The sequence below is a fragment of the Cebus imitator genome, unplaced genomic scaffold, assembly GCF_001604975.1.
Source record: "Cebus imitator isolate Cc_AM_T3 unplaced genomic scaffold, Cebus_imitator-1.0 Scaffold49, whole genome shotgun sequence".
Taxonomy (NCBI): domain Eukaryota; kingdom Metazoa; phylum Chordata; class Mammalia; order Primates; family Cebidae; genus Cebus; species Cebus imitator.
This window is the reverse complement of record NW_016107364.1, coordinates 5,131,944-5,186,607: the sequence shown is the minus strand read 5'-3', so window position 1 is coordinate 5,186,607 and position 54,664 is coordinate 5,131,944. Positions and strand designations below refer to the sequence as shown.

The 54,664-nt window shown below is 37.1% G+C and overlaps 1 pseudogene; it reads right to left on the bottom strand.

Annotated features, from left to right (window-relative positions):
• Nucleotides 1-13,611: 13,611 nt before the first annotated feature.
• On the bottom strand, nt 13,612-37,048 carry LOC108303578 (annotated as a pseudogene).
• Nucleotides 37,049-54,664: the final 17,616 nt, after the last annotated feature.

The following is a 54,664-nucleotide window of genomic DNA, read 5'->3' as shown; positions in this document are numbered from 1 at the left end:
ATCTACATATGAATCTGTACAATTTAGTCACAGAAAACTCACTGTACAAAAGTTTATGTGCTTTATTCTATGTAAGTTAGAGCCAGGTGCAGTGGCTCAAGCCTGTAATCTCAGTGTTTTGGGAGCCTGAAACGGGGGATTGTTTGAACGCAGGAGTTTGAGACCAGCCTGGCCAACATGGCAAAACCCTGCCTCTACAACAACAACAACAACAAAAATAAGTTGAGCATGGCGGCACGTTCCTATAGCACCAGCTACTGGGGAGCCTGAGGTGGGAGGATTGTTTGAGCCCAGGAGGTTGAGGCTACAGTGAGCCATAATCCCACAACTGTGTTCCAGTCTGGGTGACAGGGCAAGACCCTGTTGAATTAAAAAAAAAAAAAGTTAGACAGTGACTGTTATTACATTATATTTTGCATTATTATATACAGTATGCACGAATTCCCATACATTCATCTTAATTCAGTCACTTTATTTTTGGTTTACTTCTTTTCTTCACCCCTAAGTACATTTTAGTTTGGCATATTTTAGCTTGGGCATTTAGGTTTACGCTACTTGTGTCTCTTGTGTTGCATGTATTTATGAACTCAGAAAAAATTTATTAAAATATAATTCCTTTATGACAGAGAGTGGAATTGAATTTCAAGTGTGAAGAGTTTTTAATAATGAGGCATTTATGATATAAAACTCTGAAGACATATTTTCAAAAAATACCTAAAAATATATTTTTGAAATGGTTGTACTCAGGGATCATTAATTATAACATAAATAAACTGGAGGAAAACTTAGAAATTATTTTACTTCCCATCCTCACGTTTTACGGCCAAAATAATTGCCTTTGGAATTTAACAGCCAATAACCTTAATGTCTTTTTTTTTTTTGAGACTGAGTCTCATGCTGTCTCCCAGCCTGGAGTGCAGTGGGGTGATCTCGGCTTGCTGCAACCTCCATCTCCAGGGTTCAAGCAGCTCTCCTGCCTCAACTTCCCAAGTAACTAGGACTAGAGTTGCAAACCACCATGCCTGGCTAATTTTTGTATTTTTAGTAGAGATGGGGTTTCGTCATATTTGCTTGGGTGATCTTAAACTCCTGACCTCAAGTGTTCTGCCCCCTCGGCCTTCCTAAATGCTGGCATTACAGATGTGAGCCACTGCACCCAGCTTAATAATCTTAATGTCTGTCCCTTTTACTCTTAGAAACTGAACTTAGCACAACCACGTCCCTCACGACAACCATGCCCCACACCGCAGCCACACACCCCCACTAACAGCCACACCCTTCACTATAGCCAGGCCCCACATATTGCCACATCCTCTTACTAACGGCCATGCCCTTCACCACACCACATGCCATACTACAGCCACATCCTCTGACAGCCACACCACTTACCGTCAGCCATGCCCTCTTACAGGTTGCATCCCACACTGTCAGCCATGCCCCTCACTATCAGCCACGCCCCTCACCAGCTACGCCTTCTCATTGAAAGCCACACCCGGCAGTAAACCACACCGCTCTCCAGCCACGCCCCTAACCACACCCACAAGTCACAATATAGCCACACCCCCTCACTCATAGCCATACCCCTTACCAAGCTTTCACTACTCACTATGGCCACACCTTTCATGGTAGCCACGCTCCATAGCATAGCACGCCCCTTACCAAGCCACACTCCTTGCCAACAACCATGAACCCATTTGAGCTGTCTTTCAGCACCAGCATTGTCATACTTCCCTGCCTTTGTTCATGCTACTTTCTTCATCAGACATACCGCCCTTCCCATCCATTCTTTAACCTCTACCAGCCTATGCACCTTGCCTCCAGTGTTCCTTCTCGGAAGCCTATTTAGGCTCCTGAAGCTGAGTTAGTCTTATACTTCTACAGCACCCCGGAGATGTCAGCATGACAGCAACACATTTAAGTAATGCTCCAGGTATTTTTTTCATTCCTAGACTAGAGGCCCTTCAGAGTGAGAACCGTGATCTCCAGTTTTGCTCTTTCCACTTGCCACAGCACTTATCATCTGGTAGGTGCTAACTCAGGAGGTGACTTGGTCCCAGGTGACTAGTAAGAGGCATCCCCTAGCTCGGTATTGTTTCACAAACGGCACAGCTTCCCTAGTGGGCTTAAGGGGATTTTGCCCCACTTTCTGACCTAATTGTCCTCGGCTTGTCATCACAAGGGAGAAGGAGAAGAAGGAGAAGCTGCTTCCTATAAATGTTTCGGTTGCTTCCTCATTCTCTAGAATATGATGGCCTAAGGCATCGAGGCTAAATCAGTCTTACGACTTTGAGCAAATTTGCTGCCCTCCTTCTTTTCAATATGTGACCAATTTTCTAATTCATTTCCCCCAAATTTCTCTTTGTGTGTTATTTTCTACCTAAATTATACGTATGATACATTCTATTAATATTCTCTGCAGCTAAACCTACAGAGTACATATCGCTTCACTGATCCTCTGGAAGAAGACGTTGCTAGAAAATAGAGCTCAATTATTCTAAGGTGAAAGGAATTTCACGATAAGGGATTTTACCTTTAGCAGGGCTCATGCTCGTCTTATTTTATTTTCTTGAAAAACTAAGAGTCTGAGTCTCTAAGAATTGTACATTAATGATGTCTTTCTGTGCTTTGGGAAAACAATTCTTATGAGAAAATACAGGGCATTCTTCAAGGAGATTAGATAGGCCAGGAGCATGTTGACCTGGTATTTTCTTAATACCTCTAGGATTTTAAGGCACAAATCTGAGAAATCTTTATTCATCCAGCCATGCATTTGAATGCTATTTACCAAGCATGCAAACTGGGATTAACAAATATTCCTCACATGCATAACATATCTATTTACTTGGCAGTCACATTTTATATACCATGTGCCCAATATCCTATTAAGTAGACAAGGTTTTAGATGACATATAGTTTAACTTGGAGTAATTATAATAGGAATAAATAGTGTTTCTACATGACCCAAAGATGGGTCATGTATGTAAGAAGATTTATGATGCCAAGCTTTGTGGTAGACGCTGGGTTTGCTAAAATGACTAAATATATTCTCTCTTGAGGAGCTCAGTACCAGGCTTACCCTTCCAAATGATTGCATATTCTGCCAGTCAAGTCACTGAATCTCTGCTGAGTGTTGTCCATTTGAATTAGGACCCAGATCCCTCCTCTACCCCTTTCTTCCCTGCTCTGTGTCTCACAGGTCAACTGCCGTAGAATCTTTAATATGATCTCCCCTGACTTTAGTTGAACATGGCCAAGGAGAAGGACCAGCAGTGGACACGGGGTGGGAGAGAGTTCTTGATGTTAATGACCGCATTTCTCCCTGTTGCGTTTGTGGTTCTGGTGGTGACATATTCCTCTAAGGCCATGGTTCCACTCAGTGGCTGTTTTTCTTAGGCTTCTCATCTCATCAGGCTCCAGAATTATGACACACTGTCCCCACGTCTGTCTTTAGTCCCAGGGCTAAAATGGTTTTTCCTGTGACTGTTGCCTCACTGGCCCTTGGTGACTCTTTTAATCTTTACTTCATTCAGTTGAACTATTTTAGCGTGCTGTCGATTTCACTCTTGGTGGGACCCGCTGGTAAACAAGACATTGAGTGCTGAAAGAGGCTTTTCAACTACAGTCATCTAGTTTTACCTCCTGTATTAGTTTCTTGAAATTATTATAAAAAAATTTTCCAAATTTGGCTGCTTAAAACAAGAACAATTTATTCTCTCACAGTACTGAAGGCAAAAAATTAAAAGTCACCATATAAGCAGGGCCATACTTCCTGTGAAGACTCTTGGACAGAATCTTCCCCTGCTCTTTTTAGCTTCTGGTGGCTTCTAGTATTCCTTAGCATTTTCTACCTCATTGCTCCCTCAGCCTGTGTTTTGTTCTCATACACATGACTCATGAGGGCTCACCAAATGCCTCCATTCTAACTGTCATGTAGGAGAAAGATTGCCAAGAAGGGCACACTTCCAAGAATTCCTGTATGTCACTTCTGATTACATGTAGTTAGAGCTTTATTATATGGTCCCATATTCCTGCACAGGAAGCTGGGAATAGAGGGCTTATTTTGAACAGTCATGTGTTCAGCTAAAGGTCAGAATTTACTTCCTATTTAATGGAAAATAAACAACAGGTTTTAGGAATAATTAGCATACTATTTCACCCTCTGCAAAACCTTAAGTACCAATTGCTTAAGCTTATCTCCTTTACACCTTTTGAAGATCTGCAGAATTTTCTGCAAAATTTGTAAGTAACTCATTAAAGATGCTTTTTAAGCATTTTCTGTGCTTTCATAACCTCATCTGAAAAGTCGTTAACTCTTATTGTATGACTACCATGTGCCAAACATTCATCCAACCACCATATTTTAACTGGGTACCTATTATGTACCACTACTGGAAATGTATCAGTGATGAAGACAGCTGAAGTCCTTATCCTTTGGAGGGAAACATAGCTCCAATGGGGCAGAAAAATAATCATAAGTCATTTATTAATTAATGACATTAATCAATAAATTAATTCATTTATTAATTAATCATATTAATTCATTTATTAAAGACATAAATGAACTAAATCAATTTATATACTTATACATGTTAATAAAAAAATGGAGTATGATACAGAGAATGACTTCGGAGTGGAGAGTTTACTTTGATAAAAGAAATATACTACCTTGAAGCTTATAAGCAGTTGTGCAAGAAATATTTTTTTCCTATTTTTATGCTCAAAATAACAATAGCGTTTATTATTTTCTCATTTTACAGGTAAAAAAAAAATTGCCCAAGGTCATACATCTTGTAAATTCAGCCTTGCTGAGTTTAAGGACTAAGTCTCGGCCCAGGGTTCTCTTTCCTTTCCTCTATTCTACATTTCTTCAAATAAGTCTTCTCTAGGGTTATTTCCATTTCACTTTGTGAAATATATAGTTAGGCAATTTTTAAGATGAAGGAAGAAGCTAATGATTTCATCCAACTCTGTAATTTTCATGCTGCATCAGGCTGAACTGTAAAGCCAGTTGAGAATATGTAGAAGCAGCTTAGAAGAGAGCCCGTGAGAGAGTGATGGGGGCTTACAGGCCATCAAGGCTCAGTTAGAAGGTCACCGGGCATTGTTCGTAGAGAAAAAAAAAAGACCCAAGGGGGCATGAGAGCAGTCTCCAAATATAAGGATTCAGTTTTTGCCAAAGATCAATACATTTTTACCTTCCCCTATCATATTTCTGTCCTTAACTGATGAGGAGAGCTTTGAGAACTAAGTCAACCATTTCTTTGTAATACTTTGATTGTTGCATTTCTAGAGTTATTTGTCTCTAAAGGTAGTACGTTGGGAATCACATAATATTCTTGTTAAAAATATAGATTCCTGCTGGGCGTGGTGGCTCACGCCTGTAATCCCAGCACTTTTGGAGGCTGAGGTGGGAGGATCACAAGTCAAGGTCAAGAGATGGAGACCATCCTGGCCAACATGGTGAAACCCCATCTCTACTAAAAACACAAAAATTAGCCAGGTGTGGTGGCGTGCGTCTGTAATCCCAGACACTTGGGAGGCTGAGGCAGGAGAATCTCTTGAACCCAGGAGGCAGAGGTTGCAGTGAGCTGAGATAGCACCACTGTACTCCAGCCTCGTGACAGAGCAAGACTCTGTCTCAAAAAAAAATACATATATATATATATACATATTTTTTTAAGTGCTATATTACATGTAAGTGCTATTGAACAGTACTAACATATCTACCAATAAAACCTGTTTAATATATATACATATATATTCCTGTGCATCTCTCTAGAGACAGGATATATTTTGAAAAAAAAAACAACCCTGGCAATTTTTTATACACATTAAATTTTGAGGAGCACTATTTTGCCAAAGACTATTGAATAGAAATGAGCCAGGTTAGCTGCTACACATGGTGATAAAATGGCCAGAAGATTTAAGATAATCTTGGGCAAGTCCCTCAACTGTGGGTTTCCCCATATAGAAATGAGCTCATGAGGACCCACAAGAGCCTTGCTGTGCATCTGTAATTCTAGATACTGAGACAGAATGCAGACATAAAGTCACATGTGAAAGAAACTAGGAAGAATGAGTTATGACTGGTTATATATCTGCAGAGAAATCAGGAAAAGCTACATTGAGTTGTTAAAAGGTTTTTATTGGTACATGTCTTAGTACTGTTTAATAGCAATTTAATGAAAGTAAATCACTCTAATGAATGCTCCAGTTTTTATGTTTATATTTTACTAATTTATCAGTGTGTTATCAATTCAGGTTAATTACCTATCACAATCCTACATCATTTCAGAAACTTTAGAATACATTTTCTTTTCAAAAAAATATTTAAGTCTATGCCAACAAACCGTTCAGATTTTTCTCATATATTAGGAAAACAAATGAGCAAAGAGGAAGACGACAGATTGCAACATGTAATTTAATCTCATGATACTGATGATATCATAAACATTACAATCTACAGATTGAATTACAACTTTGTGATCAGTCTCTCTCCCTATCTATTATCCACTGCTGAATATATGATGGCAGAGGAATCTAAATCAGAAATGCCCCCAGAAACAAGATTAACAAATGAATGCAAACTACTCCTGAAATTTCCCTAAACAAAACCACCATTTACTGGTAAAATATATGAATTTAGGACTTTTTGTGTTAACATTGGAGCTAAAGCCATCCAGTTTTCTTCTTGAAGACAAAGAATTTTAGAACTGGCTCTTGTAGACTTACTGGCTTAATGACATGATGTCTACACTTGAAATGCTGTGAAGCTCTAAAACGAACACTCAGCACTTTGATTAAAGATAATTTTGCCATCTGGCATATTTTGTTGCCACATAGACCTAAGACATTAGAAATCAGTGATTTTTTTGTTTGGCAGCTTGATTCAAAATAAGATATTATCTTTGAATCATGGTTTATAAGTTGTTAAATGTTGTTAAATGCTTTGGTTTACTCCAATACTGTAAGGAAGAAATTAGGAAATGTTAATATGGACACTAACAGATTGGAATATCAGACTGAAGAGACTGAACTCTATAAGGACACATAGCTAGACAGAGGAGTGTAAGATCCCGATCTAGGACTCAGGTTCCTTCCGAAGGTATCTGAGTGCCTTATTTAGTGCATCATCCCATATCTCATAAACACTGGAGAATTATTCTTTGAAAATTTGCTTGCATCGTATATTTGTAATTATAGATGCATGTGCTTTTAAAATACAGCAATTTCTCAAAATGAAACGTATTCCTTAGTATTTTATAAAGCACTGTTAAAATTGAAATTATACATACTTTTGTAGTGACCCTTAAACTTTTTAGTGAGAAGAAATCAAATCAGTGTTATTGTTGAAAGTAATTACTTATTAAGTAAAAGAAATCCAGAGTTGAAAGAGAACATAAGAACCACGTTTATTATTTATGCTCCAATTCCATTACTGGCTTGGAAACTATCTGGAGAGAGAAAGACAAATACATTTGCAGAGGGTTTACCTCCCAGATTCCATTTTTTTTTTTCCTAATTAAAAACTACTACCAAATGAAAGCTAAGGCTTTTAAAAAATGTACCAGGCATTGTTGACAAAACATTACATAATAATACTCTGGAATATGATATAGAAGGTAAAGGTATTTAATTAAAGGGATTGATAGTTCAATGGGCCCTGCTGAATAAATATTATAATAATCAAAATTAATATCTAGTTAAAATTTATCTGTATTTTTCATGTGCCAGGCACTATTTAAAATACCTTATATTTTAACTTATTTAATACATCAACCATATGAGATGAGTTCTCATATTATCTCAGGTTACAGAGGAAGAAAATAAGTGCAGATAAATCAAGTAACTTGCTCATGGTCACACAGCTAGCCATTTTGGAGCTGTGATTTAAAAGCAGTAAATCTGTCTCTAGAACCCATGAACCTATTCACAAGCTGAGATTAATCTCTCTTCTTCCATATGAATTTGCAAATTGAATGTATAAATACTCAGGGCCATGGTAGATATTTTCTGAATATTCCAAAAGATATGCTTTCAGTCTTGAATTCTGTCTAAGTAGGCACATTTTATTAATCGATGTTGTCCGGAGAAACAGAACCAACAGGATGGATATCTATCTATCTATTGACATATTTATTTTACTTTAAGGAACTGGCTCATGAGATTTTGAAGGATGGCAAGTTTGAAGTTTGTAGTAAGCCAGAAGGCTGAAAATTCTGGCTTACTGGAATTTTTATGGAAATAACAACTAACCTATAGATCACTTTGGTCAAAACTGACATCTTTACTATTGCAACACATGCAATCTATTAATTTGGTACATCTCTATTTATTTAGATCTTTGATTTATTTTCATCAGTGTTTCATAATTTGCAGCATATAGGTACTCTACATATTTTGTTAAGTGTTATCTGAATTAATTTGTCATTGAACAATTTTAAATGTTTTTTAATTGATTTCTGCATGATCATTGTTAATATATAATAATTCAGTAGATTTTTATGTATTCCTGTATCCTGCAACTTGCTGAACTGACTAATTAGATCCAAAAGTTGTTTGTTGAACACCTTGAGATTTGCTACATAATCATATAATCTGAAAACAGAATGTTTTATTTCTTCATTTTCATCCTTTATGTCTTTTATTTCTTTTGCTTGCTTTATTGCACTAGTTAGAACTTCCAGATAACTGGAATTAGATTACTGAGAGCAGACATTCTTGCCATGTTCTCAATCTTAGTGGGGGTGACTGATTATTTAGTACAACGCCAACTGCAGGATTTCTGCATATGAGTTCTATCAAGTTGCAGTAATTTCCCTCTGTTCCTATTTTTTTTTCTGAGATTTTGCACATACATAGGTATGTGCCGATACCTTGCCAGATAGTTCCAACATTCAATTCATCTCAGTGTTGTCAATTGATTGTCTTTTCTCATGAGGTTTTGATTTCTTCTTGGTTTTTGATTTTTGATTGTATTCTGGCCATTTTGTCTATTATGGTAGGAGAATGAGTCCTGCTTAAATACTTAGTAAGAAGCCCCACTGTTTATGTTTAGCATGCATTTCCTAGTCTACTTTTGTGGGCTGTATTCAAATGATGGTTTAATTTTCAGATGCCTTGCAGTATTGTTTTTGTTTGCTCAATTTTTTTGTTGCTGGTTTGGTTTCCACTGGTCCCCGTTACTGTTGCCTGAATGGGCAGGGTTTCTCCAGGCCACCTGCTTCCTCTCAGTGGAGGAAAGGAGTCTCAAACCATGAGCGTGAAGAGACTACCTTGGTTCATGCCTGTTGTGGTGAGATATTTCTGCCTTTGATAGAAAGCACTTTGCAGGCAGGTCACTTGCAGGATTGGGATCTCCTGTATCAGAGCTCACCAGCCACCCATGTCTCTGGGGAAAAGTCTCAGGTCTGTGGGAACAAAGAGGCTTCTTTGGCTGGGCCACATTTTATGGTGAACTCTCTTTGGGCACTGCTCACAAGTCACCCTGTTTTTCTGCGCCAGAATGGGAGTCAAAAACACACAGAGATAAAGAGAATTTCCTAGTGTTTTGATTTTCTCTTGTTGCCTTTACAAATAACCATAAACTGAGTGGGTTAAGCAACTCGAATTTATTATTTGATAGTTCTGAGGGTAAGAATCTCTCACATATCTCAGTGGATTAAGATCAAGCTTGACAGGGCTGCATTCTTGTAGGCTTTGCGTCCCATTCATTTTGTTGCCTGTTGCAACTTCTAGAGGCCATGTGTATTCCTGGTCTCATGGCCTCTTCCCCGTCTTTAAAACTACCAATGTCAGGTCAGGCTCGTTTCAGATTGCATCACTCCAACCTACCCTTCTGCTTTCATTTCTGCTGTTAAGAAACCATGTGATAATATTGGCCTTACCTAGACAATCCAGGGTAATCTCTTATTCCAAATTTCATCACATCTGCAAAGTCCCTTTTTCCTCACAAAATGACAGATTCACAAGCTATAGCGATTAGGATATGGACACTGGACCAAGTCACTTGTGGCATAGTGGCATAGTCCCTTTCCCCAGCAAGCCCAGTTTCTCTGGTGTCTGTAGGTGAAAACCAGGGATGGAATCCTTAGGGACAAGGAGGCTTCCTGAGTTGCATACCTGTTGTGGTGGAATGCCTCTAGACTGTGCCACCTTGTCACCTGATGTGTCAGAGAGGAGCCTCCAGAGAAGGGGGGCCTGTGTGGAGAGAAAGTTCTCCTCCTAGTCACTTTTTAATTTTGATACTAGACACGGTGCTAATTTTCTTTAATTTTCGTAAGTGTCTTTATGTTCATAATTGACAAATAAAAATGTATACATTTGAGGCGTACAATGGGATGATTTGATGTACACCGTGAAGTGATTGCCACAGTCAAGGTCATAAAACAATCCATCACCTGGCCCCTAATTAGCAGGGTTTCCTATGGTTCCCCCTGCCAGTGGTGCTGGGCTCAACTGGTGTGTTAAAGGAAGACCCATCTCATCCAAGGAAAGAATAAGGTTCCCTGAGATGCCTCTGTTGCTGTGTTGGAGGTGGGAAGGTATGAAGTCTGGCTGCCTTGTCTGTTAGCTGGGGTCACCTACGATGCCTTGCTACTGTGGTGATCCTCCACTCTGGAGCCCCTAACTAGCTCCTCTTTCCTTTAATATATTTCAGAGACCTCTTTTGGTTTCCTCTTTTGCTATTTCCAAGGTTTGCATTTATCCTTAGGAGGATAGCAGGGAGAGACAAGTCTAGTTCATCTTGTCTACACGAGAAGTCATCTGTTCCATTTCTTATATTTCAAAGTTCTCTGAGTGACATGGATAAAACCCATCTTCTTGAAACTAAGTGCACTTTTATTTTTGTAAAAATTAGATTCATCCACCTTATCACAATTATTAACTGAATTTATTGGCTAATCAGTAGTTTTCTATTTCATTTTCCTTTCATAGACTCACCTAGGGTACAATTGAACAACACAGGAATAAGTCACCTGTGTCAAAGCTTAAAATATTTACTCATAAAGTGTGTGTCTCACAGTGCAAATAAACCTAAACCTAGTTAGTTGAGTTAAACTATTATATTAAAGTTTGTCTTTTTATTTTTGACCTTTACATATCTTTATCTGTTTTATATGCCCATTTCTTCTTCCATATAACTGTCCAAAAGATTAAAATTGCATGCTATGCTTCATTAAACTATACATTAGCATTCCTGAAGTTCAGAATTAAAGTGACATGATTATGAATAAAATGATTGAAGCATAATTATGGTATAATTACCAAACGATTAAAATAGTTAACCTAGATGGTTGTATCAATAAACATAACCTTTTTTTCCTAATTTTTATTAAAGAGTCAAATTATAAATATACTTCATGTTTTAAAAAACTACTCTGGTTTTAAGTCATTTTTATTAGAAAATTATAATGCCTTCATTTTAATCTTGAGGTAAAGGCACATCTTAAGTGTAAATTATGATGCTAGATGTCATTACTGATGCACTTGTCCAAGGAGTATAAAGCACACCCTGAAAGGCTCCAACTGTTTTCCACTCGATGGCTCATTCATTATTCACTTTCTGCCTCTATAAAATTAGCCAGTGGACCCTTTACAGGGAAGGATGGCTATTCCTACGAAAACTTCTAATTTCATTCTAGTCTAGTCAAACACATTCTGTAGTGTTATATTAGTAATGCCCAATTAGCAAGGCCTAGCGTAGAAAATAGAAAAAAAAATTGGCAAATGCAATTCACTTCTAGAAGTCATTTAATCTCACTCATCGACAGCTTTGCTCATCTTTACTAAAATAGCAAAGTGGAAGTTTTGAGAAAAAGAAAAATGAGTCAGTAGGTCGCGGTTCCTAGACAACACACAGTTTCTGAGCCAATGTATTTTACTTAAGGCATTCTAAGGACAATGACTTGTCCCAAAGCAGAACCTTGTTCAAAGCAGGAATTCAGTAAAAGTTCATTCCGTGAATGGGTTAAATAATATGATACTCTGAATTTTCTATGCAAAACTTATAGGTGTTAATATGTTGTCATAATTATTAAATGATTCACCACATACACCCTCCGTTGTGTGACAGACACTGCCAGGGTGCCGCAAATCCCTAATTCATTCTTGATACTCTCTCTCAAGCACTCCAGGGATAAAATGAGATTTGCTGAGATGTAATCACCTTTGGGTGGGTGTGACTGGGACACAGCTTAAATGTACCTAGGGTCTCAGCATATTCTGCATTTTGACCTGTGTGCCAATTACCTGGGCATTTTACAGGGCTAAAATTTATTGAGTTATACAATTATGTAATTTTTCTGTATGCATCTTATCTTAAAAGCTTTTTTACATTGGATTTGTGAATTGACTTTCATAAACACACCATGTTTGGTTTGAGGGCCAAAGTACAAGCTGTAGAGGACTAATAAACATCCAAGGCTGCCTGTCAATTAAAATACAGGAAGCCCAGTTAAACTGGGCTAAATACCAACATTTTCTTTTCTGTAAGTATGCTGCAAATGTTTCATGAACATACATATAAACATATAATAAAAAGTATTTAACTAAGTGTCTTACAGATCCTGTAAATTTTGTTTGCTAAGTCAGTCAATCCTAATTGGAAGTAATCCACAATGACTGTAAATCAGCAATAAATATTGCACTTTTTACAGTTATATACTATTTACCACCTATCTTTAAACAGCTTACATTTTTCTTATAATACTGGGAGGCTGTTATAAATCTATTCTAGCTAGAGAAATTTGCAAGACATATTTTTAATTCCAAAGGAAAGATCACCAGGCTTGGTTTTCAAGAATTAACCGGGAAAATTAAGCAGGTTTGAAAGAATAAATTTATCCCAACAACCGCCTTAATTAATATTGTGCACCTTTTTAAAATCAAATAATAGCAGTTTAAACCTATTATAAATAATGTGTTAATTTTACAGGTAGCTTTTACTGTTTCCCTGCAGTTCACTGTGGTCATTTTACTTATTGTTGACTTTCTACATTTATGAAATACACATTGTTTTTGCTTTTGGGCTCATTCTAAAAATCTTTGTTGTACATTGGGCAGAAAACTTAGGACAACCTGAAGAACTCACTCATTCTATCATTGGCTCCTGCTGTAGAATTCTTATGCCTAGAATTGCCATGTGGAATAATTTACTTTGTATAGGCAACTGGTGAAAAGCTTAGTGAATTAACTAAAATAATTTTACTTTTGTTTCAAATATACAGAGGCTGCATATGTCTTCTAGCAATTCTGCAAGTTTTTTTTTTTTCTGACAGAGTCTATAAGCTACCTTAAAGCACTAACAGATAAAGTTATTTTACTATGATTGCAATGAAATGACTCAAGTTACTCCTCATTTTTTAGAAAGAAGTCTATTTTCTTTAATGTTGTACAAAAAGTATGAGTAGAACCAAAAGTAAATAAACATCACATTTGTTTACACTGCCTTCTAGTTCTTTATACTAACTTTATCATTTAGACAATAGAAAGTAGGCAGCAATTTAGGGATTGGGAAAGAGATAAACAAAAGAAACTATTCATTCTTCTACACTGTGTGTATCTGCGCTCACAGAATTGGCCCCTTTCACTTCTCCACTGTGCAGGGATTCATTTGTAAATGAAACTGGACCTGCTCAACAGCTGAGGGAAGCTGGAAATGATGGGCCCATATCTTGGTGCATCGTCATACAATTCAAACAATGGTTTATCTGCCGGCTTGTACTTTTCGGGGACTCCAAACAAGGCTTTTTCTTGAAGTTGAACAAAAAACAACTCCCTGTGTCCCGTATACTTTGTAATACGTGCAGGAACATAGGGATACTGAGGAGGTTCAAAATGCCCTCTCCATCAGTTACCAATGCAGCCATCAATCACACAGTCTTCAGAGTTCCATCTTGATGACACAGCGTCTCTGTCATTAAGCGTTTTAGTCCTTTGACTTTATCTTCTCCTGGGTAAAGTTCGTGACCAGGTGATCTGAAGAAAGTTGATCCCAGCTGTAGCAGTATCACATGGGGTAGCCAGTGGTTTATGTCCAAGCAGAACCCTTTCTACCGTCCTCTTCCTTGTAATTTTATCAACTCCTTCCCTCGTGCACTAAAATCTGCCTGCAACAGAGCTGTCCATTACACAGAGGGGTTCTTTTGTACCAAAAGTAATCATTGGTAAGCGGGTGCAACTTGATAGTGTGTTCCAGGGTGAGGGGCTGGGTCTGCTGGATGTACTTCTTGCCCAGTGATTGACCCCCCTGGGGCCAGCCAGTCTGTGAGCAAGTGGGTGGTGCCATAGACAAGCTGGTGAACTCAGCTCTGGAGGACAGCAGGAAGGGGAGGCAGGGCGCAAGATTAAGTTATCTGCAACCTACTCAGCAGCCACTGCCTGCAGTTAACAGGAGACCATGATAGAAGGCCAAAGCTGTTCCTAATAATAAATTTCATGTTAACTAAAGGAGAACCCGCAAAACTGGAAAAAATTACTCTGTTAACTATGTGTTTAAACTTAGCTAATACATATTAGAATTGGTATTATTATTTGCTACTATACATTCAATAAATATTCTGGACCTTCTTTTACAGTCTTTTATTTTTTCTTCTTAATTTTTTTCTTCTCATCAATTTATTTTCAATTGACAAAAATTATATATATATATATATATACATATATATATATATACACACGCTTATCATGTACAATATGATGTTTTGAAACAGGGATACATGATGGAACGACAAAATCAAGCTAATTGACATATATATTACCTGACTAATATTTTGTGGTGAAAACACTTAAAATCTGCTCTCTTAGCAATTTTCAAGAATACATTGTTATTCATTATTGTCAGTATGTTGTACCACAGATCTCTTGACCTTATTTCTCATAACAGAAATTGTGTGTTCCTTAACCAATATCACCCTTATTCCAGCCTCTGGTGCTCACTGTTCTATTCTCTACTTTAATGAGTTCAACTTTTTTAGATTCCACATATGAGTGAGATCATGTGACATTTCCCTCTCTGTAACAGGTTTGTTGAACTTAACATAGTCATGTAGGTTCATCCATGTTGTCGTAAATGACATGTTTTTATTATTTTCCAATGCTAAAGAGAATTATATTGTGTATCATATCACATTTTCTTTATTTATTCATCATTTGATGAAGACGTGGGTTGATTTTTTACCTTGCTTATTGTGGATAATGCTGCAGTGAATATGGAAACGCAAATATCCCTTTGACATAGTGATTTCATTTCCTATGGATGTATACCCAGTGGTGGTATTGCTGGATCATATGGTAGCTCTATTTTTAATTTTTTCAAAAACCTCCATACCATTATCCATAATGGCTATACCAACTTGTATTCCCACCAACAGCATGCAAGGGTTTCCCTTTCTCCATTTCCTCTCCAATATGTACCTTTTGACTTTTCGATAATAGGCATTCTAATAGGTTTGAGGTGGTATGTCATCGTGGTTCTAATTTGTGTTTCTCTGATGATTAGTGATGCTGATTTTTTTTCAAAAATACCTGTTGGCCATTTGTATGTCTTCTTTTGAGAAATGTCTACTCAATTCCTTCGTCCATTTTTAAAGAGTGTCATTTCCTTTCTTGCTATGGAGTTGCTTGAGTTTCCTAAGTACCTTAGATATCAACACCTTATTAGACGTATGGTTTGCAAATATTTCCTCACAACATAGGTTATCTTTTCACTCTGCTGACTGTTTCCTTTGTTGTGCAGAAGCTTTTTAGTTTGGTATAATCCCATTTGTCTATGTTCACTTTTATTAGCAGTGCTTTTGGGGTATTTCCCCAAAAAATCACTGCCCAGACCAATGTCACAAAGCCTTTCCCCTATGTTTTAAATAGAGTTTAAATTGGTTCTTCATAGTTTGTCATTCTTGCGACTGTTTTTACATTTTGCTGATAGTATTCTGATAGCCTGAACCCAACTGAGGGCCAGAAGGCAAGGGGGTCCTTTCGAAGAGTCAAGTCATGGAGCTTAGAGCAGGTGGAGAGTAGATCTGATGGAGAAGTAGGAGGTACCCAGCATTTCCTATGAATTCCTTTATTGTGTGTGATACCCTCTTTTAGAGAGATTTATTAATGATAGTCGTTTATGAGCTGAAGAACTACTCTTGGTTTGCTTTTTCATTGAAATTGGCTGTTCGAACATCTTTAACTCATTAAATATTTAGCCTTAAGTGTTTGGATTCCCCTTTCAAATTGAATAAATGATTTCTAACTGAATCCTTGCCTTTAAATTTTGATGCATGTTTGGTTGAAACTGTGTTTTTGGATTATAGTCTCAGCCTAGGCATCTGAGCCAGCATTACCATTCTGAGTAAAAGTTAACATTATTTTCTGATAGCAAATTCTCAGTTGCTCTCTTATGAAGAGTGATATCACGTTATATTTTTAAGGAAGTGAGATTTGCCAAAGTGAAATCCTAGATAGATAAAAAACCAATAGCTGAGATTAATGAAATGTTGCATATAATATTTGAGAAATCTTAAAGAATAAAAAAGTAATGAAGAATTAGAAATGTAATAACATTGCTCAATTTTTAATTTGAGATGCTACCTTTGAGCAAATACTCTGAAGAATTATTTTAAAATTTGATAAATGTATTTTCCAATAAACATAAAGTGTATGCAGGCTTTTCATGCAATCCCCAAAACCATGTCTATCATTTGGTGATTTTTAAAAAAATAGTTACTATAACTTCCCCGTTTTAAAAGCAAAAAAAAAAAAAAGTATTTGGGGAAAAAAGTGAAAAAAATAAGCAGCCACAAGTTACTGTAATATACTTGGGAATGTATTTTATTTTTATAAAGTTTATGGAAAATGCTACCATGACACAGTTAAATCCTTCCCAATGAGATGGGTTGTCAGTTGCCATTTAATCTGCTAAAGCATAGTCCTTTGTTGGGCAACAGAAAATAAGAAATTAGGAAAAAAGCAATCTTTATTTAATCCTACTAACCAGGGCTGTGATAAGCTGATAGATAAAACAAAAGGAAATTGAATTTCTCAGAAATAATCTAGCAAAAATGGGTCAGAATGGACTGGAAAGAGGAAAAAAGACAATACCAGTCTACTTTAAAATAGGAAGCAGTCATAAATTCAGCATGAATTGTTGCTTATCAAAAGGCACCGACTTTTCAGCCTTGCTGTAAATTTCCATTTGCAGAAAGCTCAAATATCTCTGAACTTGATATTCTGAATAAAAGGTATGATTTCTAAAGGAAATCTACTAGCTGTCTTATTTCCCATGCAAAGGGACAAACTCCTGCAACTTCTAGGCAGGCTTCCTCACTACCTAGGAAGTAACATCTCCTGTTCATATAAGATAAAGAAAAATCTTGTAGTTTGTAGTAGAGACATATTCATTTCTCATTAGCTATTTTTTAATTGAAGTTTTAAAATAAAGAAATAGTAATTGGATATATGCCACAGGTAATTTCCCCTAAACAGGTTGCTAAATGTGTTCTGCCTTATACAACATGCATTCAAAATATCTTGTAGATACAATTTACTTTAAAGAGGGATTTATTTTTTAAATTCATCATTGTTTGCCTGTAAAATGAAAAGTTGTCTGTTACTAAAACTTTACCTAATTAATTACTTCCAAAATCAAATCAGTAAAACTCCAAATTGAAAAGGAATATGTTAAATTGTCCCTGTTTGTAGATGACATAATTCTATATACAGGAACCCTGAAGACTCCACCAAAAAAAACTGTTAGAATTAACAAACAAATTCATAAGAGTTGCAGGACACAAAACTCTCATACAAATATCAGTAGCATTTCCACATATGAAAACTAACTGTCTGAAGAACAATCAAGGGAATTCCATTCACAGTAGCTACAAAAAATAATAAGTAAAACAGGAAGAAATTTAACCAAAAAGTTGAAAGATCCATATACTGAAAAGTATAACATATTGATGAAAAAAAATTGAGAAAGACAAAAACACATGGAAAGGTGTTTCATGTTTATGGATTGGAAGAATTAATATTGTTAACGTCCACACTACCCAAATTGATCTACAGATTGAACATAATGTCTTAAAATATCAATGACATTTTTCATAAAAATGGAAAAAATAACCTTAACCTTTTTGTGGGATCACAAAAGACCCTGAATAGCCAAAACAATCCATAGCAAAAAGAACAAGGCAGGAAGCATCACACTATCTGACTTCAAAATTTACTGCAAAGTTCTAATAACCAAAACAGCATGGTACTGGTATAAAATCAGATGCAAAGTCTAATATAAAAGAACAAAGGGCCTAGAAATGAATCTATGCATTTACAGTCAACTTATTTTGACAAAGGAGCTAAGAACACACAATGGGGAAACAGGGTTTCTTTAGTAAATGGTGTTGCAGAGATGGAATATACATGTGAAGAATGAAACGAGATGCTCATCTCTCATTATAAACAAAAATAAATTCAAAATAGATTAAAGATTTAAATGTAAGATACAAAACTATGAAATTAGTAAAATTTAAAAAAAAATAGGGAAAAGCTCCATGACACTGGTCTGGAAAATGGCTTTAGGAATATCCTTTTAAAAGCACAAACAGAAAACACAAAAATAGACAAATGGAATTTCATCCAACTAAGAAGCTTCTGCACAGCAAACAAAACAATCAACAGATTGAATAGACAACCAAAAAAACAAGGGAGAAAATATTTGCAAGCTATACATATGATAAAGGGTTAATATCTAAAATATATACGAAACACAAACAATTCAATAGCAAGAAAATAAGTAACCTGATTTTTAAATGGGCAAATGATCTGAATGTAGATATACAAATGACCAACAGATATATATTAAAAAAGGTTCAGCATCACTAATCATCAGGAAAACGCAAATTAAAATCACAATTAGATACCGCCTCAGTAACTATTATCAAAAAGACCAATGATAAGTGTCAGATAGATGTGGAACCCTTGTCAGATAAAAGAGAACCCTTGTACACTGTAAATGGCAAATGTAAATTAGTAGAGCCATTATAGCCAACAGTATTAAGGTTCTTCAAAAAATTAAAAACAGAGCTACCATATGATGCAGCAATCCCACCACTGGGTGTATATCCAAAAGAAAGTAAATCAGTATGTCAAAGAGTTATTTGCATTCTCATATTCATTGTTGCGCTATTCATGGACAGTCAAGATATGGAATCAATCTAAGGGTCCACCAATTGTGAATAAAGAAAATGTGGTGTATACTCACAATGGAATACTATTCAGCCCGGAAAAATAACAAACTCTTGTCATTTGTGACAGCATGGATAAACTTCCAGGAAACTATCTTAAGTGAAATAAGCAGGCACAAAAAGAAAGATACCGTATGATCTTATTTGTATCTATGATCTGAAAATGTTAATCTTAGAGAAGCAGAAAGTAGAATGGTGGTTATCAGGGACTGGGTGGGTTGGAGTCGGTTGGGCAGATGTTGGTTAAAGAATATGAAAGTTCAGTTAGACAGGAGGAATAAGTTTGAGAGATCTATGGTGACTGTAGCTAATGATCCTATATTGTCAAAAAATGCTAAGACAGTGAAAGTAAATTGTTCTCACCACAAAAGTGATAGCTATGTGGGGTGATTCATATGTTAATTAGCTAGATTTTGTCATTCCAACTTGTATATACACTTCAAAACATCATGTTGTAAACAGTTAATACATTCACTTTTACCTGTTCATTTTAAAAAGTAATCTTTGTTTGTTTGTTTGTTTTTTGAGAGAGTCTCTATTGCCCAGGCTGGAGTGCAGTGGTGCCACCCCACCTCACTGCAACCTCCACCTCCCCAGTTCAAGCGATTCTCCTGCCTCAGCCTCCCAAGTAGCTGGGATTGCAGGTGTTCACCACCATGCCCCCCAGCTAATTTTTGTGTTTTTAGTAGAGATGGGGTTTTGCTATGTTGTCCAGGCTTGTCTGGAACTCCTGACCTAGTGATCTGCCCGCCTTGGCCTCCCAAAGTGCTGGGATTATAGGCGTGAGCCACTGTGCCCAGCCAAAAAGTAAAATAAAATATTTTTTAAAAAAGAAATAATTATCTGAAGATTTAATAACATATAAATAATCCACTGTGAACATAGCAGTCTGCTTGTTCTCTATTGAACTACATTCTAGTTAAAATAGACAAGATGAAAACAGAATATATATATATATATATATATATATATGACCATGTACATACAAGATATCAATATGTTATACTGATAGACAATGTAACAAATAAATTAAAATGTTTCACTTTTAGTAATGTATTTCTGATAAACGGTTACCTCAACATTTTATGGTATAGAATATATTTAAATTCAAATGGCCCTTCAAAACTCAGTACATTTATTATTAATCAGTGTCCTAGAGGATTTCTTTGCACTTCAAATATTGCTGTAATAGCTTAGACGCAGTACCTTCCAGATGATGTTAGCGTTGACAGTCAGATGGTGAGAAATGAAGAGACGTCTGTGAGACAATAACTACCTTCATTTAAGTGTTTTTCTACCACTGCTTAGATTTACAGCAATTAATTTCCACATGCTTTAACAATAAGCCTGTCCTCATTAAAACACTAAAACCAATATGTAGAAAACATGACTTCAGTATCTTGTCTCCAAATTGTTATATTGGCACTGGTTAGAAAACACGCTTTAAAAATTCACACATCTTAAAGGCTAAGAGATAAAAAAAAATACTCATCTGTGGAATATAACATTTTAGGGTCTTATTGTAGGTTCCTCCGGCTTCAAGAAAACAAAATTTAAATGTGCTGGCTTAATTTTCTTCTGTGGTTGTAGCTACATTATCCTGTGAGAGGAGAATCCTTTGATGTTGCAGGTATGTGCCTTTTCAGATGTAATTCTAATATACACTTGGGGACTATTGAACTCATGTCTTCAAGAATCCCATTAACGAAAACACACATGCACACACACACATACACACACACTTCAGAAACCAAGAGTATTAAGAAAAGGAATAGCCATATAGTATTTATATCTCAGGAAGAACATTAGAGGTGATCCATTTCATGATCCATCTCTTTAGTTCTTAAATCTTTTATATCTTTTTCACAATTTTCTTTCTTATGAGATCTGCTTGATTGGCTCACATACAACAAACCCTGACAACTTTGCTAGACAACTTGTCCCCAGGACCTTATGAAGTTCTGATAAAATAGAATCAAATTTTACAATGACTTAGAGTTGACATAAAGGCGTAGGATCACTCCTCTAAACGCGGGTTTTAAACTCCAGACCCAAGCTGGGCCCAGGACTAAAATGAACCTCTTTAGATACATCTCTGATCTCAAATGGGTTATTTTAGATCTTTCTCAGAACAAAACTGTGCTAAGAGGTTGCTTTGCTGTCTGCACACACGCCTCAATAGTCCAAAAAGAATGAGCAAGGGAAAAATGGAAAGATAATCCAAGCTTGTCTTTCCACATCTTAACTACCCTTGAGCTCTTCCTTTTGCATAAGGATTCAGTAAAAGTGTGACCTCTCCCAGGACAGAGCAAAACACCTGGATTTCCCATGCTTCACTAAGTTGCGAACAGCTTCTAGAGTCAGAAGCTTGCATTTACTGCTTGCATTTTTAAGGGACTAAACAAGCTTTTATAGCTGAGAAATATTCTAATGATATGAATTTAAATTAAAAAATAGCAATAAAAGAATACATTTTGAAATCACTGGGACCTTCTAGTGCTCTCCAAAATGAAAAGAAGTGGGACAAACATTTACATCATGCCTATTTTTATTGGGTAATTTAATGGTAATAACAAAGATAAAAATACTAATCCCACTTTAAATCTGATAAACTTGAGGCTAAAAAAGGGTATGTAATGGGCCTAAAATACCCTTAAGTGAGGGGGTGAAACACAGAATAGACTTTAAATCTTTGACTCCAATGTGCCTTCCTAAAACCAGGTTACCTTTTGTGTTTGTACATGGCAATATACAGGTAATTTTCTGTGCAATTTCAATTCAGTTGCTTTGCGGTCATTTGATCAAATGTTCCAAACTTTTCTCATTCAGTGGACTACATGTTTCTTTTCAGAGCTGGTGAATGAATACTTGAAGTTCACTGGGTTTAGAGCAGTCAGATAAAATACAGACGATCCAGTTAAATTTGAACTTCAGATACACGAATGAATAATTTTTAGTTAATGTGTGTCGTAAATATTCAATGGGATGGACTTGCAATATTTGGGTCATGATTCTACTAAAAATATTCACCTATAATTCAAATTAACTAGGTTTCATGTGCTTGCATTTGCTCTATCCATACCCTAACTGGGACACACCAAGTTAAGGTATTATCATTTCTAAATCCATCATTTTTTATCCTGACATTTACCGTTGTTTTGGGTATGTAAAATTAGATGCAAAATTTTACATTTCACTGGGGTGAATGCTATAGGTGCATTACTGAATTCTGTCTTTCTATTACTGAATTTCTTAACCAGAAGCAGAAAATCTCTTTCACTTTTTCAGCAAGAAAAAAAGTGACTCATGAAAAGTTCAGCAAAATAAATAAAACTTCTGTATAAGTATTACTAACAGTAAGGTGCATGTTTTCTTTCAATATTTTATATTTTTATCTTGCTGTGGCACCAATTTTAATGACTCTTTCTATAGCCTGTGGTGAATCGGTATGTTTGCCATCCATTACTTTTGACTTCTTTAACATGCTTTACTGAATATTTAACAATAAGGGCATTTGATTGTACATATTTTTCATAAAGCTTAAAACATTTTTCTGTATTGAAGTTGAGGGCAAATAGATATGCCAAGGGTAATTTTCAGCAAGTGGCTAACATCCCTAATGGTCTAATTGTGCTGAAAATCTGTATACATAAAAAAATTAAAGTATGTCCTTTGCCTTTCTGTTGGTGTGCAGAGTGTTATTTCCCAGCTTGGAAGTAATTGTTATTCCCAAGAAATCAGCATAATTCTGTCTATTTTTTTGTCATCTTGTAGCTTACAATGCATTTTTACTTATGTTTTAATTCATAATAACAGCCTAGTGAATTAGAAAGGTATTACCCCATATATACATGGATTGATTTTATTCCTTAAAAGAAGAAATTTATGCACTTTTGAATTTGCAGAAATTGCAGGGTGCTATTTATCTGAAAAAACAAATGCTGGACAAATAAAGATATGTATGTGTATATATACACATACAGACACACACATCTATGCACACACACATACAGAAATACTATTTATCTACTATACTATACTATATAAATGCTATAGATACACGTGTGTGTGTGTGTGTGGTGTGTGTGTGTGTGTGTATATATATATATATATATATATATATATACTTATCTCTCTCTCTATATATACTTATCTCTCTCTATATATATACTTATCTATGAAAAAGTCTCTTGCAATGGTAAATTTGCTATCTTGAGGATGCTTCCTGACATAGAAAGCAAATCCTGACTTTTGGGTCTCTGTGGGTACATCAGAATGAATACGACTCTTGTTTTGAGTTATATAAGATTTGTTGCAAGTTATTATATAAGAATGGGACAAAAATATGTAAAGATTGTATTTTAAAATGTTATAAACACATAGGATTTTAAGTCTTTTGATTATAGGTTTTTAATTTATATGCATGTGGTTTCTATGATATATTAATTTTTAAAATTTATGAGTATTTTCCTTGTGAGTCATTGTGTGATAAATATTGAAAATATCTCATATTTACATGACAGGAATAAGAGACACATATAGTGTGCATGTTAGATAACACTTGTTAGTATTGATACTGAAATCTTCTATTTTCTTAATAGTATTTTATCTTCTTTCTGTAATGGGGGGTATATAACTTTTGTACTAAGATTTTGGAGTTGTCAGATCTTTCTTTATGTCCATAAGCTTTTTGTTTTCATACCTGTTATGGGCATATTTATAGATGTTCACAGGATAATAACTGTAATATCTCTTGGTGAGCTACTTAATGAATAAGAGTGATCTGCTTTTAGCACTTTTTGTCCATTTTTATCTTAAATGTAATTTTGTCTGCTGTTAATATTACTACATAGAATTTCTTCTGGTGAAGTGTCACGTTTGTATTGCTTATTAGCCTCCATTCCTCATTTTCAAACTTTGACTGCTATGTAGCATCCATTTACTGGATTTTTCTCTGTAGCAAATGTGACTATTTCATCAAAAAATTATTTGTGAACAGTTTTAGATTTGTAGAAAAGTTGTGGAGATGGTACAGATTTCTCACACACTTCATACTCAGCATTTCCTATAATTAACACCTACTATTCTTACAGCATATTAGTTACAAATTAATGAACAGCACTGATACATTATTTTAAGGTAGTGTCCATAGTCTGTTCAGATTTTTTTGGATTTTACCTAATGTTGGTTTTCTGGTCCAGGATCCGGCATTATTTTTAGCCTTCCATCTCTCATTAGGCTCCTCTTGGCTGTGAACATTTCTCAGCCTTTTGCTTTTTGATGACCTTGGTAGTTTTGAGGAGTACCGGTCAAGTACTGACACTTTTCTAAGTGTCCTTCATTTGTGTTCTCATAATGATTAAATGGTGGTGATGAGTTTTGAGACGGAAATGCCAGATGTAAAGTGCCATGCTCATTATATCATGTCAAAGATACAAATCAAGGATACTGTTAACTGAAGAATCATGAGGTTTATAAATTTGAGGGGGAGACTTAATTTCTTATAAATGGTTACAGCCTGCAGGTTGGCCATTTCGGCAGAATGGGAGGTGTGCATAAACTCTGGCAGAGGCTGGAAGATGGCACTTTGAGGGAGGGGAGGGTGCAACAGGAATTTATGTTGAAAGGGTTGGCCAAGTATACAGATTTAACATGTATATGAGGGTTATGTATATTTATGAAGGGGGACATGCATATGTATGGTAAGCAACATTTTACATGTATCTTACATTTACTTTGGGATGGAGATGCAACATTTAAATGTATTACAATTAGGCCCTATACATCAGAAGGTGAAACAGGTGCATGAAGATATTTAGTGTGCAACCTCTGTAAACTGGCCAGAACAAGTCCATGGTCAGCAGTCTCCTAATTTTTTCAGAAAAAAACTATTAAAATCAGTTTCTTGTCCAATCAAAACTATAGTTATGACTTGCAAAACAGGAGATCCAGTTAGTGAATGCCTGACAGTTAGTGAGTTGTAATTATTTTAATACTGTTTATATTAAAGGCCAGTTTTNAAAAAAAAAAAAAAAAAAGAAACAAAAATCCCATGACAGTTAAAACAAATACGTTCTTTAAGTGTAGGGGTGTGTGCCTTAACCCTTACCTGACATGGTTTTAAGTCTGGATTATAACTCAGTATTTTATTGCCACAAAAAGTCCATTCTGTGGTCTTATAATCCCTATTTAGCAATAGCATCAAATTACTTATCACTGTTGGTGTCAATCTTGATCACCTGGCTGAAGTGGGGTTTCTCAGCTTTCATCACTGTATTGTTACTCGTTTTTCACCCTTTGCCCACTGTACTCTTAGGAAGGAAGTCGCAAAATGTAATCTACACGTAAGGAGTTGAAAGTTGTATATTACCTCTTAAAGATAGAAAATCTACACAAATTATTTGTGCTCTGTGAGTAATAATTTTACAGAATTTCTAGCCTATGCAATAAGTTAAGGAGATGTTAGATAATGATCAAATAATTTACTTTATTCTTAATTACAAATAAATTAAAAATCATGTAGAGAATGCTAGGACTACAATCTTTTCTATGTACAAGTAATGTAGTCAAAATATACGATAAACCATATATATTAGCAATAGCATAAAAACTATAAAACATGCTTAAACATGAGAAATGTTTATAAAATGTAATAGGAAAACTGGTATGAAGACACTATAAAACGTTATTGAATGTCATATAACTGTGTTTCTGAATTAGATTAAGCAATATTGTAGTAGCCAACTCTGTATTAGTTTAAAATTTAACAAAAGTTTACACAATTCTACTTAAAAATCTCAGTGATATTTTCAGAATAAATTCCAATATTAGAAGTAAGCCTAAATTTAACACCAAGAAAAAGATTATAAACTGTCCTATTGGCAAGTAATTTTATTTTAAAGGCATCACTGTTTTTCAGCATAAAAGGAAGTAAACAATTATAAAAATTGTTGGATAAGGATCCTCAGTTTATTGAGAATTTTTAGTATGAAAGGCTGCTGAAGTTTGTTGAAAGCCTTTTCTGCATCTATTGAGATAATCATGTGGTTTTTGTCATTGGTTCTGTTTATGTGATGGATTATGTTTATTGATTTGCGTATGTTGAAGTAGCCTTAAATCCCAGGGATGAAGCTGACTTGATCATGTTGGATAAGCTTTTTGATGTGCTGCTGGGTTCAGTTTGCCAGTATTTTATGGAGGATTTTCTCATCAGTGTTCATCAGGGATGTTGGCCTGACATTTTCTTTTTTTGTTGTGTCCCTGCCAGGTTTTGGTAACAGAATGATGCTGACCACATAAAATGAGTTAGGGAGGACTCCCTCTTTTTCCGTTGTTTGGAATAGTTTCAAAAGAAATGGTACCAGCTTCTCTTTGTACCTCTGGTAGAATTTAGCTGTGAATCCGTCTGGACCTGAAGTTTTTTTGGTTGGTAGGCTGTTAATTACTGCCTCAATTTCAGAACTTGTTTTTTTAAATTAAGTACTGAGAAAGGAGCATTCATACTTCTCCCCCAGTGCTATCAGTTTTTCTACATGTATTTCGAAGCTATGCTTTCTGCTGCCCACACATTTAGGGTCTACCTGTACCTGCACATATGCTTTTAAGAGATGTTGCCAAATCTCCCTGTGGAAGTGTTATCTCATTTTTCATTTCATCAGCAGTGACTATGGGGAATGAGAGTAATGATAGTTTCCCTAAGGCATTATCCCATCGCGTTTAAAAAGTGTTGTCTAGCTTTTTTTAAAAAAAATGTTTTTGTTTTCATTTTTTAAAAACTCTAAGTTCAGGGGTACAAGTGCAAGTTTGTTACATAGGTAAACTTCTCTCATGGGTGTTTGCTATACAGATCATTTCATCACCCAGGTATTAAGCCTAGTGCCCATTAGTTATTTTTCCTGATCCTTTCCCTCCTCCACCCTTCGCCCTCTGATAGGATCCAGTGTGTTCCCCTCCACGTGTCCATGTGTTCATATAATTTAGTGCACACTTACAGGTGAGAACATGCAGTATTTGGTTTTTGGTTCCTGCATTAGTTTGCTAAGGATAATGGCTTCCAGCTCCATCCATGTCCCTGCAAATAATCTGATATTATTTTTTATGGCTACATAGTATTCTACATTTTCTTTATCCAGTCTGTCATTGATAGGCATTTAGTTTGATTTCGTGTTTTCGCTATTGCCAATAGTGTTGCAATGAACATACGTGTGCATGTGTCTAGTTTTAAAAATTGTGTTTATCGATGGATGAATAACAACAGCATCTCTGTATAATTTTAACTTGAATTTCTCTTATTATGAATAAAATTGAACATGTTTTTACATGACAGAGGTCTAATATTTTTCATTGTTAATTGTCTGTTCATGTTTTATCTGTTTCTTTATAGAATTTTTGGCCTTTTTCCTCAATTTCTAAAATTTCCATATGAATTTGGCATACCAGCCTTTAATATGTGGTCTGTGCCACATGTTGCAAGTGGTTTCTCACAGTGTGTCATTTGTCTTTTGGCTTTAATTGATGCAGTAAAATCTATCAATTTTTAACTGGGTTGATATTTCTAGTCAGATTTAAAAATCTCCTCTTGAAACCCAGGCTGTGAGTAATCTATGTTTTCTTCTAGTATTTGCAGATCTTATATTTACATACAGACCTCTGATACATTTGATATTGATTGTCATTCATGGTGTGAGAAATAGACCTAACTTTATCTTATACAAATTGCTACTTCTATTATATAGTATATTTGTAAATGCAGCTGAATCAATTGCTAAACTTTTCATTTTATTCTATTGTGTCTGTTTATGCATGGACCACAACTACATTTACACAGGCTTCTTATTAAATTTTAACAACTAATGGAATTTGGAGCACTTCTGTTTTACTGTTTTCCTAGCAACTGTTGTATTTTTTTTAATTATAAACTTTGGATCAACTTGTCTATGTCCATTAAAAAATTCCCATTGAAATTTTAATTAAAATTGCATTACATTTATAAACTGACAGAGGAGAACTGACATATTAATGATGTGGAGGTGTCATAACCAAGAACAAGAAATAGCTTTCTATTTGTTCAAGGCCATTTTTTTTTCATTTTGAAGGAGTATTTGATAATTTTTTCTTATAGGTTTAAAAACTTTTATTAGGTTTATAACTACATGTTTTATGATTTTTATGGCTATTGTAAATGGGATCATCTCATTCATTATATTTTCTAACTGGTTTTTATATGTGAATACAAATGTTATTGATGTTATATTAATTTTGTATATTGATCCTTTAACTTCTTTTATATTTTGGTTTGTTTTACTATTGTTTCAATAGAATTTTTGATGAATAATAATATCATATCATCGGGTGTTTGATTTTTTCTTTGCATATTCTTATTACTCCAGTTGTTTTTCTGAAGTCTAAAGTCATTAGCTAGTACATAGCAAAGTATCTTAAACAGCAGTAGAAATGGTAGTCATCCTGTCACTATCCTAAGTCCATTGACTTGAGCTATTTCTTTAGTTTTCCCATTAAATGATTATGTTGGCTTTCAAATCTTTCTCTCTTTTTCTCTCCGTCTCCTTAGCCCATCTCACTCTGTAGATTAATCGATAGATAGAAGATTGATAGATAGATAGATGACAGACACTCTACCCTCTCTTCTTTTCTAAATGATTTTTCAATAGTACTAAATTGTAGATATTGTCCTATAATTTTTCGGAATCTATGGAAACAGCAATGTAGATTTTCTCCTGGTATTGATTAATATAGTCAATTATTGTGATACATATTCAAATTTTGAAATAGTTTTGTATTCCTGATATAAAACCGGCTTGATGTAGTATTTCTAAATGTAACGTTGGGGTCTTTTGCTAATATTTTAGTCAATATTTTTGCACGCATATTTATAAATGATATTTATCTTTAAATTTTTTTCTTTGTGTGCTGTATTTATCAGTTTTAGTGATCTGTCTTGTATTTTGTTCACAAAAAATAACTTGAAAGTTTTTCTTGTTTTCTATGTTCTGATGCATTTTGTGCAAGATTGGTACTATTTGGTCTCTAAAAGTTTGGCGGAATTCCCTTTGAGACAACCAAAACCTACTGCTTCTCTTTTCGTTTTTATAAAGCAATTTTGTATAACTTTTATTTTTTCTATGAAAACTTGTCTGCTTCAGGCTTCTATCTGTTTTGGGTCAGTTTTGGAAGATAGGGTCGGTTTTGGAAGACTGTATTTTGTAAAAATCCATTTCTTTTCTCTAGTATTACCATCAATTATAATTTAACCTGGGCTGCATGTTGGGATAGCGATTAGTTGTGACACTGACTAATATAGTTTATGTCTCCATTATTTGCATAACAGAATAAACCGTACATTTCCATCTTCTTTGGGTGGTTTGTTTGTTTTGCATTGTTTTAAATTTAATTTTCTATGTATCAATGATTATTCCTCATTTTTTCTTAGTTTGTATACCTCTGCTTTATCTTACCTTTTTATAGAATAAATTAATGATTCATCTATTTTATTTTTTTCCTAATGAAGCAGAATTTGATTTATTTGATGTAAGCTTTTTATTGGTCCTCTACCACACTAATTTATGTTTTTGTTTTTATTTCATTCGTTGTATTTTATTTCAACTATACTTTAACACATATATGCAGTCCTGTTTTATTCAATATTATTATTCAATGTTATTAATCTCATATTTTTGAAATTAAATATTCAAAATTATTAATTCAATATTTTTGAAATTAAATAAATTGCCTTTGTTTTGAAGAAAACCTTACTTATTGAAGTCAAAATTTAATTTTGTGCTATATGACATCTAATGCAATGCCAAGTACAGAGTCTGTATTCTAAAATACATCTTGAATCACAACATCGACAGTCAGTTACATAACATCTTGAAGCCTGACATAAAACAAATTGGTGAAATGGCTATATACTATTTCCTAGGTTGAAAGCTTCATGTTCAGAGTTTATGAACTATAAGGGTTGATACAATTTGACTTTGTGTCCCCACTCAAGCCTTATCTCCAATTGCAATCCCCACATGTCGAGCGAGGAACCAGTAATCCCCACATGTAGAGGGAGGGAAGTGATTGGATTATGGGGGTAGTTTCTCCCATGCTGTTCTCAAGACAATGAATGAATGCTCACAAGATTTGATGGTTTTATAAAAGGTAGTTTTTCCTTCTGTCACACATGCTCTCTCACCAGCCACCATGTAAGACATACCTGCTTTCCCTTCTGCCATGATTGTAAGTTTCCTGAGGCCTCCCTAGCCATGCAGAACTGTGAGTCAATTAAATCTCTTTCCTTTGTAATTATCCAGTCTTGGGTAGTATTCTTTATAGCAGTGTGAGAATGGAGTAATAAAAGGGTATATAGCTTTTTCTCTCGAAATTTGTAGTTAGATAAGGGCCTTATCCATGAAAGCATTAAAGAAAAGGCATAAAAACAGTGACCAAAGTCTTATATATAATGTAAACTAATATAATAATAACTTCTAATTATTCTAATGGTATCAGAATAAATAGTTTAATAGCAAAACATTAGTGGGTAAGTTGGAGGTGGTTGTAACCTCATTCCACATAGCTGGTCATGTATGTTCTTTAGTAGAGATGAACCACACCTCAAACAATCATCAACAATGTGACCAGAGATCTTAATGATTCTTCTTCTAAAATATTACATGTTATAGTATTATCTTCTTAGACAGTGGCCAAAGCAGAGCTTTTCACTATTTTTATTTTGGAAAACTTTTGATAACTATAAAATTTTATTGCTCTCCTTGGTCACATACCATCTGTGACCTCTCCATCCTTCTCCTAGGTGAGAATCAGCCCTAAGGAATGATTTCACAAATTAAAAGAACCCTTTTTAAGTGCATTCATAAAACATTATATGTTTAAATAATGACTACTGATAACTATCCCCTTATGAAGTTTCTGATGCTGTTTTTCACTTGAAACTCTGATAGCATCTGGCCCATGCACAAATTCTAGGTAGAAGTAGGTAAGGGCCTGCCAGAGAGGTTAAAATGTGAGTCATGTTGACAGATGGCTTGGAACGCATTTTCCATTACAGAAAGCAAGGAGCTAATGAATAGAGAAGGCGTAAATAGAAGATTATGGTAACTGAGTATCTTGTGCAGAAACTATCATCTGTAATAAATGGTGTGAACACACCTATGAAATATGAATGAAATAGATTATACGTTAAGCAAAGGCCTTTTTTTTGAAGCACGTAAGTTTTTAGTCTCATTTGAAATTTGTAAGTTGTCATTTCTTCTGGAAAAATTTCAATAATTTGAAGTATTTTATTTTTATGGGGGTTTCCATTTTAAATTAAATCAGTGCAGCAGTACTGTCTTTCTCCTCAAGAAAAGAGCAGAAGATTCAGCATCAGAACACCGGCATTTGAATCCTGGATTTAGGGTGCACTGTGTTTTGGGCTATTAATGCATCTCAGTTTTTAAATCTACATAATAGACATAGTAACCTGTATGAGAATAAATTTAAGATAATATATATAGAGGCACTGGATAGATGATAAACATAAATTTTTACAAGCATGTTCTTAGGTGATAAATTCCTCTTCCTGTTAGTCTTCCTTATTATTCTTTGTTTTTTGTTGCTTTTGTTTGTTTTTATTTCATTTTATTTTCATGTACTTAAGGTGTACATAATTTTGTTTTGTTTTGAGACAAAGTCTCACTCAGTTGGCCAGGCTGGAGTGCAGTGGTACAATATTTGCTCACTGCAACCTCTGCCTCCTGGGTTCAAGTGATTCTCCTGCATTAACCTCCTGAGTAGCTGGGATTATAGGCACATGTTACTGCACCAGGATAACTGTTGCATTTCTAGTAGAGATAGGGTTTTGTCATGTTGGCCAGGCTGGCTTTGAACTCCTGACCTCAAGTGATTCACCCACAATGGCCTCCCAAAATGCTGGAATTACAGACCAGAGCCAACACACACAGCCTTACATGATGTTTTGATATACAATATGCAGAGTGAAATGATCACTGTAGTCAAGCCAAGTAACATATCTATTGTCTCACCTTGATATCTTTTTCTGTGTATACAGTAAAAACACCTAATATCTATTCTTTTAGCAAATTTCCAATACACAATACAATCATATTAAGTGTAGCCCTCAGATTGTATATTAGAGCTCTCAGTTTTATCTTGAATAAGAGCAGTTTGTACTCTTTGACCAACATCTCTCATTCCTTCTATCCCATCTTTGATAGTCTTTCTGTTTCTCTGCATTTAACTTTTGTTTAGGGTTGCCCATTTAAGAGAGATCATGCCTATTTTTCTTTTTATGTCTGGTGTATCTCATTTAGCATAATGCCTCCAAGTTAATTTATGTTGTTGCAAATGACAGGATTTCTTTCTTTAAGACTGAATAATATTCTATCATTTGTGTGTGTGTGTGTGTGTGTGTGTGTGTGTACAATTGCTTTATCCATTCATTAGTCAGTGGTCACTTAGGTATTGTCCATATCTTAGCTATTGTCAATAATGCTGCAATGGACATGTGGGTGCAAAAAATGGGGATAATAATGATATCAGTCACATGAGGGTGCTGTAGTGATTAGAGTTTTTAAAATGTTAAGCTCATATCTGGCCCTAACACACAGCATGTGCTAAGTAAGTTCTAGTTACTGCTGGTGCTGATGTCTTCCTTCTTTTTTATATTACAAGAGTTACGTATTTGGTATTTACACAACTGTTTCCCATTTGTATGCTTTGCCCTTTGGAGACAACCCTATGTGGCATTCAAAGTATTTGTGAAACTTACTGTGATTAAAAAAAATCTTATTGTTAAAGTTATAGTTTACGGACTATGGTGTTCTAAGTGAGAATAACCTTCCCTGGGAGGAATCAGAATGATTGGAACAGAATGCAGAGGACATAGTAATTGGCAGTTCCCAGAGTTGCTGACTGTATCTAAGCCACATGGCCCAGCTCCAGGCACCACGCAGCTCAAGATGTTCAGTGTTTTAGCCATGCAGGAGAAGCGGATGGCAGAAAGATAGAGCCCAGTGCTTAATTGTTTTAACATCCTCATTCAAATGCAAGCTGAGTTTCAAAGATAGACATCCTTTTATATCAACAAAGGGCAGATTTTACTGACAAAAATAAATGCTGAAACTACAACCACAGAGAACCATTACATTGCAAATGCTTCATTGAAGTTTGATTCTGTTTTCTCAGCTGTGGAGGCATTTATGAAAATGTGAGAGCCATAAAATGATGCTCTGGCATAATATTATCTGTAATCTTCTTCAGGAAGAAGATGCCTGTGAGTCCAATTGGATTTTACTTTAAGATACTCACAGAAGACAAATTAATCAGAGTGTATTTTGAGGCAAGTTTTAGCAAGTATGTTCTTATTTAATGCTGAAATACAGAAATAATATAATCACATAGATATTTTAATTTTACTATACATCACTCCTTGTATAAAACCTATCAGGCCTAGAATTTCCAACTTTCCCAGGTAGATTTTTTTTAATTTTAATAACAAATTTAACTACCATATGAAAGCCACAGTATTAAATAAGCTTAGAATTTTAAGATAGTACTAGACATTTACCTGTGTTCTGAGCAGGAACATATGTGTGTGTGCATGTGTGTATGTGCGTGCATTCAGACACATACATATGCATAACTTTTGCATTTTTATATTATGCCAGAATGATTTATTTTTTACAAAGGGATCTACTTAACAAACAGGAGAAAGGAAAGAAAAGAAAAAAAACAGCAACAATTGCTTAAGAATAAACTGAAAAAATTACTCAAGAATCAAAGCAATTACTCAGGTTTTAACATTATGTAACTTTAATAATGCTTTATTTTGAGTAAGCCAATGTATTCTATGCCATGGGGTGGGGGGGTGTATATTCTGAAATTTACATATATCTAGTGATACATAAATCGATCAGATGCAAATATCAAAATTCTATCTCAAAAACCAGTACTTCTGTTTTGCCCTTTGTGTTAAAGTGTCTTTCTTCTTGTTAAAGATGAATTAAGATCCTTAATATTTGTTTCAAACTTTACATAATAATGTAAAATAATTTAACCTGGGCCGTCAAGCCAGATTGAAATAATGGACTGAGTTCTGTTGACAGTGTTAACAACTATTAGTATCCTGGAATCAAACTGGTCAAGGAGACATCTTTTGGCCATACACAATTATAATTAACATCCATATTGATGATCACAATGTTTTATGAAGTATTGAGATACTTTTGCAATTATTAACCAAAAAGATTCTATGTTTTTAAAGATAAAATTTCTTTTATCCCATTGTCTTTAAAGATTGTGTTTCTGCAACATGGGAGTGAGACTTATAAGTTATATTCTTAATAAGGTAATCGGGCAATTATGACCGTCAACCAGCTTTTAAAAACCACAGTCCAAATATAGTAAAAACTAGGTTTTGAGTCACACAATTTCTGTGTTAGCATTGCAGGTTTATAGGGTATTATATTAGTCCATTCTCATGCTGCTCTGAAGAAATCCCTGAAACTGGGTAATTTATAAAGAAAAGAGTCAATTTATAAAAGAAAATTGACTCACAGTTCAGCATGGCTGGGGAGGCTTCAAGAAACTTGCATTCATGGCTGAAGGGGAAGGGGAAGCAGGAAGGAGGGGTGCTGAACAAACAGGGAAAAGCCTCTTATAAAGCCATCAGCTCTCACTGTCATGAGAACTGCATGAGGATAACCACCCCCACAATCCAATCGCCTCCTACCAGGCCCCTCCCACGACATTTGGGGATTATGGGAACTACAGTTCAAGATGAGATTTGGGTGGGGACACAAGCAAACCATGTCAGGTACCCTCTAGGAACACGAATTCTCCTGCCACTTAGTGTAACTTGGTGTTATTCAAACTCTTTGTGAATTTCTCCAGGTTTCAATTAGCAAAAACAATAGCAAATATAATTGGTTCTCATTATTTCATGAAATCTTTGTTTGTGAATTTGCCTCCTTGCTAAGATTTATTCGTGGCCCCTTAACCAAAACTCTCTGTGCTTTCACGGTGGTTCTGGAAAGTCCATAAAGCAATAAAAACTTGGAGTCACCTGATGCCAACATTCCCACCTGAGGACAAACAAGGCTGTGCTCTGCCTTTCCATTTCAGCTCTCACAGAAGGAACATGTGCTCATTTGGCAGTCTGTGTAGTGCCATGATTTTCACATCTGTATCCTTTTTTTTTTTTTTCACAGAATCTCACTCTGTTGCCCAGGCTGGAGTGCAGTGGTGCAGTCTCTGCTCACTGCAACCTCTGCCTCCTGGATTCAAGCAATTCTCCTTTCATAGCCTCCTGAATAGCTGAGATTGCGCGCATGTACCACCACGCCCAGCTAATTGTATTTTTAGTAGAGACTGGGTTTCCGCATGTTGGCCAGGCTGGTCTTGAACTCCCGAACTCAAGTGATTCACCCTCCTTGTCCTCCTAAAGTGTTGGGATTACGGGCATGAGCCCCGATGCCCAGCCCTTTTTGTATGTTTTTTGTTGATGATTCTGCGTTTATAATGGCCCCTAATCATAGTGCCGGACTGCTGGCTAGTGTTGCTAGGTATAAGAAGTAAGGGATCAATTTCAGTTAGGCTTGAGTTACAGTGCATTGGCTGACTTCACCAATGAGTTTATAATGTATCAATAATACACATCAAATGAGGTGTCTTTCAAGAAAATCACACAAAAAGCAAGGTTATGTACGGATTGTTTGACAAAAATGACTGGAGGCTCACAGGAGTCTAACCCTTCATTTCCCTTAGGAGCAACCATTCTGTGTTTGCTAATTCAGTGTTTATAGCGACTTTATAGAACATAACTACTATGAAATATGAAAATCTATTGCATATGATGAATAAATTTACCTAACATTTTAAATTCATCTAAGTATAAGTTAATGGCTTGTTTGTGATTCTTAAAGCGTGTTTGGGATTGTACAAACTACAGCCTGATGAGAAATCTATACAAAAACATAATCTGCATTTAAATAAATGTGTTTTTCTTAATAGTTATTGTATACATACTATGTTAAATCTATCTTATTTATATAAGAACAGTATTTCATTATTATAATTAGAGCAACAATAGTTATTGTAGTAACAATATTGGCTGACAATTTCTAGGTGTCCAAAATGGTGTATAGCAGAATACACACATTTTTCATCTAATCTTCACATTGTACAGGTAAGCACAGGAAGGCACAGAGGTTTTGTGACTTCCCCAGGCACACTGCTAGTAAAAAGTGGACCCATTAATACATATTATTATATTGTGTGTCTTATTTATTAGGTATATATTAACTAAATATATTAAGTATATTAAACATATATTGGAATAATTAATTCTTTGATACTTATTGCCTTAGTAGATTGTAATTCTCATAAAAGAACATCTCTTATTTTTTTCATCTTGGCTTTACTGGGTCTTGTGAACATGAGACCTCAATATAGAATGGATACAAAAATGGGTGTGTGTTGCATGTAAAGTAGGCTTTGGGCTCATTATGTCAGTGATACATCTTAGAATCACAAAGGTAAAGAAATCATAGGCATGTTATGTAATGAGAAGCACATTAGTCCCCTCTCTGGCAATAGTTAACATTGTTGCTGAATCAATCTGAGTTGCATATTTTAAGTATACAATGGGGAAACTGTTATGTGTCCTTTACCTTATTGTAAATTACTTCCACATCCAGGACACTTATGAATATTAAATGACACATTAGCTGTAAAAATAATGTCAAATACACAGGAGCTGCTGAACGTGAATCATTCATTGTCATCGTCATCATCGTCAACTAGATTCAGTCATTTTATCATTGCTTCTTTCGACATTTAGTGTTTGACAACTGTTTCCTTGAATTACGTTCAGATATGGTTCTTAATGTTCCTGCTTTTTATACTGGTCTTGACTGAATTTATATGAGTTGAATCATTTTAAAGACATATCATTACAATTAAAAAGAAGACTTCCAGGAATTTGTATTTGATATGTTTTTGCTGGGTTAATTTTGGCTTAATTTCTCATGTCATTTTTGATTACTTATCACTCAAAGCACTTCTGAATTTGGCACTAAATGTCTCTTTGATCAACCATCTCAAGTCACTGGGATTTTCTTAATGGGCTACCTCCCTACATCAGAATGAAATACACTAGCAAATAGAAGCAGTAAGTATCTTTTTGTTCTATAAATAGCAATCAAATCCCTTTTTTTAAAATTAAGAATTTCTTCACAAACTCATCTTGAGCTCATTAGATAACGTTCAAAATCCTGGCATTATCCCCCTACAAGCAGAGCTTAGCTTTTCAAATAGCTGGTAGGAAAATTTAACAGCTACAGTTTAGACTTGGGCAATTGATTTCCTTTTTATGATGCGATATATTTTAATACCCAATAAGCTCAATAAGAAGAGTCTTCTGTGAAGCATTTACTCAATAAATATTGATGTGAGTTGATTTACAACATTGTGCCCTGTCAGCAATTTAAGTTTTTAAGGTAACAAACTTAAAATGAAAACTGCTAAAGAATTTTACCTCTAAGAGTATGTTGAATCCTTAGCTGTCTTCTTTTAACTTTCATCTCTGTTTCATTTAGCGACTAACACCAAACATATTCTATTCCTCAGGTTGCTTTTTCTGTGTGACTAAATGGAAAGTCACCAGATCTAGGGCTTGAAAACATTTTCCATCCCAGACAAAGTTTCTTATCTTTCATTGTGTCATTGGTCAAATACAAATTCTGCAATGACCTGTTGCATACAATGAAAGCAAGATGAAAGTCAGTCCTGTGAAGTTTAGCACTCAGTACTCTGCTTCCTGTTGAAAAAAGCCATTTTATGTCATAATAACTATTGAGTCTAAGCCTGAGACAGGAGCTCCCGATTTCTCTTGAGCCAGTGTGACTTTAAGTTAGATGACTTTGAAATGACTGCGGGTATGGGAAAATCAAAGCATGTTAATATACATTCATTAGGTACCTGCTTTGCACAGGCATGTGACAACATTATTCAACATTTGGTAAATATTATTGAGCTGTCTTATGAGTAAATATTTGTTCCAGGCATCTGTGATAAGGCAATAAACAAAAGATACAAAGGCTCTTTGTAAATGCATGAAGTGGGTGAATAAATATGTTAAAGAGTTGACTTGAACCTATCCTTCTAATAAAGATTTTGGTGAAGTTTGTCTCTCCTGCTCATCTGGTCTGCTCTACTGGAAAAAGAAAAAGAAAAAGAAAACAAATCACTACAAATCACTAAGGGCCTTGTCCTGAATAAAGGCAGAGCTCACCCTCCTGGTTCCCTGGGTTGAGAGTTAGACCAGTGTCAACAGCTTGCTGCTAGAATTGCTCTTGTTATCTCACTGTAACTTATGTGTTCAGCCTGCCCAGAGCAAGGAGAAGGAACAGAGTATCTAAGAGAGCACAAACACAGATTGAATTTAAGGCTGAAAGACAGATAAAGAAATCTCACTTTATGTCTCAGTGGATATTATCAGTGAAGACTTTAGCTAAATTGAGGGAGAAAGGGACAGGCTGCGAAATTTTCATCTCCGTGAGACGAATTAGTTGACCATGCAATTGTCCTATGACAACAAGGGATTTTTGGAGAATCACTTGGAAGATGCATCTGTAACTTTTAAATGGGACATACTAACAAGGTTGTATGTCTTTAATTAACTACACTCACCTTTGTGGGTACGGACTCAGAGTAGGCAAAGGAATGAAGAAGCCAGGCTACTGCGTTATTGTGGGGTGGGTAACTGGAAATAGGAACATTTCTTAGCCACAACAAAATCATAGTTTATTCAAAGGGACATACCCATACACATATATTTTTGTTGTTTTCATTGTGATGAAATATAAGAAAATAAGAAAAAAATCTAAAATACTCTCATAAATAGATTTTTAAAGTAGATTTTTACATAGGAAAATTGGTTAATAAAAACCAATACAACATTTTTACTACTGGGCATGTTGGAATTATGAGGAAACTTCCATCTTCTGACTTTTATCATGGCTAAACCCAAGTGAGATGAAGCAAAAACATAAAGGATTCCTCATCCCCCCAAAAAATAAAAAATAAAAAAAACTTTGTCTTTGTTAGGACTGAGAAATGTTGAAAACAAAACACAATAGATATTTTCTGAATAAAATGCCAACGCAGGTGGCAACTAATAGAAAACAGACTGTTTGTGGTGACTGCTCCTCCTTACTGTAACTGAAGTGGTACCTTTAATGAAAAGGAAGCTGGTGATGAGAATAATTCTAGAACCTCAGAAAAAATAATTACTTTGAAATTAAATGCAGGAATTCACTGCCATTAATGACAATGAACAATTTAATCATTCTTATAGTTACATATCTTATAGATAAGTAGTTAAAATATCCCCTTGAAGAAATTGGTATAAGGGCAGCAGCATATTCTCACTTATGTTTTGAAACGTGATTTAAAGAATCCAAAAAAGTGTGCCACAAACCTCAGACATCCAAATGTAGGCACTTATAACTTCACAACGACTTCTACCTTAGGACTTCCGGTGGACTTATAAGAGGGTGTGGTCAATTTGAAATCTGATTAGAACCTTTGGCATCGACTGTCTTCTGGTATTTCTCTACCCCTTAGGTGTTTGGACTTTGGGAAGTCCCCTCTCTTTGAAGGCTTTATCCGTTTTGAGTGCAATTCTTGTCTAATTCTGGGCCCAGGTGAGAACACTGTCTCATTAGGGAGTAGATTGAGACTCGAACCTGCCAAGTCCATCTAGTGGTGGACCAAAATGTGGGAAAATTCAAGAAACATCCACTGTAAAAAGGCAACAACATGTGGCTGGAAGGCCAATCTTTTTAACCCCCAGGCCTCAGGCACCTTCATGAATAGGTCATTGTCTGCATGGTTAGGACTGAGAAGACCCAGCCTCTTATTTGGGAAGGGGAAGGTTGCTTTTAAAACCTGCAACCTGGCAAGAAAGTCCATTTAGCTAATGAGACAGCTTTCCCTTGAGGCAGCCACATCGAACATGCTGTAGCTTATTATAAAATTATTGAAGACACGACATGCAACCATGAGGATGTGTTACTGAGGACCAACGGCCTTAGCCTCACTGTCACAGAGCAAGATTGATGAAAACTTAGCCTTTGCACGCAGAGACTGTTAGTCCAGGCCTTTGGAATTCTTTAGTCACTTCAATTTCTTTGCTGAGTTTCTCCATTTCTTCATTTGTTTCAAGAGAATTCAAATTGTTCATTGGAGCATTTGAATGAAGGCTGCTCTAAATTTCCTGTCGGACAATTCTAATATGCGACTCATTTTGGTGTTCATTGTCTTCTTGGCAACAGTTGATTGAGTATACTGCTCAGGCTGTGCTTTTCCTGGTTCGTGGTGTGACATCTGCATTTTCATCATATTCTAGAAATTTTGGATGTTAGGAGACTTTGATCCCATTTAAATCTATTCTAGTAGGCAACTTAAACTTATTTTGCCCAACATTTTTTTTCCTAAAGTTTCTTTAAGTTTAGCTTATAGGTCTTGGCTTACTTTTCTAAGCTTTATATCCAATAACAATTTAGTTTTCAGAGTACTTGCAATACCATTCTGGTATACTTTCACTCTTCTGATGCCTCTGGGCCTCTGATTTCTATCTCTATAGGTGTCTTTGGGTGGGAGTAAAACAAATATTGACCCTGATTTGCTTTCTGATTTGAGGGGAAGTTCAGGGAGATATGCTGGCCCTGGGCCATTTCTGCTGCAAGGCAGAGGGCCCGGGGATATCAGGCTGGCTGGCACTGCCCAAGGGCCACCCACACCACTGAGGGTGGAACAGGTGAGGATGGGTAGGTAGCTGCCCAGGCTCTGCTGAAGTTGGTGCTGCTGGCAGATTGGGTCACCACCACTCAGGATGGGGAGGGCCCCTGCTCAGGCTGCTGTGGCTGGGGAGACCTGCCCTTCTGCAGGTATGCTGAGGCATGGATCTCACTGTCAGGCTTCTGGTGGTCTGTCCTTTTCCTGCCACTTTGTCCACAGAAAAGCCAGAGGTTTTTGTTTGTTTGTTTTGTTTGTTTTGTTTTTATTTAATTTGAGACGGTCTCATTCTGTCACCCAGACTGGAGTGCAGTGGCACGATCTCAGCTCACCGTAACCTCTGCCTCCTGGATTCAAGCGATTCTCCTGCCTCAGGCTCCAGAGTAGCTGGGATTATAGGCATGTGCCACTACTGCGGGGCTAATTTTTGTATTTTTAGTAGAGACGGGGGTTTCATCATGTTGGCCAGGCTGGTCTCGAACTCCTGACCTCAAACGATCCACCCGCCTTGGCCTCCCAAAGTGCTGGGATTGCAGGCGTGGGCCACTGTTTGTTTTGTTTGTTTTTCCTGTTCTCTTTTGGTCTGTACCTGTTGTCAGTTCCAATGTCCAAGACTCTCTGGTTCCCAGTCTGGGATATAAGGAAGTTAAAGGGGAAGCGTGCAGAACTCAGCTTAGTGTCACCAAGTCCAAGGATTCCCCAGCCAGCCTTCCTTTTTTTCTAACCTTTCAGAGTACTTTTATCTCCTTGAATTATTTCCAAGGACCAAGGTGGCCTCCGTGTTCCCCTCAGTTTGACTAAACTTCAGATGGGCTTCCTGCTTCTAGGCCTGAACTCCCTTCCACCAGCCCTTACAGAACGCAGTTACCCAACCACAGACGCCCTTTAGCTCCCTTTCCTTGGAGCATTTACTTTAGAAAACTGGCCATTGTCATCACCTGTTTCAGACGTAAATCTTTTAAAATGCTGGCTCCTAGGCAGTTCTGTAACCCAGGACTCTCTTTTCAAGCACCTGGGAGCTATCCCTTTGGCATATAATCAGAGAAGCTAGCATCCCCACCTCCCATTCTTTGGGAGAGAGAAAACTAACTTCCTTGCTCTAAGTTGTAAAACAACCTCCTGCAAGAAGATAAGAGAAAATGTACTTTTCCTTTGCCTAAGACTAATTAGCAAGCATGGATGGCCTCCGATACAATCTCTACCTCCAGCTCTTGTTTCGGGGGCTGAGTCCTGACTTCTCTCTCATTTGCAATAGCTTGGAATATTGCCTCTCTTAGTGGGTTACCTTGGCCCATACAATATTTGCCTCTGTATTCCTACTAGAGTTTCTTGCTGGGAAGCCCTACCCAGTTTTTTGATTCGTATTTGGGCTTTCAAAGCCTGCACTGGCTTATCTCTCTTCCCCCTGGCAAACTTGCTTTATAAGAAGCAAGGAAGGTTTTGGAGCTGATGGATATGTCTGTCTCCGGGATTGTTCTGATGGCTTCGTGGGTGTGTAACTGCCCAAGAGGTTCACCTTGCCTGCTGCCCAGACAGAACCAATTTATCACCACAGGGGAATTGCAGTGCAGAAAGAGTAATTCGTGCAAAGCCAGCTGTGTAAGAGACCAGAGTTTTGTTATTACTCAAATCAGTCTCCCCAGGCATTCGGGATGGCCGGTAGAGGCTTGGGAAATGGAGAGGGTTGATTGGTCAGGTTGGAGATGCAATCAAAGGGGGTGGAAGTCAGTTGTTCTAGCTGTCTTCTGTTCCCAGGTGGGATGGCAGAACTGCTTGAGCCAGATTACAGGTCCTGGTGGTGTGTGCTGGTCCACCAAGTGCAGGGTCTGCAAAATATCTCAAACATTGATTTTAGTGGTTTTTGCTTTCAGAGACGGAGTTTTGCTCTTGTCACCCAGGCTGGAGTGCAGTGGTATAAACTCACTACAACCTCTACCTCCTAGATTCAAGCAATTCTTCTGCCTCAGCCTCCTGAGTAGCTGGGATTACAGGCATGCGCCACCACACCCAGCTGATTTTCTGTATTATTAGCTGAGACAGGGTTTCACCATGTTGGCCAGACTGGTCTCAAACTCCTGATCTCAGGTGATCCACCCACCTCGGCCTCCCAAAGTGCTGGGATTATAGGCGTGAGCCACCATGCTCGGATTGATCTTAGGTTTTACAGTAGTGATGTTATCCCCAGGAGCAATTTGGGGAGGTTCAGATGCTTGGAGCCAGAGGCTACACAACCCCTAAACTGTAATTTTTAATCTTATAGTGAATTTGTTAGTCCCCAGGCAACAAGGGGGTCTTTTCGGGAAATAGCTGTTATCAATTTTGTTTCAGAATCAAACCATGAACTGAATTCCTTCCCCAAGTTAGTTGGCCTATGCCCAGGAATGAACAAGGACAGCTTAAAGTTTAAAAGCAAGATAGAGCTGGTTAGGTCTGATTTCTTTCACTGTCATAATTTCCTCAGTTATAATTTTGCAAAGGCGGTTTCAGGTGTGTGCATATACCCTTCATTCTTCCTCTCTTTCCTTTCTCCCTTTCTACCTCCCTCCCCCTTTCCTTCTCCTCTGCCTCTCTTCTCTTGTTCTTTGGTATTTCTTTTTTTTTCATTCCTATCTTTCTTTTTCAAAAACAATTTGGGAGTTTTCTCAAGGAAAACATAGATGATAATGTAAGAGGCCTGTTTTATTCCCTCTAGGTACATCTGCATTTGTAAAAGGGATCACCTGTCTCCTCTCCCAAATGACTTATGAAACTATTTCAAGCACAGGAAGATTTGGTAAGTCTGAGGTATGAGTGTCTTTTGCCTGTTTTTGTTTAGGTTAATAATAAAAAGTCAAAGGTTGTCACTGCTTATATGTTTAACAAACATTTCACTGGGTGAGAATCGATCATTACATATTAAGATCAACAATTTTTCAATGACATGTTGTTAAGGATAGTATTAAAATTGCCTTCAGAATACCTTAAATTGCCACAAGAGAACAATACGGTAGCTTGTCTTTATGTCTAAGGCAGGGCATTCTTTCCCCAAATCATTTGAACAGATCACTATTATTAAACTTGAACACAAACTAAGTTATTTGTGCTACATTTGTGAGGCAGGTTGTCAAGAAAGCATATTGTATTTTTGAACACGGTAATCATATCCTCAACAGGTTAAAAAAATAAAATCTCACATTTTGTGAGGATAAATGAAAAACACAGACTTGAATCTTCCATCTGTTAATGTAAATTCAAATGGGGTCCAGGCCTGCAGAAACCTCAAGCAGACAAAGCCAGTTAGGCCTCCTCGTGACACCAGCTTTGCTTGATATGCAAACATAAGTGAAATGAGCTATTTCTTGTAATTGCTTATTTTGAAAAACAGAACATAAGCTCAGCCAACCAAAAGCAGCCGACAAACTTACAATTATATAACTAGAGACTTTCTGGTGGAACAGAACAAGTAAGGCAACTTTGAAACCAATCACACATCTTCTTTGCGTGGCTTCTTCCTTCATTCTATAAAAACATGACCCTCAAGGCTCCTTCCATGAGGGCTCCAAACCGCTTCTGGCATGGAACTCCTAATTCAGGAATCGTTATTTGCTCAAATAAACTATTAAGAATTTCTCAGTGTAGTTTAGTTTGCCTTTTAATACATTTCATCATCAATAAGAAGTATATGCTTAAACTGCTTGTCAAAATCATCTTTCTTGCCATGATTGTATATAGTTAGGTTTTGGGTGCCAGTAAATAATACCCTGCTTTGTCTTCCAAAGTCATGATCTCTTGAGTGATAAAGGCAGAAGTACATACACGTTTTGGTATAAAAATATCTACTTTATTACCAATAGAGCTGATCAGAAAATATGACCTTGGATTTGCTGCTGAATTGACTGAACTGATAAGTCTTCCCCTTTGATAGATATGGATGGATGCACCAACCCCAGGCAATGCTGAAAAACCATACATCATAGGGCACTCCCAAAAGGATGGACCTCGCCCTGGGAAGCTTGCTGTGTAGTGCAGAAAGTGCAGAATGGGAAAAAGTGATCTTTTCCTTTATCCCAAACACAGTGATGGAACCTGAGATGCAAGCACACAGAGAGTCTGGGAAGGTTCCTCCACATGACTGGCCAGGAATATTCTTTCTTGTTCTTTTCTTTCCTTCTTCTTTTTTTTCTTTCGGTAGAGACAGGGTCTCACTGTGTGGCCCAGGCTGGTCTTGAACACCTGGTCTCGGGCAATTCTCTCCCTCGGCCAAGTATCTTTCTCAATGAGGGTTCTGAGCTTTCTATTCCCTTCTCTTCAATACTGTTCTGTGGCGTGTGACCCAGGTGGTAGGATTGAGCCCATGTTACTTCAAGGTCACAATCTGGGCCCAACCTTGCTGCCTGGCATTCTCCCTCTCTGAGGGGTCCCACTGGGCCCTGTGTCAGTGAGTCTGCTTCTTAACTTCCCTCTACATGGCTTTCTCCCTTCCATCTTCTTCTACTGAAAAAATCCTGATCATAATTTTTAAAAGTATCTATTTCATAGTGTTGTTATGGAAATGGCATACATTGTACTGAATAATCATGGGTTAAATGAGGTTTTCGGTGATTATTACTGGTATTTTTTAGGGTGCTGTTCAGGTGTGATGCTATCCAAAAAACAGTCCCTTTCTCAGCAAGTGGAGTGGATTCTCTTCCTCGGTCATCCTCTCCCAGCAGCTTGCCTCTGCGTCTACCACGGAAAGGCCTTCGTTGACTGCCTTTCCCTGGTCCCTATCATTTCCTCTGTGACAAGGCCATACTTTGCCCCCAGCTGCACACTCACAACTGAGCCCAGAGTCAACAATTAATCACACATAATGTTTGGAGGATGAAATTTCTTCCCATCAGTCAAGCTCACAAAGCCTGTATCAGATTCCCCTTCTCTGCTGACCTTAACTCCCCACGTTCCTCTCTGTCTTCAGCCTCCACGCAAATTTCAACTTAAATTGTATCTCCCAGAATTCCCATGTGTTGTGGTAGGGACCCAATGGGAAGTAATTGAATCAAGGGGCTTGTGCTATTCTTGCAATAGTGGTAAGTCTCATGAGAAGTGATGAGTTTATCAGGGGTTTCTGCTTTTGCTTCTTCCTCATTCTCTTTTGCTGCCGCCATGTAAGAAGTGCCTTTCACCCTCCACCATGATTGTGAGACCTCCCCAGCCATGTGGAACTGTAAGTCAAAACCTTCTTTTCTTCCCAGTCTCAGGTAGGTCTTTATAGTGTGAAAACAGACTAACACATACCCTTCTTCTTCTTTCTGTCCCTTCTTCTCCCCCATCCTAAGTCAGCTGTGGCTGCATCTGTAAGCATGGTGAAGGTCATGGCAGAACAAAGAGGCATTGATGTGGAAGATCCTCTATCCTCTCCTTCCAGCCACAGCTCTGAATGGAGACAGTTTGGAGGCATGTTGGTCACTGGCCACTGAGGCCTGGCCCTCCACTTTCACTGTTGATCTATTCTGTCAGAAACAACCAGTCTTTTTTAAAATCAAATGAGAGGAGGCTGAAAAGAGCTGAGCATTCCTGGTTCCATAAGCAAGAACTTTTTATATTAAAATAATAATTCTAGTTTTAAAAGACAGATAGAGCAGGAAGATTAAGACATTTTAATGTGGTGGTAGAAAGCCAATAAATCCTGCTAATGCTTTCCAATACAGCAGTGAAATGTTTCTAGCCATTTTAATGGCCGGCTTATAATTAAGAAAAAGATGGGACTTCAGATCTAAAGGTAGAACATATAACTGTTTGAAAGAGTTATGGCCTTTGCCTAGGTAGATTGGTATAACAGGACATCCCCTGAGAAATCATGACCAGGAGTGGTCTTGGTTAATCAGGGAAGAACCTGTCAATGTGTTGGGAATATCACTAACTGGCTTTAAGTAGGTAACTCCCTGCACCGTCCGGTAGCGGACCTTACAGTGAGTGCAAAGTGGTTCCTGGGGCTGCTCTGGAAAATGACAGCTCAATTTTATACCAACCTCCATTGCGCAGCCCCAGTCTTCCAAAATGAGGAACAGCAGGCCTTTCCATCAGAATTCCTCCACTGTCAGTAAGAATTCAATACAACCCTGTGCCCCAGGAATCTGACTCGGAATGCTGGTTGTTATACTTCTTTTTTACTTCAAAAGTGAAATATCTTCTATAGACCCAAGGGCTCAGGAGGACCATGAGCGAAGTGAGGAAAATCCAAAGGAGGCACAGGCTTTAGGACTTAGATAAGGGGCTCACTTATTTGTGTGTAATAGATAGGGATTTTGTGAATCGTAAACTTAGATTTGTCATATATATAACTTAATTTTTTTTAAAGAAAATGTACTTCACTTTAGAATCTGAATTTCTGTATGTTAAGTGGAAAACCTAATTTTGCTAAGCCATCCTAAATTACTTCTTGTGAAAAATTCAGTTTCTAGAGAAAAATAGGGTGATTCAGGATTCTCTGCCATCTTCCTTCTTGCCTGACTGCCCCAGGAGGTGAGCTGAGTGTTGGGGGCAGGGGTGAGTGAGGTGCCTCTGTGTCACCCCGTGTCTGAGGGAGTGGTGTGGAGAGCCACTGCACCACCCTCTCCATACGTGGCCCCCATTAGATGAGCTTCCTTTCCTCTGGTCCTTGTCATTGTTCACCGATATCTGCTGTCCCTGTCAAAGCCCCCAGCTGCAGGATTCCCCACTCCCATCCCCGCTCCTTTTCCAGCCCAGGTAGTTTTGGTTCTGCTGCTGTTCTCTCAGAGCCTCCCTTCTGTCCTACTCGGGGGACAGGACCTGCCACCTGCGTTTTCCATGCCTGGGAAGCTGGAAAGCTGTGGACTCCACCAGTTCCTTGTCAGGCTCACCCTCTCAGTTTTAGTTAAAGGTTTAGTGCCAAGGCCAAGTCAGCACCTGTGCAGACACGGCCTGCCTAAATGGCTCACATTGTCAGCACAGTATGAAGAGCCAGCAAAGCGAGAGCCTTTCCACAATCAGTGTGGGAACTACGGGAGGAGGGAGGCAATGGTCCGCACCCAGTGGGGGCAGATGTTAGGAACAGGAGAAGGAAAGTGAACAGCATGCATGGAACACCAACAGCGTACTTTCTTCAGATAGACACTGTGGAACTCTTCATTCAAGCTTGTGAGAAATGTGTTTGCCACATTTCAGAGGAGGAAAGGGTGATTCGACTGTGTTCAGAGAGAAAAAGTTCCTTTCCCTGGGCGTCCTGGGGGAAAGTTGAGATGCATGTCTATTTCTCTAACCTCCATTGTGTATTATTTTATTTCAGCAGCTGGTATCAGCTTACTGCATCACTCTTTTCCCCATAAGCAACAGAATTATAGTTGGGAAGTACTGCCTTTAAGTATATTTTATTAGAATAAGGAAGACTGTTTTTGTTTGTTTGCTGAAAATAAAATGACAGAGGGCAGGAAGGGGAGGAGGAAAGGAGAGGGAGAAACAGGAAGAGAAAGAAGAAAAAAGAGGAGGAGGTGACACGAGGAGGAGGAGAGGAAGAAAAGAAGGGAGAAAGGAGAAGAGAGAAGAAAAGGTAGAGAAGGAGGAGAAACAGAGGAGAAAGAAAAAGAAGAGGAGAGGGGAAAGGGGGAAAGGGGAAGCATCATTCAAATTAGATGGAGAAGGATATAATTGATGGTGCATCACCCCAGGAAAGAGAAAGAGAGTGGTAGAAAAATACAGGTGAAGGATTTTACTTGCCTGGAATAAGTAACTTTTCTGCATAAACAGGAAGAGGCAATTATATTTGATTCAAATGAATTTGAAGTAAAGAGAGAGGCTGTTCCAGTTTTCTATGAAGAGGCAGTTGGAGTGTGCTGGTTGCTGAAGATAGGGTTAAATTTAGGAATAATCACTGTCAGGCTGGTGTGGGGGTGAACTGGGAGGAAACAAGGACAGTAATTGAATTTAACTAAGGGCCTTGAAGAAACGTGAGTATCACACTGTGTTTTTCTCTACATTCTGCTTGGCACTCATATTTTTTCACTTATAAAATTTATATGTTGGGTGTTTTGGTCTCTTAAGAGGGCGAAGTGAAACTTTTACAAGGCACACAGAACTCAAATATTGCAGCTGTCATAATCAGGTACAGTTTTCACCAGGAAGGATAAAAAAAATAAGAGAAGGAAAAGAAAATACTAGTGAGGAATCTGTATTTTCCTGAGTGCTTCACAGGGAGCATGGAAGAGTGTGTTTACTTTATAGGCTCTCTAAGAATACTTCCAGGACCTCTGGGAGGCTCTAATCTTCCCAACACAGCGACTTCTCCTCTTTCTGATCTTCCTCAGCCAACAGTTTTGTGTCCACAGCTCCTGCCATCCTGTTCTCAAATTGCCATTAAGAACATCCTTTTCCACCACAGCTCCAGGTCAGTCCCAGTATTCCTGGCCAAAAAGGGATCTTCCCAACATGAAAACCTCCATCCTATGAGAGCACTGAAGGGGCCACACATGACACCATCAACAAAAATTGTCTGTGACATAAAAATTCATATGTTTTAACACTGGTGTTTTCTGCAAATATTACAGAATAGGAATCTGTATCTTGTCATGCTTACATTTAGTCTATTATGTAACAAGAGAATTGACCAAAAACTCTTTAAAGAGGAAAAGTATCCAAAGTAAAAATGAATAAATCCTGAAACCTATCTTTGAAAATACAAGTTCCCTTTGGATATATACTCAGTAATAGGACTGCTGGATTATATGGTCATTTCATTTTTAAATTTTTGAGAAACATCCATATTGTTATTATTAATGGCTGTACTAGTTTCTATTTCTATTAAAAGTATATATAAGAGTTCACTTTTCTCAGCATACCTCCCAGCATTTATTATTTTTCTTAATTGCAGTAACTCTAACTAGACTGGGTAATTTGTAAAGAAAATGGTATAACGACATACCTGAGACTGGGTAATTGATTAAAAAAAAACTAAGTCATGAGTTCCACATGACTGGGGAGGCCTAACAACCATGGCAGAATGTGAAAGGCACATCTTAAATGGTGGCAGACGAGAGAATTGAGATCCAGGTGAAAGTGGTTTCCTTTAAAAACATCAGATCTCATGAGACTTGTTCACTACCATGAGAACAGCATGGGGGAAACTGTCCCCATTAATTAAATATCTCCCACTGTGCCCCTCCCGCAATATATGAGAATTATGGGAGCTACAATTCAAGGTGAGATTTGTGTGGGGACACACCCAAACCATATAAGATGGAAGATGGATACTTTGCAAATATTATATTCCATCTGTAGCTTGTCTCTTCACTTTGTTGATTTTTTTTTTTTTTTTGCTGTATCAATTAAAAAAAGAAAATTTAAAAAGTCGTCTGGAAAATTAGGAAGGGTCAGCCAGTGAATGACGTAACAAATGGATGAATACGCCAAGTTGTGCTGTCTGAAGTTCGTCCTGTAGGTGATGCACATGCTGGGAGCCCCAAGCAGAGTCCACAGGAGAAATGGTGAGATCCTCACAGAAGGATGGGGATGATTTTAAGGGGTAGAATATTTGGGTGTTATTTAGCAATCTTGGTAGTTGATTGGATGTTTGAGATGGAGAAAAAGGAGTTGGGGAATGGCTCTAATTTAGGTAGGCTTGGTGAGGAGCTGCGCTGGAATTAAGGAATGGACGGCAGGAACTTCAGGTGAAGATGAGATGAGTGAGTCAAAACATGGCAGGCAGCATCAAAAACTCAGTCCCTGAGATGAAGGCAAGACTGGAACAGGAGTATATTTGATTGGGAAAATCATGAATTTACTTTGGAAAATATTGACTTCCAAGTGAAAGGAATTGATACCACGGCACAGAGAGGGTTGGCTTTATAATTTCAAGCAGATGACAAATGAGGTAGGCCTAAGAAGATAAAAAAGAAAATAAAAAGAAAAATTTGAGCAGCATTTAAGTTAATTTGTTCAGGTAGCACAGAAAGAAATGGAGCAAAAAGGGGATTGCAGCACCTCTACCCTTAATATTATGGGTTGGCATTATATATGACACATTACTCAAAGAGGTTTTTACTAATTTCAATGTGTTCTACAATGCAACAGGTCAAGAATTACTAGAGAGTATGTTGAAGCAGAGTAAGGGCAAGGAAAACTGTATGTAAAGAGCTCATTTTTCCCCCAGGTAAAGTAGGAATCAAGGTGCTTTGAAAGTGAACCAACAAAAATGCAATGAAGAGGCAGAAGAAGGAGGAAAGAATATAGAAAAGCTGTTGTGGAGAACTAGAGAGGGTCGACTCAAGATTAATTAAAGATATCAGCAAGTATCATTGAGGACTCGCTGACTGATCCCAAAAGCAATATGTTTTTTAAAAGGTTTTGTGCAGCGACACTATGATTGGATAAGTATGTACCTTCTCTATGTGACCTCTTTTAGATATACGAGACTCATTTGTACCTGTAAGTTGATTTGTTTACTAAAATTATATATATATATATATATATATATATATATAAATTGACTTGTATTACAGTGATAAACTCAAATAAAGACTTTCTATTAGAATATGCTTTAGAATACCTGGAAGTGTTTACATTAAAAATCCTTAAACATTGGATAAAGCAAACAATTTCTTTGAAGTAAACATTTCTTCAAGCCTACAAATGTCACTTATCAAAGCCAGCAGTATTAGAGATTTAAGCTGAAAGTAAGTAGCACACTGAAGCAAGGAAGATTTTTAAAGCCATAAAACCATAATCCTCTATTAAAATATGGGATTGCATTGCTTTGTCAAATTTGAGAGGTGTAGTTTTACTGGGAAGTCAATAAAAGCCTCAGAAGGAAGGTGACAGAGGAGAGCAAGGTAGAGTGTTCTTCATAAGTAGAGAGAAGAGGAATGCTTTGCTTGATACTGAGCACTATTATTTAGGAGGCTTGTGAAATAAAAATAAACTAAGTGGATTCCACTTTTATCAGTTACAAGTGATCTTACTATCTTTTGAAGTGTAAAATTATCTCACAATGAATGGAGTAGATGTGTTGCTAACACTTTTCAACTATTTCTTGAACACCTGATATTATCCAGCTTACAGTTGATAATAAAATGCATTTATGTGGAGAATAAAGTATGCTAGAATTAGGGAGGAAATGTATTGAGCAATAAGAAATAAATATAGAGAAGATTGTATCAGAATAGCTGTAGACCTAGTAAATAGTGAGGTAAACACTGGAAAGATTGTATATTTTCAATTTTTAAATGAAATATTATATATATATATATATATACATATACATGCACACATATATTTTATATTATATATATAGTGTCTGAAAGGTAACTTTAACAGAAATAAACACTTAATAAACAACTTGTCATACAATCCTAAAAACAGTAAAATAAGTCTGTTTACTGACATACATATTAGAATGGCCAAAATACAGAATATGATGAAACCAAATGCTGACAAGGATATGTAGCAATAAGAGTGCACATTCAATGCCAATGGAAATGCAAACTTTGTGCTTCCCATTTCTGAGAACTATGTTTTGCTATCACAAATTTTGCTAGTGGATCACTAGGGGTGATGGTGAGTGGTGCCACTATCACCCCTTAATTCCTGGACATATGAATTTTGGCTGTGGGACAATGATTCAGAGCACACATGGCCTTCTGGATAACTTTGCTCCAGTTCTTCAAAGTATTGCTGCCTAGGGGGTTGTCGCCTAGTTGGTGTTGTAATTGTAGTTTCAAAAGGCCATTCCACTGTTCTATCAACCCAGCTGCTTCAGGATGATGAGCAACATGGTAAGACTAGTGAATTCCTTGAGCATGAGCCCACTGATGCACTTCTTTATCTGTAAAGTGAGTGCCATGGTCAGAGGCCATGCTGTGTGGAATACCATGTTGATGGATAAGGCACTGTATAAGTCCGTGGATGGTAGTCTTGCAGAAGTATTACGTGCAGGATAGGAAAACCCATATCCAGAGTAAGTGTCTATTCCAGTGGGGACAAACCTCTTCCCTTTCCATGATTGAAGAGGTCCGATATAATCAACCTGCCACCATGTAGCTGGCTGATCACCCCAAGGAATGGTACCATATGGAGGGCTCGTGTTGGTCTCTACTGCTGGCAAATTGGGCAGTGAGCAGTGGCCGTAGCTAGGTCAGCCTTGATGAGTGGAAGTCCATGTTGCTGAGCCCATGTATTACCTCCATCCCTGGCACCATGGACACTTTGTTCATGGGCCTGTTGGATGATGACAGGTGTGGCTGGGAAAGAGGCTAAGTGGTGTCCACAGAAGAGGTTATCCTATCCATTTGATTATTAAACTCCTCCTCTGCTAAGATCATCCATTGGTGAGCACTCACATGGGGTACAAATATCTTCACAGTTTTTGACGACTCAGATCCATCCACATACCTCTTCCTCATTGTTTCTTTGTCACCAATTTTTCAATCATGCTTATTCTAAGTCCCTGACCATCCAGCCAAACCATTGGCTTCAGCCCATGAATCAGTATATAATCTCACACCTTGCCATTTCTCCTACTATACAAAACGCACAACCAGGTGCACTGCTCGAAGTTCTACCCATTGGGAAGATTTTCCTTCACCGCTTTCCTTCAGGGAGGATGTCCTTAAAAAAGGCGGGAGTGCTGCAGCTGTTCACTTTCAGGTGGTGCCTGCATATTGTGCAGAACCATCTGTAAACCAGGCCCTAGTCTTGTCTTCTTTTTTTTTCTGAGATGGAGTTTCACTCTTGTTACCCAGGCTGGAGTGCAATAGCGCGATCTCGGCTCACCGCAACCTCTACATCCTGGGTTCAAGCAATTCTCCTGCCTCAGTCTCCCGAGTAGCTGGGACTACAGGTGCACGACACCATGCCCAGCTAATTTTTGTATTTTTAGTAGAGACAGGGTTTCACCTTGTTGACCAGGATGGTCTCCATCTCTTGACCTCGTGATCCACCCACCTCAGCCTGCCAAGATGCTGGGATGTCTTCTTTTGTCAACTGATTGCAGGGCACTCCTCATGAGGCCATAAGTGCAGGCTGGGGGAGAGAAGGCAGGGTGGCTGGAGTAGATAATATGGGCATTTAGAGTCTTTATTCTTATTTGGTTAAAATTTCCAGAAGGACAAGGGCCAGTATTCACAGTTGCATAGCTAGTGCTTGGGGCATAATAAACACCCAATAAATATCTGTTTACTAGGAAAGATTATATCTGTCAACCTTCTGGAATGAGAATCATATATATATATATATATATATATATATATATATGTGTGTGTGTGTGTGTGTGTGTGTGTATAAATATGTATATACACATACGTATACATGCACAGACATATGTATATATGTGTATGTACTATATGTACATAAGTACATAAACACAGTTATACATTTGGTATAATACTTAAAAACACTAATTAAAAATAATAGAAAATCTAAAGTAACATTGAAATTTCCAAAAAAATCTCAAGTATACTAATAAAGTAAGATTGTGAGTACCTGAAAACACACTTGACTGATATATGTATAAACAATAAACAATTTCCCGGCCGGGCACGGTGGCTCAAGCCTGTAATCCCAGCACTTTGGGAGGCTGAGGCGGGTGGATCACGAGGTCAAGAGATCGAGACCATCCTGGTCAACATGGTGAAACCCCG